Source organism: Rhinoderma darwinii, chromosome 2 (assembly GCF_050947455.1).
Source record: "Rhinoderma darwinii isolate aRhiDar2 chromosome 2, aRhiDar2.hap1, whole genome shotgun sequence".
Taxonomy (NCBI): Eukaryota; Metazoa; Chordata; class Amphibia; order Anura; family Rhinodermatidae; genus Rhinoderma; species Rhinoderma darwinii.
The window spans coordinates 461,977,719-462,049,807 of NC_134688.1; positions in this window are offsets into that span (position 1 = coordinate 461,977,719).

Consider the following 72,089-nt stretch of genomic DNA (forward strand, 5'->3'; position numbering starts at 1 on the left):
CTCCCTATCCCCGTTCTGTTACTAACTTTTTCTCCACAGGTTTCCATACCAATAAGGAGCCGGCCTTTGGGCCCCTGTTCTATTCCTTCCTCCTTCCCTTGGTCTTTCACTTTTACCTTCTTTGCCCTCTCTCCCCTCCCCCTCCCCTCTCCCCGCCGGGGACATGGCAAGTCAATCCCAGAAAGAGCTGCGGATAGGTTCTCTGAATGTCAAAGGTCTGCATGGTCCTGGGAAACGATCCATTCTGTTTAACTTGTTGAAGGCTAGACACTTGCATGTAGCTTTTCTTCAAGAAACGCATCTGAGTGAGCAGAAACCCTTCAAGTTGTCTAATCTATGGTTTCCTCACGCTTATCATAGTTTCTCCCCTGACCCGAAATCCAGGGGGACGAGTATCCTTCTTTCCCGCTCTTTACCGTGGGAACTCCTGGACTCTCGCAGTGATCTGATGGGGCGAATGCTCTTAGTCAAGGGGAACATAGACTCCCAGATTTACACCTTTGCGTCCTTCTACATGCCCAATGTGGGACAAGGTTCTGCCTTGATCGGCTTTCTGGATGTGCTGGAGGAGTTTGGAGAGGGTACCATCGTTTTGGGGGGGGATTTCAATGTTGCTTTAGAGCCTACCATGGATGTTTAAACGGGATATTCGTCAATTCCACACTCCCAGCTGCGCCGTATTAAACGCGCGCTTCACGAACACAACTTCGTGGACACGTGGCGCTTACTACAACCAGCAGAAAAAAAAGACTTCTCCTTTTACTCGCCTATCCATGATGTCTACTCCAGATTGGACTTGTTCTTTGTCAAACACCGGTCTCTTCCAACCGTTCAAGCGGCCGACATTGACTCAATCTCTTTCTCTGACCATGCACTTGTCACATTTTCTTTGACTTTGCAAACTCCTATATTGCATCAATCCCAATGGAGACTCAACCCCTCGCTTCTCCAGGATTCCCTGGCCTCTTCTGATGTAGCGCACACGCTTGACGACTACTTCGTCACTAATAACTCCTCAGATACGAATCCACGGGTACTATGGGAGGCCCACAAATGTGTGGTAAGGGGTACCTTCATTAAGCATGGGTCCCGGTTGAAAAAGAAGCGCGCGGTGGCCATTACCCGGCTTCTAATGGAAATTAAGGCACTGGAGTTCACTCATAAATGGTCCCACGAACTGGAATGCAAAGTGGCGCTAATTCAAAAACGGGAGGAGCTACGCACCTTACTCCTTTCCAAGGCGAAAGCCACTCTCGCCAAATGCAAACGGCACTTTTATGAGTACGGAAACAAATGTAGCAAGTCTCTTGCCAGAGCATTGCGCCTCCAACAAGCGCACACTTATGTACCTTTTATTACAACCTCTCCTACCACTCGAGTTAATATGCCTTTGGACATAGCGTCGCAATTCCGCGACTTTTATGCTTCACTCTATGACACCGACTCTACCAATCCGGCCACGCTCTCGAGAGATTTCCGTGCAAATATTAAGTCCTATATTGCGGAGTCAGGCCTCCCTTCCCTGTCTGAGGAGGTTCTCAATACGCTGGAGGTCCCAATTACCGCGCCGGAACTATCCGACGCTCTCAAGAACTCCGCCTCTGGTAAGGCACCTGGACCTGATGGGTTTACGCTTCCCTATTATAAAAAAATCCTCGCTGTCCTTAGTCCGCATCTCTTAGCGTCCTTGAATTCTTTCTCTTCCGCCGCTCGCGTCCCACCTGACGCGCTCAGGGCACATATTGCAGTGATCCCCAAGACAGGGAAAGATCCCTCTCAATGCGCAAGCTATAGGCCAATTTCCCTTCTTAATGCAGACGTCAAACTCTTTGCAAAGATTTTGGCAGGGCGTTTGGCCCCATTACTCAGTGGTGTCATACATCTTGACCAGGCAGGGTTCATGTTGGGCAGAGAGGCCCGTGACAATACCACAAAGGCAATCAATCTCATTCATAAGGCTAATCTATCTCGAGTGACGCTTATGCTCTTGTCAACAGATGCTGAAAAAGCATTTGACAGAGTTAATTGGACGTATATGGAGGAAACTCTTCTCCGACTTGGTCTTGGTCCACAAATGATGGGATGGATAATGTCGCTATACTCTTGCCCGTCTGCGAGGGTACGCGTGAACGGGATCCTTTCGGAAGAATTCAGCATCCACAACGGGACCCGACAGGGTTGCCCCTTATCCCCCTTGATTTTTATCCTTACCTTGGAACCATTCCTACGGCATGTCAGAGCGAACTTCGACATTAAGGGCCTAGAGGTGGGAGCTCGGGTCGACAAGGTTGCAGCGTACGCAGATGACTTGTTGTTTTTCCTGACTAACCCGTCTATCTCCCTCCCGAATCTGATGCAGGAATTTCGTCGCTTTTCCAGTCTATCCAATTTTAAAATAAACTTTTCCAAATCCGAGGCCATGAATGTCTCCATACCCTCCTCCCTTCTACGCACACTGGAACAATCCTTTAGCTTTAAATGGAACTCGAAGGCGCTCAAATACTTGGGAGTGCGCATCCCGGCGGATCTTAAAGAGCTTTTTAATTTGAACTTCCCAGTGTTTCTTACCGAAGTGAAAACGGATTGTGCCAGATGGAGGAGGGGCACATTCACGTGGATGGGTCGCTGCACTATTTTTAAAATGAATATTCTTCCCCGATTACTTTACTTATTCCAAGCGCTGCCTATAGCAATTCCACCCTCGTTCTTCAAAGCAGTCAACTCTTTACAAATTTCCTTTGTATGGAATGGCAAGCCTTCACGCCTTAGTCGAACGCTCTTGTGTCGGACACGGGAGTCGGGGGGACTGGCACTTCCTGACATCCGTTCATACTACATAGCAACTCACCTAGTGCGCGTTGTGGACTGGTGTAGGCACGCCCCCTACAAGTCTTGGGTGGGTCTTGAGCAAAGCTTCACGGAGGCCCCTCTTCAGGTGAATCCGTGGTTGCAAAGCAGACTTCTTAAATCCATTCACCAACATCCCACTGTCAGCCCCACACTGCGATGTTGTTCTCTTCATAAGGTCCGATCAAGCCTTCTGCCCATCTGCTCCCCCATGTTTCCGATTCTGGGGAATCCTGCTTTCCCTTCAGGGTTGACAGATTCGGTCTTCCGGGCTTGGTTCACGTCTGGTATATTTAGGGCAGCGCACTTCCTTAAGAACGCGGAGTGGCTCTCCCTTTCGGAGCTGTCGCATCTGCCTGAACTCCAGCCTCTGGGCTATTGGCGCATATTTCAGCTCCGCCATTTTTTCTCTTCATTATCGTCTCCAGCTTTATTTCAAGAGTCTAGATCCCCGTTGGAAGAGATGTGTGTTGGCTCCGAGCCAGCCCGTCACACACTGTCCACGATCTACCATCTCCTTCTAAACCCGCCGGACCTCCCCCCGCCAGGATACATCGCGGAGTGGGAAGCGGACTTGGGCATCAGCCTTACCACAAGTCAATGTACCCGCATCCTTACTTTGGCTCATAAAACCTCGATCAGCTCGCGTTACCAAGAAGCCAGTTTTAAACTGCTCTCGCGATGGTACAGGACCCCGGTCCGTTTACATCGTATTTTCCCGACAGTTTCACCTCTCTGTTGGAGATGCGGGCGGGAAGATGGTACCCTCCTCCACACCTTTTGGTCTTGTCCGTTACTCGCAGAATTCTGGGAAGGAGTGAAGAGAGTGATCTCCGAGGTAACAGATACCAGTTCTCGTTTGGACGCGGCCTTCTTCCTCCTACATCATTGTGACATCCCAACAAATATCTACAAAAGCTCGCTGCTTCACTTTTTAGTGATGGCCGCTAGACATTGCATTCCATTAAGATGGAAAAACGTCTCCCCACCTACTCTGTCCCTCTGGGTTTCGATGGTCAACGACCTAATGCACATGGAGGATCTGACCTCAAGCGTTCATGATACTAACGCTAGGTTTTGCCTAACGTGGTCCCCTTGGATAGTGTTCCAGGACACTGACACCTATAAAGACATTCTGGGTGGGTTGGAAGTTGGTTGATAACCCGCAACGGATCTTCTTGGGTGCTGCAGGATCTCCTCGGTGGGGAGTGTTGCCCCTTCCTCCTCCCCTTATCCTTCTCATTTATCTTTCTTTATCTCGCTTAGTCTCTCTTGCTCCTTTCTCTCAGAGGGGAATGTCAATCAGATCAAGGGGGAGATGTCACATGTGGTTATACCTCCCTTGAGGTTTTCAGTATGTGGTTAAACACTATGTATCTTCATTTTTGGTTATGTGCTTCATTTTCCTTTCTGTATTTGCTGTATTCTTGTTTTTTATTATGTAAAAATATGGTTGTCGGCCATGAAAATAAAGAATTTAAAAAAAAAATATTTTTTGCCAATTACATGATGTTAAAAAAAAAATGATCAAGTGAAGAGTTATGGCATTTATTTACATAGTACAGTATTTATAGCACGTCCACCTAGTGAGATGAGTGCTGGTGGACACGCATGCTCTGTCACAGCCAAGTCTCTGTAGAGTGATCCTCTGTTCACTGAAGAGCAGCCAATCAAAATGGCTTTCTGCCCTGCTTGTCAGGGAAGGAGCAGAGCCTCTGTAGTAGCATGGCAGTAAAGCAAAGGAGACTAATTTTTTCAGCTTGTTAGAACTGTAAATGCAGCAACCCAGGGGAGCGTGTGTTGAGAGGATGGGAGTCGTAGTACATGGCTGGCTGTAGTCTACAGTGCAGCCGGTGGTTCCTAGGGATTCTACCTTCTCCTCCCTCACTCCTGCACTGCACTGATGATGATGGTGGTAGTGGTCTTTTCCCCGGGGCAACACCCGATGCTTATAGTGTCTCTGGCCGGTGTTGTGAGTGGGGTGCCCGTGATGGTGTAGTGCAGGGACCAGGGGACACGGATGGAGGGTACAACTCACGTTTACTGAAGTATCCAAATATGTACAATACGTCCAAGATGGAGGCCCAGTTCTTGCGGTCCACTTCAGCCAATAGGGAAATGAAGGTGACTGGTTGGTTACCGTTTCTCTTATCCAGCAATACCTCGGCGGAGATGCCACAATTTCCAGCAGCAGTCGTATAGTTACAGGAATTCACTTTTGCAGTGATTTTGGTTGAATGGAGGGACTTGATAGACACTTAGATTCTGTTGCAGCGTGTGGCAGAACCTAGACAACGCCGGCACGAGATCCGAAGCCCGGTAATGCTTAAGCCCTGTTCACACAGAGTTTTTTTCGCCAAAGAAACCGCGGCAAAAAACGCTCGAAACGGACTCCCATTGATTTTAAATGGGAGGTGGAGGCGTTTTTTTTTTTAAAACCAATGGGAGACGCATTTTTGCCGCAATTTTTTTGGCTCCCAACTATAACTGTCAGATTCTATTTGCATGGTGAACAGCACATAATGTGAAAATAACAAAGCATGTCAAATACATTTAGACAGGAACCAGAAGGGGATGTTCTGGGATGCTGCATAAAGTTCTGCATCCCAGCAGCAAGATATGAATCCTGCACATGCCTACTCAGCATTTATTGTTTTAGTTCATTATATTTCCTGTGTTTTCTAGGGTAGTGCATACTGTGGGTCGTTATCTTCACTACTCTGGATTACCTGTCTGCATGGACAGTAAGGGCATGTTCACACGGAGTGTTTTCAGACGTTTTTCGGGCCGTAAACGTCCTGAAAAACGCCCGAAAAATCGGAAGCATAACGCCTTCAAAAATCTGCCCATTAATTTCAATGGGAAAAACAACGTTCTGTTCCGACGGGGCATTTTTTACGCGGCCGTTTGTCTGTGGTAGTTACAGCAGAGGAAGCGTGATCTCGTTGTAACCTGTCATTTACAGCGAGATCTCGCTGTAAATGACAGGTTACAACGAGATTACGCTTCCTCTGCTGTAACTACCACAGACAGAGTAACGAAGTGCAGGGATTGTGAATAGACATCCCATGGAATGTCTATTCACTGCCTAAACACTTCAGTATTGTTAATGTGTTAGTATAAGGGTATGTTCACACGGCAGCATCCGTAACGGTCGAAATTACGGGGCTGTTTCCAAGATAAAACAGCCCCGTCATTTCAGCCGTAACGGCATGTGCTTGAACGCCGCGTCCATTACGGACGTAACTGGAGCTGGTTTTCCATGGAGTCCATGGAAAACGGCTCCTTTTACGTCTGAAGAAGTGACATGACACTTCTTTGGCGCGGGGCGTCTATTTACGCGCCGTCTGACAGAGACGCGTAAATATACGCCTCGTGTGAACAGACAAACGTCAGCCCATTGCTTTCAATGGGCAGATGTTTGTCAACACTTTCAAGCCGTAATTTCGGACGTAAAAACGCCAGAATTCCATCCGTAAATAGGCCGTGTGAACATACCCTTAGATAGCACATAAGGATCTAACAGGATCCCTATGCGCTGCCTAAATGAATGGAGAGGAGTGCAGGACGATGATTGGTCACTGATTGGTCAGCGTCATGCACGCCCTGTACAACGCCCACTTGGTCTAAAGTAAAAATACGCCCAGTTGGGCAATAAGCAACTCATTAGCATAAATCTAAAATCGCTAATAAAGTGGTGAAAATAGATCGTTTTATTAAATAAAAAGCATTACTGTCACCTACATTACAGCGCCGATCTCCTTATGTAGGCGACAGGGCACTTATAATGTGGTGACAGAGTCTCTTTAAAGAAAATAACCCCTTTAAGGCCTTATTCACACAAACGTGTCCGTTTTCTGCATGCAAAAGCTGTGTGGCGTCTGTATATGGTGCGTGGCTGTGTGATTTTTTACACTGTTTATGTTTACAAACATAAAAACAGGAGGCGCTTTTCTGTTTTCATTCTTTTTTTTTTTTTTTTTTACTACTGTAACACGAGTCACGCGCGGTACCCGGAAGTGCTTCCGTTTGCCGAGCGCAATTTGCATGCCCCCATTGACTTGAATGGGTGCGTGCTGCGTGAAACACGGGCAAGTATAGGACATGTCGTGAGTTTTACGCAGCGGACACACGCTGCGTGAAAATCACAACCTGTCAGAACGGCCCCATTGACTTACAGAAGTCCGTGCGTGATTTCCACGCACGTAGCACGGACGTAATACACGTTCGTGTGAATAAGGCCTAAGGAAAACTATAAGGAACCCTGGTTGGATATTTTGCACACATTGTGGCCATGCAACAATAACCTGTGATTGAATTATGACCATCGTCCACTCAAATGCTGCAGAGGTGTCTTAGCCTATGAGACTTTTTATTTTTTTTTAAAAAGTGAAACGTTTATTTTATTTAGTTTATTTTATGCCAGTGCAAAATTATCACATACAATATGTACAGTCCCTGTGTTAAAACAGCTCTGTCACCCATGATATCACTTACTCAGGCAGTTTAGTGTTGTCATAGGAACATGGGTCCTCATATCAGTCATTTTTATATAATACAGATACGAAAATGAGAGGAGATCTGATGGGTTGTGATGAGGCTTAGTACCCCATGACAACACTAACCTGCTGGAGAACAGAAGCAGGAAGTGTTGTATTAGGGGCACAGGCCGAGTAGTTTCTCTTAAAGGAGTCCTGTAACTTGTATTTATTTTTCACATTTCACATTTTTAGATCCACCACAGATCTTCTGGTTGTTTTCCTTGAAGGGGTGCTTGTTATGATTGGTTTCTAGTTTCCCTCTAAATTGTGAACACTTCCATTATTCCCTTCCTTCTCTCCATTATGTTTGAGTCATCCTGACTAATCTACAGCCACAATATCACCGTAACAATATTACCCCTGTACTTGAAACCTCACAAAAACTCCTTTTATTGCTGAGCACACGTACAAATCAATGACCTTAATATTTTATCTTGTTGCTTTGTTCGTTGCGGATGGGAACTTGTGACAAAGCGGCGCACACTTGTTTTTCATCTGGAAAGGACTTCTTATCGCACTGCGAGGACAAACACCAAGTCCTGGCTCAGAAATCCATGTAACCTTGAATATATTATCTGGAATATAAAATTACACTTTTCCCAGGGAAGAATAATATAAAAAAGAACATAAAATATGCAAAATCTCTTTAGGTCAAGTCCAAAATAGAGAACATTGTGAGCATGGGGGGGAGGATTTATCAAAACTTGTGCAAAAGAAAAGTGGTGCAGTTGCCCATAGCAACCAAATTTCAGCTCTCATTTTTTAGCAGCCCTTTTGGAAGTGAGGGAAACAATCTGATTGGTTGTTAAAGGCACATAAGAGCAAACTTACCCTAGAGGCAGCTTTTACAGGGGGCCAAGATGGAAACGAGACCAAATCGGGTTGCCCCGAAATTCTTCTCCATGGGTAGTTTGAACCCGCACAAGGCTTCTTCTACACTGGGATCTCACCATTAGTAAATAATGGCAAAAGTAGTCCAAACGCAACAAGGGTCTTTTGTTCTGCAAGGTGGGTTGCAGACTCAAGCACGAGACTGTCCAGGATGATACAGATGTAGCCAAGCTTATCTTGTCTGATCACTTGCTGCAGCGTGACGTCACACAACAAAAAGCCACTGAAAAAGTAAAAGGCAAACTTTTTTTGACACTGTATTTAATGCGTTAAAAGTCAAGATAAAAGATGGCGACATCTGTACGTGACAAGAACCTGCACCAGGTCTTGCTCTGGCTAGGAGGTCCGCTCTCCTCTTATGTACCTGCAATTCTTCACTAGTATACCTACCAACATTTGAATCAACCAAAATCGGGAAATTTAAGCCCCACCCCATTGTAAACAGAACCCCCCCCCAAACAACTGAAAACACCCACTTTTCACACAAATTTGCATAAACCCTGCCCCTAATGTTGTTCCATTTTGCGGTATTGTCCTGCCAAAAAATGGACTGTTAGCACGTATGGTATAGTAAATGCTCTTGGGGGGGTTAGTCCAGAAGATTGCAATGGGTGCTAGGTCTGTGTCCGCCTTGCCTACACCTACTGAATAGTAGCTTAGATGTACATGCTATACCTGGGGTCACCCCCTAACTGCAAGTGATGTCACATGCCACTTTATCTAATAATGACATGCTATGTATAATCTATATGCAGTAAAACATACGCATTTCTATGTAGAGAGACAGCTCAGACTAGTATGACAGGGGCAAGCCGAGGATTCTCAAATCTAAAATTTAGTTGGTAACCACGGGAGAGATGGCAAAATGTTATTATATTATGTAATGCCGTCCCCTGAACTGTTGCAGATTTTAAAAAGTCCCGGAAAACCCTTTTAATACTGAATATCCCTGAAATTCTGGGGTAGGTTTGAGGTTAATGGGGTATTCCCATTTTCAACGTTTATACCTATCCACAGAATATGCCATAAATACCAGATAGGAGAGAGCGCTGGGATCCACGTTCAATTCACGGTCGCTTTCCTCATAAAAACTAACGAAGAAGTGTCTTTTTCCGTAATTCCATAGAATTCAATGGAGAGGGTTTGGCCCAAACACCTTTCTATTGACTTCTATGGGAAAAACGTGATTTGGTGAACAGGGACCCCAGTTCTTCAAATATCAAACATTTATCAAGGATCATGATTTTTTTGGGCGATAATTATGCTTTAAGCTGTTCTACTTTCAAGGAACATATTCACGAGGGAGTCTGAAGGAATTTAATGAATATTTTCCATAGGAAATAAATTTTTTGGGTGAGGTTTCCCTTTAAAAATATCTACTACAGAATGGTAAAGGCAAAATAAGTCTACAAGACGGTCTACTATACCCCGAAATATTCATTTATTTTCACACGGCAAAAAAATGTGTGATTTTTACTTTTTTATAATACAAGACATGTCAAAATTCTGTTCTTCATTGTGCAAATCCTATTGTGATATTCAACCAAGCGTGTTACATAAAAAATGTGTAAAAAAAGTCAGTAGACCGTGTTTTCCTCGCAATTTCATCCGCGCGTCAGTTTCACTTTTTTGACCTTCACAAAAAGATTATTCCAGGGATTTTGTGCTGCTCACTGGGCTGGAGAACGGACACCTCTCCCCATAGTGCGGACCTCCACCATCAAGATTAGACAATGGACCACAACGAGCGTCGCTGTATAAAACAGGCGTACTAGTGACGGCAGGGCTTAGTGGTTGACCCATGCACGGCGAGTTTGGAGGCGTCAATGGGACATTGTTATTGTCTGTGCGCTCTTCAAGAGTGATCTTGTACGTAGCAGGTATCTCACACATGGTCATGACGTATTCACTGTCTTCAGGCTTGTTTTCCACCATCATAATTTTCGTCAGTAGATATTTCAACACGATAAGAATGCCAATGAACCCAAAGATGTAGACGCCATCTCCAAAGGACAGGGTCAATCGATAACCCCCAAGGGTCTCATTTGGGAGATTGTTGGACTTCTGAACGAGGCATTTTACATCAGTGGAAGGTCCATCTGTTCCATTTGGCCATTCGATTTGGTTGTAGTTGAATTTCGTGTGGTCCTACAGTTACAAAAAGGAAAAATTGAGCAAATATCAAAAGACAAAATAGTGAATTAGAGCAGATTACCTTTATAGATGGGCCCTCTGCTTGGGACCTGCTCTATTAGCCAGAGTGGGGAGCCCCTCAAAGAAGAGCACTCGATTAAGAATAGTTGCCCATTGAATAGGATATGGTTCCCGATGTGTATCCGCTGTACTGCAGTGAACCGCCGCATGTGCATGGGAAACTCCCTCAGGGCTGGTCCAGACGGAGAAACGCTGCCGAATACAGTAGCAGCAAAGTGGATGAGATTGAACAAATTCAGAGCAGAAATTGACCTGCGGTGCGGGGGGGTGGGGGGGGGGGACGGACTCTCTTTAGGGTGCACAGTGTTTTTAGGAAAAAAATAAAAATTGTGTGGCATTTTTGCTGCGCTTAGCAAACAATACTGCGGCCAGATGTTAGCTGGAAGTCAATAGGAAAATATTGAACGCACTACAAATGCATTGTTTTCTTTTGTTTTGTGTTTTTTGGGCCGGTGACATATGTTTGGAATTGCAGCATGCGTTGGGTTTGCCGTTTATTTTTTAGCCAGTTAGTGGCATTTTTTTCCTATTCCAAAGAACACGTGTAAATGTGTCGAGGTTTATTTTTATTTTTTTTTAGACTAAATCATGTGTTTTAAAGAGGAATCTTTGAATCACACGATTTTATTGTGAAAAACGAAACAAAAAAACGCAGGTACTAAACGATGCTTTTTTAAAGAAAAAAATAAAAAAAAGGAAAAACACCATCAATAATGCACGTGCCAATCAAAAATGGCTAGGCTGGGATCACACACAGTATTGATGCAGTTTTTTTTTAAGTCAAAAACAGAAGAGGATCCAAAAAGCAGGAAAGGAATAAAGAAGAGACGGATTCCGCTCTTTTGTGACCACTCCGGCTTTTAGCTCAAAATTCAGTCAAAAACGGCACCAAAACTGGGTACGTGATATGGGCCTTAGGGAATGTTCACACGCGCCTGATTTTTAGACGTTTTTTGTAGCAAATCTCGTTTTTCACTGCGTTTTTGGAGTTGTTTTTCAATGGAGTCAATGAAAAAAGCCTCCAAAAACGTCCCAAGAAGTGTCCTGCACTTCTTTTGACGAGCCGTCATTTTACGCGCCGTATTTTGACAGCGACGGGTAAAATAAAGGCTCGTGGGAACAGAACATCGTAAATCCCATTGCAAGCAATGGGCAGATGTTTGTAGGCGTAATGGAGCCATTTTTTCAGGCGTAAAACGCCCGAATTACACCTGAAAACACTGTGTGTGAACATACCCTTACATGCGTACTTTTTAATGAGTGAAGGAAGCCGGAGCATATATTCATACAGGGCAGTTTGTTGGTGCAGTATTTGAAGCCACGAATGGATTCAGAAAAAAAAAGAGAAGAGGAGAAGAATTTTTCCTATATACTTTGCCTCCCTTTAAGATTCCCTCCTGGTACATGCTTCAAAAACGGCTTAATAAAAACAGCACCAAAACTGCACTGTGTGAATAAAGCCTAAATCTGCAGACTTTTGTGGACTGTGCATTGGGGAAGGGGGTTTCCAGGATTTTACATTGATGGCTTATCCTTTATGCTAAACATGCGTGTTATTTCGATAGAGCCGGAGGGGATGAGCAGTTACCAGACACCTTTGGCATCACTTATCTCTGGGGGTAACAATACTATCGGACATAAAAAAAAAAAAAAAAAACGCAACATGTGCTCCATATTCCCCCTGACGGCAGCCCTAGATCTAATTTCTATGGCCAGTTCTAGACTACATGAACATTGGCGCGGTTTGATATCAGGAATCAGTTTACATAGGAAATGCTGCATTTGTTATTTTGGTAGTGTCCCTTTAAATAGGCATAAAATAACATAAACGACAACAGTCACCACTTACAATAAGTCTGTTTCTATGCAGTTTTTTTTTTAGTTACAGAATATCAGTTTCTGGGGAAACTGGGTGATGACCAAAATGGACATCGTTACAGCTCCGACAGGTGTTGTCACTCAGCTTTCCAAGACTCCCGAATGGTAAATCTTCCTGGTCATGCAGCAACACACCCCATACAACTATAAAACCCCATATTGTTTGCCACCCTACTTTCCCAGATTCGGATACAACTAGGATGCAGATGGATAGAATATTTGTCGACTATGCCAAGATTTATAATTACATTTTTTTTTAATAATGATAAGAGGATAAACCCACCTGATCAGGACTCACTGAAGCAGCGGCGAGGGTAAACAGCAGCGATTCCCTGCAGATAAGGCTCAATATCAGAAACCCTTGTACATTAGTGATACTATTAACACAAGACGTAAAATAAAATCTCCACCCTAGTATCTGTAACTCCATCCTCCCACCACACTAGGCTTGTGACTGCTCCACCCGGACTCTTTCCACACCGGCTCCAGCTTGGAGCCCCCATAATGCTCTTGGAGAAGCAGTTTCCTTCTTATAAACTTTTGAAAACACAGAATTTACTATAAGATCTCATTGATAAAGGATTATTTTTCTGCATATGTTGTGTTAGAAAAGATGTTTACTTGCTGTCAATGAATGGAAGCATTCAATGTTGACATTCAGAGCTAGAAAAGTTATCAGGACCACGACAGAATCCAGATGAACCCAATTATAAGTCAAAGCAGATCCGACATAGCGCTGAGGGATCCGGCATAGATTGAAGAATAGGCGAGCGAAGAATTAGGCACATTTGTCGGCACCGGGGGAAGCTACATTAAGGGTGCGGTCACATGCGGCGTACTTGAATTTTATTTCCGCAGCGTAAATATACATTGTCGAAAACTACAATGTATGCCTATGGGAAAAATATCTTGTTGCAGAATATTTTTATGCTGCGGAAATACAATGCAAGAAATGAGCGCACGCGAATTGGATATCTGTGATAAGTGTAAAAAATCCAACACTGCTGTTACAGATTTTGCATGGGGTCCCAGGAGCATCGAGTTACGCCTGTAGATGGAAACACTGCTGTTCACATGCGGTCAGACCGGTCATTGTGGGCACCATTTACTAAATCTCACCCATTTTGGTGCTACTGTAAATGTTGCGGAATTTCCGCACAGAATTCCGTTGTGGAAATTCCGCAGCGTTTATGCTACGTGGGAACCCGGCCTAAGTGTCCCTCAATAAAAAGTGCCAGGTATTGAATATCTATAGGTTTGATATCCATACCTGCCAACAGTCCTGATTTTGGCAGGACAGTCCCACAAAGTAGATTGCATGCGGATTAGGTTTTGCAATCGGGTTCGCCCCCGCCCAAGATTTTATGCCTGGTGTCCCGGATCTTCAAGTGAGTGCCACATTCTCCAAAACGTTATCCGTCCCCTCAGCCATAATCTGCACCACCGTTGCCCCTCTTAGGCCATTTTAGCCCTGCAGTCTATGATAGGGCGGGCCGCAGACAGCTCAGACAACAGGCTAGAAGAGGCCTATAGCCCTAAAAAAATAAATCCAACTCCTGTCGCATTCCCCACTACGACTGGAGTTGTTTTTTTTATTTTTTTTAGGGGCACTAATACTGTCAGGGGCACTATTTGCTTGGCACAGTTATTTTTGGGGGCACTGTGCCGCACTATAAATTAAAAGTCCTTACTAATATAAACTTTGTTGTCATTTTGATTCTAATCCCCTCGTCATAAAACCTTCAGCTGTCTGCAAACAATATAGCGGCCGGTAATCTTGTTCATTTGACGTCACATGACGCAGTCACATGATTATATTGGTCATGGATTCGCTCGTCTGTGTAGGTGTGTAATGGGGGTACCAGCCTCCTGCACCCTCATGACATGATAGGGGTCGCAGCCCCCTCGCCTCCCACCATCTCCACGAGCCTTAGGTGTCCATTTGTGCTCTCAGCCCCTTCTGGGCCTCGTGTTTTCCCCCGTTTGTGTGACGTCAGGCCGCTTGCAGCAAAGGTTAGACATATGTCTTAGAAACAATGTGTAGAAACCGTAAAGTTAACAATGACCACTGGGGGGCAGTGGAACACAGCAGGAGTGAGAAAACAGACAGGCCATTAGGACAGAAAAAGGGAGGAACAAAAGCACAGATGAAGAGAGAGGGAAGGGGAAATTGGCAGGACCCCAGGAAGAGGAAGGAGGAGGAAAAGGGGGAGGAGACTTGGGCAGGAGAGAGGATGCAGAGCGGAGTGGGGACAAAAAAAGAGGACTTGCAGTGTGACAGAGAGAGAGCACAGTGACCAGGCTGCCGCCATTTGTAGGAGAAGTATCCTTGGCTCAACGTTCCTAAAAGAGGACTAGCTGGACATTCACTACAGCTCAGCGGTGTCAGGAGACACAAGGGAAAAGACGTCATCTTCATCAACAGAGGAGCAGAAATCGGAGGTAAGGGTGGTATGCCGCGTGGTAGTGAGTAGCTCTCACTCTGACCCGCGGAGGCGCACGCGGTAATATATCCGCCGGACTCACGCCGTAGCCAAAGGGCGAGGGGCATAGCTTCCACCTTTGGGGATTCCGCAGTGTGAGTGGTAGCACCACAGTGATCCGCGGAGACGGCCCATTCCTTCTTGAGACCCGCCGGGCCGGGTCAGTGAGCGCCAGGCGCAGCCACCCAAGGGCGAGTGGGACTCCCACGAGGGCGAGGGCCCCAGCTACTGAGAGACTTGATTTGAATACTGCATTGTTTCTATTTGGCCTGTTTGAAATTGTGATTTTTCAGTAAACCGTTGATTAGAAAAGAACTGAGTAGTGTTGTGGTGTCCACGTTTAGTCTTACCTAACACGTGGCGTCACGAACAGGATGAGCCAACCAGGAACTTCAGCGGAGCCTGCCATCAGTGCCCCAGCCCCACCCCCAATTCTGTTCCCTATGGGGGCAGCCATGTTAAATGTGCCCAAATATGACGGAAAGAGCGTGACGCTTATGGATTGGGCTGAGAGGCTAAAAGCAGCGGCCCGACTCTACCAAGTACCTCCCCCACACCAAGCGGATCTCGCATTGAGCCTGCTAGGAGATGCTCGGGCAGCAGTAGTAGTCCTCCCAGTCAGTCAAAGAGCGACCCTGGAAGACATCATCGCCAGGCTCGAAACCCTATACGGAGACACTACCTCAGTTACCGATTTACGGAAAAAATTCTATACCCGTAGTCAGCGGGAAGATGAATCTGTCCAACAGTACTCGGTCGCACTCCAACGATTGTGGAACCGACTTAGCAAGAAAGATCAAGAGGGGTGTGCGGCTGTTCCTGACCCGGACAGGGTGCTGCGGGACCAATACGTGTCTGGGTTGAAGAATAGAGCGCTAAGAAGGAGCCTCAGAGACTATATACGGACGGAGCCGCATACCGCCTTAGTGGACGTAGTTCGAGAGGCCATAGAGTGGCAGCGCGAGGGAGAGGATGGTGCTCACGTTAGTGTACACAACTCTACCAAAAGCGGACCACCTCCGAAAATGGACCCCACACCAGAGAGTGCTTTCCTCCGAGACTTTGCCAGGGATGTGAGGGAGTCCATGAGGGAGATGAGAGAAGAGATCAACCAGCTGAAGGCGGCAAGTTCTACCCGGGAGGACCGTCCTCGGCAGAGAAGATTTGATCCGGCCGAAATTCGCCGGTGTTGGGAATGTGGCCGACCAGGACACCTGGCAAGAGACTGTCAGGCCCCTAGGATGGAACGGCCACCTTTAAACTAGAATCACCCGCGGCTGAGGGCCAAGCGGCGGGGACCTCCAATTCCATCGGCCCGAATGATCAATATCACCGTATCGCAGGCAGATCGCCCATCTTACAGGCCCGGATAAAGGGGATAGACGTGAGTTGCTTGTTAGACACGGGCTCTGAAGTTACGACGATGGCAAAGGAAGTGTATGAGAGACACTTTGCGGGGTCTGATGAGTTGGAGAACCCTTGGCTCACCTTGACAGCTGCCAACAACCTCCCCATCCCAGTGGTTGGAATGACCTGGTTAGATATGGAGCTGTTCGGAAAATCAATCCCTAGACAGGCCGTGTTGGTCGTGCCTAACTATGCCCGGCCGGGTGTTCCCGTAATCATCGGCATGAACATACTACGAGAGTTAGACGGACTCCTGTTGCGGGAGATGGGAACCGTCTACTGGGAAAGAGTCGGCGGGAACACCCGAGTGCAACAGTCTCTTCAACAGTTACAGAGAATCTGCCGACAAAAAGAAAGAGTAGCCCAAGAGGAAGGACAAGTGGGTACTATTAGGTCACCCCGAGGAAAACCCCTTCAACTGCCCCCTAGACAAGAGTTAACGCTACCATTGGAGGTGAAGACACATCTACGGTTGAGGAATGCTACTGTGATAGTAGAACCACTTAGCGACGCCTCTCCAGCCTCCAACTGGATGGTGGGAAGGACCGTGTGCCGAATAGCGCGGGGCTGCGCCACCGTTCGGCTGATGAATCTGGATGATGTGGTGACTGTCATCCCTCCCGCCACAGCTCTAGCGGCAGTACATGTTATACGACCTCAAGATGTAACTGAGTCGGAACCCCACGGGCAGTCCAACGAGCCAGAGCCCGAGGAGACAGAGGAGGCTGGAGGGACACTGACCTGGCTGTGGCAACAACTAAAATTGCAGGGGGTGGCCCCCGACCCGGAGTCTGAACAAGCACTACGGGCGCTCCTACAACGCTACTTGACTGCTTTTGCTTCTCACGAGGAAGACTATGGCTGTACCGACGCTATAGAACACGCCATTCACACTAGGGGTGCAGTCCCAGTGCGGGAAAGATACAGAAGCATACCACCTGCATTGTACCAGGAGGTCAAAGACCTAATCCAGAAGATGTTGGAGGGCCAAGTGATCCGGGAAAGTACAAGCCCGTGGGCTGCGCCAATTGTGCTAGTGCGGAAGAAGGATGGCACCCTACGATTCTGTATCGATTATCGCCGACTGAACGCATGCACACATAGGGACGCTTATCCCCTCCCGAGAGTGGAAGAGTCACTCACAGCACTCCGTCAGGCTCAGTATTTCACTACCCTCGATCTAGCCAGTGGGTACTGGCAAGTTCCCGTTCGAGAGGAAGACAAAGAGAAGACGGCATTCATCACACCAATGGGGCTATTTGAGTGTAACCGGATGCCATTCGGGTTGAATAACGCCCCAAGTACATTTCAACGGTTGATGGAACACTGCCTAGGAGACATGAACTTCGAGTCCATCATGATTTACCTAGATGACATCGTAGTGTACTCCAGCACCTTTCCAGAGCACCTGGGTCACCTGGAGGCCGTACTGAGCCGTTTGACGAGGTTCGGGCTGAAACTAAAACCGACTAAATGTCGGATTGCGAGACAGAAGATCAACTACTTGGGACATGTAGTCAGCCCAGAGGGAGTGGCACCTGATCCTAGCAAGATTCAAGCCGTCATGGACTGGCCACCACCCAGCACATCTACCGAAGTGAGAGCCTTCCTGGGGCTGGTAGGATACTACCGGCGATACATCCAAGATTTTGCCAAGATTGCCGGTCCACTCCACGAACTGTTACGGGGGCAGCCGGCAGAACGGCGGGGGAAACAGAGTACATCGGTGGCCAACCGATGGGGCCCGACTCAGGAACAGGCCTTCCAACAGTTAAAGGAGCGATTAACGACTGCGCCCATCTTGGCATTCGCGGACTATTCACAGCCGTTCCAACTCTATACTGATGCTAGCCTGCACGGTTTGGGAGCGGTGCTGTCACAGAAGAGAGATGGAGTGGAAAGGGTGATTGCGTACGGTAGCCGGAGTCTGAGGCCCGCCGAGCGGAACCCCCTGAATTACAGTTCCTTTCGCCTTGAACTCCTAGCTGTAGTCTGGGCCGTTACGGAAAGATTTGCAGAGTACTTGACGGGAAGCCGGATAGAGATCTATACTGACAATAACCCGCTTGCTTATCTACACACCGCCAAACTGGGTGCACTAGAGCAGCGCTGGGTGGCACGCCTCGCCCGGTTTGATTATATAATTCGCTATAAGCCTGGGCGCAACAACGGCAATGCGGATGCCTTGTCCCGGAACCCGACAACGAACCCTGTCGGGGATCAGGATGAAGAAGTGGAAGAGGTGGAGATCCCGCCACTGCGGGTGGCAAGCAGGGTGACGCAACTGGAGGTCAGGAATGGAGGGCCCGAAGTGGGTGAACTGTACAGTCGTCTAGAGTGGCAGGAGAAACAGAGGTCTGATAAGGACCTAAAACATTTACATGGGTGGCTTCTGGCCAGACGGCGGCCGACAGGGTCCGAACGTGCTCAGCTGACACGAAGGGGATGCCAAATTGCAAGACAACAGGAGCGGCTGCTCCTTCGAGGTGGAGTCATTTACCGCCGGCTCTGGATGGCGAAAGAGCAACGAGTCGTGTGGCAATTGGTGTTGCCGATCAAAGAAGTAGAGTCAGTCTGCCGGACCCTACATGAGGTCGGAGGACACTTCTGCGCTGTGAAAACGGAGGCCCTGGTCCGAGGTTATTTCTACAGCCCACAACTGAGTGAGACGGTGGAGCGGATATGCAGGACATGCGCCAACTGTGCTATCCACAAAGAACCAGTGCAGACTACCGTGCCGCAGGCCATACACACGGGGGAACCCTTTGAACTGTTAACAATGGATTTCCTTACCGTCCATGAAGTGACCTCCGGACACAAATACGCATTGGTGTGTGTAGATCATTTCTCCAAATATGCGATCGTCATCCCCACCAGGGACCAGACAGCACCCACCACAGCCAAACTAATATGGACTCACGTTATACGGCCCTATGGGTGTCCACAGAGACTGTTAACTGACCAGGGTCCAAACTTCGAATCACAGCTGATTCAAGAGCTGTGTGTGCTACACGGCATACGGAAGTCGCGAACGACACCCTATCACCCTCAGGGCAACGGGGCGTGTGAACGCTTTAACCGGACTCTGTTGGGGATGCTGAGAACTTTGGGCGACGATCACCAAGAGCGGTGGCCTAATTATGTGGAAGACGTAGTATGGGCATATAATAATACCATACACAGTACTACTGGATACACTCCTTATCAGCTCATGTTTGGCCGAATGGGACGCCTACCAATAGCCTTACTCATGGAGCAACCTGAAGAAAATAGTGGGCGAACCCCGTCTCAGTGGATAGTGGAGCACCAGCACAGGATTCAGCGAGCTCGAGATCGAGTACAAGCAGCAAGGAGACATGAACAACCCTCGATAACGGCCGGACCCAGCCAGGCCATAGAACCATTCCACCCTGGGGACAGGGTATTGGTCCGCAACAAACAAGCACAACGAGCCAGTAAGTTGGCACCACGTTGGGAGCGAGTGCCCTATGTCGTTATCCGAAGAGCGAGTCCACAACTCTCAGTGTACGAAGTACAGCGAGAAGACGGAAACGGCAGGGTACGGAAACTACACCGAAACTTGCTGAGACCCTGTTAGTTTCCAGCTGAGCAGATGAGGGAGCTGACACCGGCTACGGCACCTGACACTACCCCCGCTGAACCTAGTGGCGAATGGTGGGTAGTGGTCCCGGTCGCAGATGTCCCATCCTCAACAACAGGTGAAAGGGACCAAGAAGAAGGGACGGTACGTTACCCCCGTCGGGAGAACAGAGGGACCTTACCGTCCCGTTACAGGGATTTTGACTGTAGTGCCGGGGACTGCACTATTTCCTCAAGGGAGATGTGTAATGGGGGTACCAGCCTCCTGCACCCTCATGACATGATAGGGGTCGCAGCCCCCTCGCCTCCCACCATCTCCACGAGCCTTAGGTGTCCATTTGTGCTCTCAGCCCCTTCTGGGCCTCGTGTTTTCCCCCGTTTGTGTGACGTCAGGCCGCTTGCAGCAAAGGTTAGACATATGTCTTAGAAACAATGTGTAGAAACCGTAAAGTTAACAATGACCACTGGGGGGCAGTGGAACACAGCAGGAGTGAGAAAACAGACAGGCCATTAGGACAGAAAAAGGGAGGAACAAAAGCACAGATGAAGAGAGAGGGAAGGGGAAATTGGCAGGACCCCAGGAAGAGGAAGGAGGAGGAAAAGGGGGAGGAGACTTGGGCAGGAGAGAGGATGCAGAGCGGAGTGGGGACAAAAAAAGAGGACTTGCAGTGTGACAGAGAGAGAGCACAGTGACCAGGCTGCCGCCATTTGTAGGAGAAGTATCCTTGGCTCAACGTTCCTAAAAGAGGACTAGCTGGACATTCACTACAGCTCAGCGGTGTCAGGAGACACAAGGGAAAAGACGTCATCTTCATCAACAGAGGAGCAGAAATCGGAGGTAAGGGTGGTATGCCGCGTGGTAGTGAGTAGCTCTCACTCTGACCCGCGGAGGCGCACGCGGTAATATATCCGCCGGACTCACGCCGTAGCCAAAGGGCGAGGGGCATAGCTTCCACCTTTGGGGATTCCGCAGTGTGAGTGGTAGCACCACAGTGATCCGCGGAGACGGCCCATTCCTTCTTGAGACCCGCCGGGCCGGGTCAGTGAGCGCCAGGCGCAGCCACCCAAGGGCGAGTGGGACTCCCACGAGGGCGAGGGCCCCAGCTACTGAGAGACTTGATTTGAATACTGCATTGTTTCTATTTGGCCTGTTTGAAATTGTGATTTTTCAGTAAACCGTTGATTAGAAAAGAACTGAGTAGTGTTGTGGTGTCCACGTTTAGTCTTACCTAACAGGTGCAGACTGCTGTAGGATGTAAGACCTTGTGATGTGAAGTCATATGGACGATATTTAGCGAGCACCATATTGTTTAGATACGACCGTGGTTTACAACTAGGTTTTTATTAGTAATACATCATCTCCATCAGAGAATATAATAGATTATGTGGGGAGAAGCTCCTCCAGCGATGACCAGGGTCAGTAGCATGCCAGTCTTAATGTAAATAATGATTACTCATTGTATAATAAAAAGTTCTGCAACATTCTAATATATTTTGTGTTTCAATTCCTCACCATTTTCCAGATCTCTGCTTGCTGTCAGTGGATGAGAGTGTTCGTTTTTCCATCTACAGGCTGAAAAGCCATACAGCCTAATACTGGGGATTTGCTACAATTGTATCCAGTCTAGGCAACCCTGTGTGCACTAAACTGGCTGATACATTTTACCTACACTGATACATTGAAGCAAAATATCAGAACAGTAGAGACTTGTCCTGTATTGAGTTCACAGACTGGATACAATTGTAGTAAACCTTCAGCTGTGAGAAATATTACGGCTGTGTCGGATTTCAGCTTCTGGATGTAAACTAGAGAGTCTTCTCAGTCACTGACAGAAAGCAGAGATCTTGCAAATGGTGAGGAATTGTAACACAAATTATATTAGAAAGTTACAGTACTTTTCATTATGCAATGATCAAGTTTTATTTATGTAAATCGTAGAAAATCCTGTTGAGAAACGAGGTTATAAAAGAACAAGAAACTAAACTAGTACTAAAAAGTATAGCAGTCGGCCACTAGGTGGCAGTCACTGGCTACCTATGATGTTTTTGTGAATTTTTTTTCTGTTTTTATAACTTCATACAAAATGTTTCTTATGCGTCTTAATTAGTAATAAAATTGACATCTTTTGTAAAGAAAGATTCTTTAATGTGAAAAACCAAGAGAAGTCTATTTGATCTCCATTTTCTGTCGTCTGTTGCTTTCTGTTGTCTGCCGTGTGGGCCCGATTGCACCTAGTGGAAGGGCCAGGGACGGCAGTCGTAAATTTCTTTCTAAAATAATAAAAAAGTGACCTGGAAATATATGCCCTGGAGTTTTAAGTGAGGCTTTCCTATTCTATTCAGCTGCCCATAGTTATCTTGGTTGAGCAGATGGTAAAAGTCACCACCATGTTTGTCAGCCATTGGCACCCAGTTTTCCATGTAAGCCGAATGGCATGTAAATAAGTGTTGTTATGTGGGCCAATAATTGAAGCAGACCACATGACTGCTATGGGGCCCGAGGTGAAAGTGGGCCCGGCACTGAACTTCTTATTGTCGCACAGTCGCATAATGTTTGCCTGCAGACGCCACTAGGGGGAGCTCACTGCATGTAGATTTATGAGTTTAAGGGCATGTTCACATGGCGGCAAAAAAAAAACCACCGATGTGTAAACATGTCAAATAGGCTAGCGTTTCTTGTAAAGCGCTATATAAAATGCAGGCATTTTTGATCCGTTTTCCACGTGTTTCTGGATGCGTTTTGTCCACGTTTTTTACTAATTTTTTTGAGCGCAATTAGGACTTCCATTGACTATGGGAACATTTGGCAAGTTTTCGGCGCATTTTACACTTTAAAGAATTGACCTGACGCTTCTTTTTATATACGTTTGTCTAAAAAAACCGCGTTGTTTGTACTAGCTATCCGCTTTCCCATTGATCTAAATGGGAGGATTAATGAAGAGTTTTTTTGACGCGTAAAACGCACCAAAATACACTTTGAATACACGCCGTGTGAACAGGGCCTGATACTGGCTGTATAAATCCATATGCAAATAGCTCCCCCTAGTGGAGGCCGCAGGCAGCCAGAATATTATCAAATCTTTATAATCTTTGTGAAGGTCTGAAAGTCCGAACATGACAATTCGGACCCTTATAAAGATACTTTATAAACTGTAGTGGACATTAACTTTAATAAAAAAAAAATAATAATAGTACATTAGGCGAAGTTCTCAGTGTTATAGGGCCCTATGATTTCTGCTCCTAAATTTCTACTCCTTTCTTCTATGTTTCTACTCTGCTTGTCTACATGGCTGTCTTTACTTCTGCCATTCTATTCATGAACCAGAAAGCAGAGGATGAACACTGTTTATAGGTCTCTTCAAGGAACGACAAAGCAATATGTGAATTTAGAAAGACGGGTGAAATCTATTAAGTGGCCTTATCTAAGAGGACCTCCTGGAAAAGTTCTTGAACGTAGATTACAATGTATATGACAAGAATTAGGATACTGTTGAAATACATATAACTGGGTCCTGATTGGCTGTTGATTTTTCATCCTCTCTTTTTGTCTTTTCTGCTTTTTTCACAAGTCCTGTATAGTATTCACTTCCACTTGAAGTACTTGTATATGAATCAGTGTAGGCCGGGTTCTCGTAGTCACATTGCGTAGTCATCTCAGGGGATTTGGTGGATTTGTTCCTCTGGTATTGTTTTTCCATATATTCATTGAGGTAATCTTCTTCTTCCGGTTCAGCATTCAACTGGTTAACCACCATGGAAGAAATGATAATAAAGGCGAAAAATCCGATGACCACGATGATGAACCATCCAGCGCTAATCTGCTCTGCGATCAGGTCCTTGGCTGTGCTACCTAATGGAGTCGAGCTGTCTGGTGTGACTAGTGGGATTTGTGTTCCAATCTGTTCCATTGTAGCATCCCAAGCGCGGCCTAAAATAAAAAAAAAAATCAGTATTTTTCTTTATATTATGTATTTCTTTTAATATAAAGGCTTCCCTGGCGCCACCACAGGTGAAATAAAGAATTACACTGTTCTAATTGAAATCAAGGACTGACTGTCCTTCAGAACAAGTGACATTCATTGTAGCTCTTCTCTGCTCTGCCTATTGAATGGAGGTCCCAAATGAGGGACTTCCTATCCCCGTCCCAAATAGTATAGTTTAAAGTGCATTTACATGGGCCATTAGTGTGCTGGGCGATCGAAAACACGTTTTACCTGTAACAACCACTCGCCAAAACCATTATTACAAAACCACAGCAATTTATGATAAAACGCGTGTGGTTGTGATGTGTGGTTGTGATGTGTGGTTGTGATGTGTGGTTGTGATGTGTGGTTGTGATGTGTGGTTGTGATGTGCGGTTGTAATGTGTGGTTGTGATGTGTGGTTGTGATGTGCGGTTGTAATGTGTGGTTGCGCTGTGCGGTTGTGATGTGTGGTTGTAATGTGTGGTGGTTGTGATGTGTGGTTGTAATGTGTGGTGGTTGTAATGTGTGGTTGTAATGTTTGGTTGTGCTGTGCGGTTGTGATGTGTGGTTGTAATGTGTGGTGGTTGTGATGTGTGGTTATAATGTGTGGTTGCAATGTGTGGTTGTTATGTAATGTGTGGTTGTAATGTGCGGTTGTAATGTGAGGTTGTGAGGTGTGGTTGTGAGTGTGGTTGTAATGTGTGGTTGTGAGGTGTGGTTGTGATCTGCAATATGAGAATCCTAACTACTATATAGGAGACCTAATTATTATAATGGGGGCATCTATCTACTATATGAGGGCACCTATCTAATATATGGGTGTGAATTATCTACTATATGGAGGCCTAACTACTATATGGGGCCTAACTACTATATGGGGCACCTACCTACTATATGGGGGGCTAACTACTACATGGGGTACCTGACTACTATATAGGGGCAACTATTTACTATATAGGGGTCAACTATCTACTATATGGCAGCACCTATCTAATATATGGTTGTTAACTATCTATTAAATGGGGGCCTAACTACGGTATAGGGGGCCTAACTACTATATGGGGCACCTAATTATTATATGGGGACACAAAAGAGGACTATAACTATGTGGGAGGTACAAGGCGGGACATTACTACTGTGCAGTGGCACTAATACTGTTTGAGGGACACTGTTACTGTTTGGGAATAAGGGGGATGCTGGAAAATCAGGAAGCTAAAGATGTCTGTGCTGTATATTCTGCAGAGACAAGTTGTTGCCGGGAGAATAATGGTCTGGTCCGCATGAGGAAGGTCATGGTGTGTTTGTATTATTCAGTAAAAGTATGGTGGTAATATTCAGTCACTATGTGGTTATGGTGTGGAGGTATTATTCAGTAACAGTATGGGGGTATTATTCAGTCACTATGTGGTTATGGTGTGGAGGTATTATTCAGTAACAGTATGTGGGGGTATTATTCAGTAACTCTATGAGGGTATTATTCAGTCACTATGTGGTCATGGTGTAGCAGGATTATTCAGTAACAGTATGGGGGTATTATTCAGTCACTATGTGGTTATGGTGGGGTGATATTAATCAGTAACAGTATGTGGGGGTATTATTCAGTAACAGTATGGGGGTATTATTCAGTCACTATGTGGTTATGGTGTGGCAGTATTATTCAGTAACAGTATGGGGGTATTATTCAGTCACTATGTGGTTATGGTGTGGCAGTATTATTCAGTAACAGTATGGGGGTATTATTCAGTCACTATTTGGTGGTAGTATGTGCTTATGGTGTGGCGGTATTATACAGTAACAGTATGGGGGTATTATTCAGTCACTATTTGGTGGTAGTATGTGGTTATGGTGTGGCGGTATTATTCAGTAACAGTATGGGGGTATTATTCAGTATCAGTATGGGGGTATTATTCAGTCACTATTTGGTGGTAGTATGTGGTTATGGTGTGGCGGTATTATTCAGTAACAGTATGGGGGTATTATTCAGTATCAGTATGGGGGTATTATTCAGTCACTATGTGGTTATTGTGTGGGGGTATTATTCAGTAACAGTATGGGGGTATTATTCAGTAACAGTATGGGGGTATTATTCAGTCACTATGTGGTTATGGTGTGGCGGTATTATTCAGGAACAGTATGGTGGTATTATTCAGTAACAGTATGGGGTTATTATTCAGTCACTATGTGGTTATGGTGTGGCAGTATTATTCAGTAACAGTATGGGGCTATTATTCAGTCACTATGTGGTTATGGTGTGGTGGTATTATTCAGTAACAGTATGGGGGTATTATTCAGTCACTATGTGGTTATGGTGTGGGGGTGTTATTCAGTAACAGTATGGGGGTATTATTCAGTCACTATGTGGTTATGGTGTGGTGGTATTATTCAGTAACAGTATGGGGCTATTATTCAGTCACTATGTGGTTATGGTTTGGCGGTATTATTCAGTAACAGTATGGGGCTATTATTCAGTCACTATGTGGTTATGGTGTGGTGGTATTATTCAGTAACAGTATGGGGGTATTATTCAGTCACTATGTGGTTATGGTGTGGGGGTGTTATTCAGTAACAGTATGGGGGTATTATTCAGTCACTATGTGGTTATGGTGTGGCGGTATTATTCAGTAACAGTATGGGGGTATTATTCAGTCACTATGTGGTTATGATGTGGCGGTATTATTCAGTAACAGTATGGGGGGGGTATTATTCAGTCACTATGTGGTTATGGTGTGGCGGTATTATTCAGGAACAGTATGGGGGGGTATTATTCAGTCACTATGTGGTTATGGTGTGGTGGTATTATTCAGTAACAATATGGGGGTATTATTCAGTCACTATGTGGTTATGGTGTGGCGGTATTATTCAGTAACAATATGGGGGTATTATTCAGTCACTATGTGGTTATGATGTGGAGGTATTATTCAGTAACATTATGGAGGTATTATTCAGTCACTATGTGGTTATGGTGTGGCGGTATTATTCAGTAACAATATGGGGGTATTATTCAGTCACTATGTGGTTATGGTGTGGTGGTATTATTCAGTAACAGTATGGTGGTATTATTCAGTCACTATGTGGTTATGGTGTGGCGGTATTATTCAGGAACAGTATGGGGGGGTATTATTCAGTCACTATGTGGTTATGGTGTGGGGGTATTATTCAGTAACAGTATGGGGTTATTATTCAGTCACTATGTGGTTATGGTGTGGCGGTATTATTCAGGAACAGTATGGGGGGGTATTATTCAGTCACTATGTGGTTATGGTGTGGCGGTATTATTCAGGAACAGTATGGGGGGGTATTATTCAGTCACTATGTGGTTATGGTGTGGGGGTATTATTCAGTAACAGTATGGGGGTATTATTCAGTAACAGTATGGGGTTATTATTCAGTCACTATGTGGTTATGGTGTGGCGGTATTATTCAGGAACAGTATGGTGGTATTATTCAGTCATTTATAAAGTGTCGACTTGATGCGCTAACTCCTGTAATGGGGTTGCGTTCCAAATATTCATAGATAGTCAACAAGTCAAGAAGGCAAACGGAGAGAAATATACACACACCTATATAAGTGTGTCATATCCTGTGATTTATTATGATGCCTACAGGGTCAGTCCTACACTCATTTGATTTTTTTTTGCTGTAAATTGTTCGGGTATGTAAAGCTATAAACGGACTGGAAATCTACTGTAACTCATTTCTCTAGAACTAACTAAACTGCCTGCTGTACATCTGTATAAAGTGCAAGACATGCTGTCATGCATTGAGAGAGATGTAGAGCATTTTATAATACTGGAGACTTCTTTCTTAGAAGGCAGAGGGGCCTGTAGGCACTTATACCTCTGCACCCCTATAGCTAGGTCCATGGGCACAAAAAACCATGAACAGTTATGTCATTTTCCAGCAGGGGTAAAAGAAACCCCCTTTTTCTTAAAACCCAAAAATTTGTCTAGTTGTGCATGGAAAAAGTAGCAAGGGATGGATCACTACACACTCAGGTTTTCCATTCAGCAGTGTATGGCCTTGTTCACACCGCAGAAAATTCACGCGCATTCCGACATGTTTTTCGTGTGGGAATTTACGGGAATTCCGCTTGTAAAATACCTCCCATTGTTTTCAATGGAAAACTGCCCCGTTATTCACAAGGCGCTGAATTGAAAATGTCCCTTCTTGACGAGATTTTGCACGACAACCTCGTCTGGTAGCCACGTGCAGTGTCAGATAGCCACATGCAGCGTCGGGTAGCCACGTGCAGCGTCGGTTATGTTTTGCATTTTGAATTTACACTATTCACCGTGCGGCATAAATAACATGTTACATTTATTCTACGGGTCGATACGATTAAGGCAAACCAAATATCTATAGTTTTTTTTTAATGTTTTTCTACATTTGCACAATAAAAACACCTTTATAAGAATAATTTGTTTTGCATCGTCTCATTCTAAAATCCGTAACTTTTGTATTTTTTCGGCGATGTCGTCATATGTGGGCTTGTTTTTTGCAGGACTAGATGTTTTTCTTACTACATGGGACTTTTTGATTATTTTTTATAAAAAATTTGAAGGAAGAAAGAAGAAGAAAAAAAAATTCCATCGTTGTTTTTTTGCATTTATTTTTACACGTTCACCTTGCGGTTAAAATAAAGTGTTACCTTTTTATTGCTCACTATTTTTTAATTTAAAAAAAATTCACATTAAGTAATTATATTTTAGTCCCAATAGGGGACTTCACTATGCGATCTGATCGCTGATACAATGCTTTGGTACACTCAGTGTAAAACATGACAGGCAATCTATTCATGCCAGAGGCCCGACCCAATAGGCATATAGCCAGGGCACTGTGGTGATCTTTTGTATTTGTGGGTGCACAACGTGCAGCATTCCGGTTGGTAACTGAACATGATCCTTCACAATTATTATGGTTACATTTGATTGTATTTGGATACATTTATCTACCTCTTGTTCCTCTTAGGCTGGGTTCACACGACCTATTTTCAGGCGTAAACGAGGCGTTTTACGGCTCGAATTACGCCTGAAAAGACGGCTTCAATACGTTTGCAAACATCTGCCCATTGCTTTCAATGGGTTTGCCGATGTACTGTGCCGACGACCTTTAATTTTACGCGTCGCTGTCAAAAGACGACGCGTAAAATGACTGCCTCGGCAAAGAAGGGCAGGACACTTCTTGGGGCGTAACTTGAGCCGTTTTTCATTGAATCCAATGAAGAACAGCTCCAAATTACGCCCGTAATTGCCGCCTCGCAAATGCGAGTACGAGCAATTACGTCTGAAATGCAGGAGCGGTTTTCTCCTTAAAACAGCTCCGTAATTTCAGACGTAATGGTCGTTATCGTGTGAACATACCCTTAGGCTTCATTCACATCTGCATCGGGGCCTCCGTTCATGGGTTCCGTCGGAGCTTTCCGTCAGGGGAACCCATGAACGGATTCGAAACTGAAACAAATGGAAACCATAGATTTCCGTTTGCATCACCATTGAATTCAATGGTGAGGGATCCGGTGCAAATGGTTTCCGTTTGTTACCGTTGTGCAAGGGTTCCGTTGTTTTGACGGAATCAATACCGTAGTCGACTGCGCTATTCATTCTGTCAAAACAACGGAACCCTTACACAACGGTGACAGTCGGAAATCAATGGTTAATTGATTTTATTATTTTTTGTAATTTTTTTGACGTATCGTTATGTATTTATACACATACGTCTATACACCCATTGATCGGTATTATATATATGCATTGGTATGTGTAGACAATTATTCGTTTTTGACCTAATAGCAACCCATCGGCGGCTCATGATGGTATTCGCGGGCCACCGATGGGTGACAGAGGGAGCCTTCTCCCTCAGTAAACCACTTAGACGCTATTGACCACGGCATCTAAGGGGTTAAACAGCTGCAATCAGAGTTAACAGCGATCACAGTCGAGCCTCAACTGTCATCAGACATATTCATTGAAAAGGCGTATGTATCGGAATAAGGTCCCTACGCGACCGCCGTGAAAAGGCGTATTGGCGGTTGTTAAGACAAACTTTAAAACTGGTACTAAGTTTATGGCAACATTTCATCGGGTGGCGGTGATGTCAGTGTAATACATGTTACCCCTCCCCCATAGGTAGTTCTCACACTCTTGTGCTGTATTAGGTGTCAGCGCTGGTATAGTATATGAAGATTTTATATATTGTTCCGTTTATAGTCTATTTCAGATGTTTTGTAAGATTTAAGCAGTAGCCTATAATTTTATGGAATTATCGAGACATTTGGGTGATTTATATTGGTATAATCCTCGTGCCTGACGTAACTTCACATGAAAATAATGTATTAGATTTCCTATCTGACACCTTCAAGCTAAGGATTTGTTAATTTGTGTTCACTGCTTAACCCCTTCCTGCCCCATACTGTAAATGTGCAGCACTGATAATTGGAGCGTAATGCCAGGTGCCGTAGATCTATGGCGCTGTGATTGCGCAGGCACAGCGGTTGTGCCCACGTTATTACCAGGAGGGGTGTTATTGATTCCGATCCTGGCAGTGTCCCCCTTTTTTTAAGACCTGGAATTGCATAGGTATTCCAATGCATTATAATAATAAAAAATAACAAAAGTTAAAAAACGTTTTGATTATTTAAAAAAAAACAAAAAAACATAAATATAAAATATACGGATTTGGTATTCCCTATAGTCCTAACTATGTAAGTCCATGTTTATATGTAACGCAAAATAATGTCATAAAAAATGAACCTCCATACGCAATAAAGACATCACACAACAACGTCAACGATAAAAAATAAGTTATAGCTTTTTTATATTTTTATGTTGCTTGCGAAGCCTGTAAGACAATCTTTAAATAGTCATAGTGACCCCTGCCTAGTAGAGACCGGGAGCCACTCTCTTGTCTGGCTGATAGAGGAGCTCCGGAGCGGAGCCGATAGACAGACAGACAGACACAGATGGATAGATAGATAGATAGATAGATAGATAGATAGATAGATAGATAGATAGATAGATAGATAGATAGATAGATAGATAGTCACTGGTGCCTCCCACCCTCACTGAACATGTAGTGCAAAAAAAGCTGATTCCAAGTAAAGTCGACATTTCTTACTCACTGTACAGGGGATGTCTGCTCTTTCACCCACTCAGGTCCATACTGCACATACTGTATATTCAGGTTTGTACAGAGGCAGCGAGGAGGGGCTTCATAGCGACCTGCACTGCAACTATGGAAAGCTAAATTTTTCAGGTGTCAGGTTTACTGTGTAAATGTCTATGAGATGTTTTAATGCAAAAAAAAAATCAGGGTTGTTTTTTTTCCAAGGTAGTGGCCATATAGTAAAGTGACCAAGTAGTGTTTATATAGTAAAGTGACCAGGTAGTTTCCATATAGTAATGTGCCAGGTAGTGACCATATAGTAATGTGACCAGACAGTGTCCATATAGTAATGTCAGGGGCATAGCTAGGTTCTCCAGCACCCGGGGCAAAGATTCCGTTTGGTGCTCCCCCAACCTCTTTCCTGACATCTCCTTCCCCCTCGCCATGTTTGTTTTCCCTAACAATCAATGAGGTGTCAGTTATTTTCAACCTCTTTTTTAATGTAACTCGAGCATTAAGCCATTTGTACATTTTACAAGCAATATAGTTCTATACACAACACCAGAACCAAGCTCAGTACATATATACAACACCAGAACCAAGCTCATTACATATATACAGCACCACAACAAAGCTCAGTACGTAAACAGCACCAGAACAAAGCTCAGTACATAAATACAGCACCAGAACAAAGTTCATTCCATATATACAGCACCAGAACAAAGTTCATTACATATATACAACACCAGAACCAAGCTCATTGCATATATACAACACCAGAACTAATCTCATTACATATATACAACACCAGAACCAAGATCATTACATATATACAAAACCAGAACAAAGCTCAGTGCATATATACAGCATCAGAACCAAGCTCAGTACATATCTACAGTGCCAGAACCAAGCTCAGTACATATATACAGTGCCAGAACAAAGCTCAGTAGATATATACAGCTCCTGAACCAAGATCAGTACATATATACAGCACTAGAGCAAAGCTCAGTACATATATACAGTGCCAGAACAAAGTTCAGTACGTATATACAGTGCCAGAACAAAGCTCAGTACATATGTACAACACCAGAACAAAGCTCAGTACATAAATACATCACCTGAATAAATACAGCTCAATTTAGTGCAACCCCTGCAGTATAGGTTTGCACTAAATTGTATACAGTTCCCAGCATGGCCCAAACAAAGATAAGAATATGCTGGGAATTGCTGTTTCACAAAAAAAAATCATATCACCTATCACCCATCATCTCGCTGCAGATCATTCAGTGACTACATTACTGATTAGAGGCAGATTAAACATTTACATTAAGTGACTCACCAGTGACGAACTGAGATTCTAGTTGTTCTTTTCTCTTTTTTTTCTCCATCCAGTCCAGACCTCTATGATGACTTCTCCCTGCCGCAGCCCATTTCTGCAGTTTTCCGCTCTGATGTCTTCAGCTTCTCACTTTTCAAACATTTCTGCACCTATAAACAAAGATAAAGTTATCATGGTGCCAGACACCGCGCAAATAAATATAATATCACCATACACTGCACCTCTAATTATAATAGCACCATACACTATCCCTGATTATAATAGCACCATACACTGCACCTCTAATTATAATAGCACCATACACTATCCCTGATTATAATAGCACCATACAATGCACCTCTAATTACAATAGCACCATACACTGTGCCCCCTGTAGATAGTGCCCCTCATAGAGCCCCTTGTAAATAGTTAAAATAGAGACTTCAAATCAGAAGTCTCTATTTTAACTATTTTTACTCTGTATTGCCCAATAAAGTTTATATTTTCCTATGCCTTTCGGCATTTAAAATCATAATAGTATATGACTCTGTGTTTTTCTCTATTTTGCCGCTAATATAGCCACCCCTGTAGATAGTGCCCACATATAGCCACCCCTGTAGACGGTGTCCCACATATAGCCACCCCTGTAGATAGTGACCCACATATAGCCACCCCTGTAGATAGTGCCCATATACAGCCACCCCTGTAGATAGTGCCCCACATATAGCCCCTGTGAAAATAGTGCCCCACATGTAGCCCTCCCCATAGATAGTGCCCCACATATAGGCCCCCTGTAGATAGTGCTCCAAATATAGCCCACCCCTGTATATAGTGTCCAACATATAGCCCATCCATGTAGATAGTGCTCTACATATATCTCTCCCTATAAATAGTGCTCCACCTGTAGCCCATCCCTGTATATAGTGCCTCACATATAGCTCCCCCTATATTGCTTCATATATAGCCTACCTCTGTATATAGCCCCCTGTAGATTAAGCCCACTCCTGTATATAGTTTCCAACATATAGCCCACCCCTGTAGATAGTGCCCTGCATATATCTCCTCCTAGAAATAGTGCTACACATATAGCCCAGCCCTGTATATAGTGCCTCACATATAGCTCCCCTATAGTGCTCCACATATAGCCCACCCCTGTATATAGCCCCCTGTAGATAGAGTCAACCTCTGTATATAGCTCCCCCTGTAGATAGAGCCAATCTCTGTATGTAGCCCCCCTGTAGATAGAGCCGACCTCTGTAGATAGAGCACCGTGCGCCGCTCCGGTGTCAATGCAGACCTGCTCTCTTCTGAGCTGGTCTGCTGGGGTTAAATGGCGCGATGACGTCCTCACACCGCTTGTTTCATTGAAAGGCGCTGATTTACAGGGCAAGTAATTATTTCCTGCCAATCAGCGCTTTTCAATGATTCAAAGAAGTAATTGCGCCGCTTGAGTCGTTGAAAGGCGCTGAATGGCCGGGCACGGAATGTACCGGGCCATTCATCACTTGCAGTGCAGGAGGGGGTGGCAGTGGCTGGTTTCAGTGGCGCTGCCGCCCCCTCAAAGAGCCAGCAGGCCACCGTCATGGACGGTGCGGTCCTGGCGCCCCCCACCTTCCCTCTTAGTTGTGCCCGAGGCACATGCCCCGCCTGCACCCCCCTAGCTACGCCCCTGCTAATTTGACCAGGTGGTGTCCATATAGTAAAGTGATCAGGCAGTTTCCATATAGTAAGGTATTCTGGCAGTGTCCATATAGTAAAGTGACCAGGCAGTGTCCATATAGTAAAGTGACCAGGTAGTGTCCATATAGTAAAGTGTTCAGGCAGTGTTCATATAGTAAAGTGACCAGACAGTGTCCATATAGTAAAGTGACCAGGTGGTGTCCATATAGTAAAGTGACCAGGCAGTGTCCATATAGTAAAGTGACCAGACAGTGTCCATATAGTAATGTAACCAGGCAGTGTCCATATAGTAAAGTGACCAGGCAGTGTCCATATAGTAAAGTGACCAGGCAGTGTCCATATAGTAATGTGACCAGGCAGTGTCCATATAGTAAAGTGACCAGGTAGTGTCCATATAGTAATGTGACCAGGCAGTGTCCATATAGTAATGTGACCAGGCAGTGTCCATATAGTAATGTGACCAGGCAGTGTCCATATAGTAAAGTGACCAGGCAGTGTCCATATAGTAATGTGACCAGGCAGTGTCCATATAGTAAAGTGACCAGACAGTGTCCATACAGTAATGTGACCAGGCAGTGTCCATATAGTAAAGTGACCAGGCAGTGTCCATATAGTAAAGTGACCAGGCAGTGTCCATATAGTAATGTGACCAGGCAGTGTCCATATAGTAAAGTGACCAGGCAGTGTCCATATAGTAAAGTGACCAGGCAGTGTCCATATAGTAATGTGACCAGGCAGTGTCCATATAGTAAAGTGACCAGGCAGTGTCCATATAGTAAAGTGACCAGGCAGTGTCCATATAGTAATGTGACCAGGCAGTGTCCATATAGTAAAGTGACCAGGCAGTGTCCATATAGTAAAGTGACCAGGCAGTGTCCATATAGTAAAGTGACCAGGCAGTGTCCATATAGTAAAGTGATCAGGCAGTGTCCATATAGTAATGTGACCAGGCAGTGTCCATATAGTAAAGTGACCAGGCAGTGTCCATATAGTAAAGTGACCAGGCAGTGTCCATATAGTAAAGTGTCCATGTAGTAAAGTGATCAGGCAGTGTCCATATAGTAATGTGACCAGGCAGTGTCCATATAGTAAAGTGACCAGGCAGTGTCCATATAGTAATGTGACCAGGCAGTGTCCATATAGTAATGTGACCAGGCAGTGTCCATATAGTAATGTGACCAGGCAGTGTCCATATAGTAAAGTGACCAGGCAGTGTCCATATAGTAAAGTGACCAGGCAGTGTCCATATAGTAAAGTGACCAGGCAGTATCCATGTAGTAAAGTGACCAGGCAGTGTCCATATAGTAATGTGACCAGGCAGTGTCCATATAGTAAAGTGACCAGGCAGTGTCCATATAGTAAAGTGACCAGGCAGTGTCCATATAGTAATGTGACCAGGCAGTGTCCATATAGTAAAGTGACCAGGCAGTGTCCATATAGTAATGTGACCAGGCAGTGTCCATATAGTAAAGTGACCAGGCAGTGTCCATATAGTAATGTGACCAGGCAGTGTCCATATAGTAAAGTGATCAGACTGTGTCCATATAGTAAGGAAATGTGTGGGAAGACCACCTATCACACAAGATTGTCAAGAGATCACATTGGTGTGCACCACCCAATAAAGTCATATGATTGAGGAAGGGAAAGGGGGAAGAAAGTATGTGATCTGTAATTAAGAGTTAACTTTTATTGGTATACATTAAATGAACAATTAAGCTAAAAGTCCAATGGTGCACCAAGGTATGTGTGAGTGACCCCCAAACTCACATACCTGTGGGCCATGTGTAGTAAAGTATGGTATATGGATAATAAATGGATTGTGTTGCTGTCAACAGTGCTTCAGTGAGGGAAACACTATTGCGCTACCATGCTTGAGGTCTAAGACTGCAGCTATGCAAATATAAGGGCAATGGTAGCCGATAGCACTACCATGCGGCTGTGCTGCAGCACAGTGTGAATGTGACCTTGCTATATACGCCCCCAGGTAAAGATCTAGGTGAACCAAAACCTGAGTGTGTGGCACAGTGATGGCTGCAGAGCTGTCAATTGTATAGCAATGTGATCGCCATGCTGAATGACATAGGGCTTTGAGAAGGTAGAATAAATTTTATTATGAATCAAAAGCAGTATGTGCAGATGTAAGGCAGTAGGTTAATCGTGTTGTGTTTCACATCTGCAGGAACAGCCGGGGTTGCCTAGCTGTGGCCGCGCTCAGCATCAGCTGAGAGGCGGTAACGCAACACTCTGCCGAAGTGTGACTCAACTGTCAGTGGAGTCAGACTTGGCAAGTGTAATGGTTCTCAGAACGGAGCGATGCCTCCAGTGCTGAGAGATCAAGGAGCCCCGCAGGATGAGCTGTCCTGCAAAGCAGCAGCCCTGATCCAGTGAGTGCACCAATGACAGGACCACTCGGTGAATTCACCGGCGGTCAGAAAGAGCGTAGCGGCTGGTGAGAGTTCACACCCAGCCGCTCAAAAATGACAGCTGGGTGTGCTTGTGCTGACAGCACGTTGGTGCTGTGAGCCCAATGATAAGACCGCACGGTGGGTTCACCGGCGGTCAAAAGGAGCGTAGCGACTGGTAGGAGCTGACACACAGCTGCTCGGGAGTAACAGCAGGGTGTGCTGCGCTAATAGCACGCTCGTGCTGTAAGTTGAACAGCCGGCTGCTGTCAGCAATGGAGTGGAAGCAATCGATAGCAAATGAGCCTAGATATGGCAACTATGGCCCTAAGTGCACCAGTGGACATTAAAATATTAGAGCACCCGACGCGCGTTTCGCCAGCATTCTGGCTTCTTCTAGGGGTCACTCACACATACCTTGGTGCACCATTGGACTTTTAGCTTAATTGTTCATTTAATGTATACCAATAAAAGTTAACTCTTAATTACAGATCACATACTTTCTTCCCCCTTTCCCTTCCTCAATCATATGTGTCCATATAGTAATGTGACCAGGCTGTGTCCATATAGTAATGTGATCATTACTATATATAGTTGGAATTTTTGCATACTACGTTTTGTCCTTACTCTAAACATGTAAACATGTAAACTCTATGGTGATGGATGCCACTGTGAAGACATCCGTAACAGCCCATGTTTAACATATATGTCAGTAGATTTTCCTGGCGTATGTGTTAAACGCTGGCTGAAAACGTGATGTGCACGGAGCCTAAGGCCTGTATACCTTAAACGGCATGCATGGTAATATTACAAATTGCACAAAAATTATAATAACATGGGTAGTCTAAAAACAACACACTGTTCGTCTTCTAGATCTTTGTTATCTTGTTAATCGACATATCTGACATTCACTCCTGTACGCGAGATATGAAAGCAATGAATGATGAAATACTCTGCACAGGTTATGATAGAAGAACAAAAGTCAAATATTATATTAGATACCAATGTAAAATATATCTAAAAGGTAAAGCTTTGGCCAAAAACGCAATTTGTTTTTTTGAGAAGGTAAGTAACAGCCTGAGTTTTCTGGAATTTGCAAAGGCACATAACACTGTCCCTCATAGACACATAATGGGTAAATTAAGGACTACAGGTTTAGAAAGTAGAGTTTGTAATTGGATTGAAACTTGTCTCAAGGACCGTATCCAGAGAGTTGTGGTCAATGATTCCTACTCTGAATGGTCCCCAGTAATAAGTGGTGTACCCCAGGGTTCAGTGCTGGGACCACTATTATTCAACGGATTTTTTAATGATATAGAGGTTGGGATTAATAGCACTATTTCTATTTTTGCAGATGACACCAAGCTATGCAATATAGTTCAGTCTATGGAAGATGTTCGTGAATTGCAGGCTGATTTGGACACACTGAGTGTTTGGGCGTCCACTTGGCAAATGAGGTTTAATGTAGATAAATGTAAAGTTATGCATCTGGGTACCAACAACCTGCATGCATCATATGTCCTAGGGGGAGCTACACTGGCGGAATCACTTGTTGAGAAGGATCTGGGTGTACATGTAGATCATAAACTAAATAACAGCACAATGTCAATCAGCTGCTTCAAAGGCCAGCAAGATATTGTCGTGTATTAAAAGAGGCATGGACTGGCGGGACAGGGATGTAATATTACCACTTTACAAAGCATTAGTGTGGCCTCATATATGAAGTTCAGTTCTGGGCTCCAGTTCATAGAAAGGATGCCCTGGAGTTGGAAGACTACAAAAAAGAGCAACGAAGCTAATAAGGGGCATGGAGAATCTAAGTTATGAAGAAAAAAAATAAAACAATTACATTTATTTAGTCTTGAAAAGAGATGTCTAAGGGGGATATGATAAATGGTTTTACGGTTTTAATATTTACCCTAACCCTTATTTCTCTCCCATCTCCTGGTTGAACTTGAGGGACATGTGTCTTCTTTCAACCATACTAACTATGTAACTATGTAATGTTAGAGTAATTATATCAATTGTAGAAATGTTATCAAAATAACTGCATTATATTCAATTAGATATGTTTGAGATATGCTTTAAGATTCTCTTAAAAAAAGACATTCCCCATGATTTAAATACATAGGGTAAAGATGACATCATCAGGCATTATGCCAGATGTTCTTGAAGGGATTCAACGAGGAGGAATCTTCTTACCTTATATAGAAGTGGACTAGACATTTTATACTTGGCATCATCTGATTGGTTAATGTGTGTTAAGTGAAAGCATGAACCTATAAATAAAGGCTCCGCCCACAGCCATTTTATATTTTCTGAACATCAAACTATTGTATGTGCAATCTCTCCCGATCGGTCATTTTTGTGAATTTGAATGAATCCTGGACAAATTCTGTTATCGAAAAAAGGAACTCAAGAGTGATGGAGTTTACTCTAACAATAACGCCCCAAAAAAATAATTATTTCGTAAAAATTTAGAAATGTATATTTTAATAACATTTATAAAGAATCCCATAAAATGCATTTCTAATAACTCTCAGCAGATGATTTGCTCCACTCCGCAGTTGTCTCCTCCTCTTCAGTACTAGAATCTGTACTAGAATCTTTTCTGAATCTCGGCTTAGTTCTTCCCGCTGTTCTCTCGAGGAAAGAAAAAAAAAAAAGATAGAAAAAGGCTAAAAACTCACTAGAAGCTAGTAGTCTTCCCCCAGGTTACGAAGTTATTTCACCTTGCACATTCATGGTATATCCACATATATGCTATATATTATTAAATTAATGGGAGTTCTAATTGGCAGGCCTGCACCATAGCAGGAATCATGCCACCGCCCATGTAAAAGAGACAGAGGCGTAGCTAGGGGTTCAGCACAAGGGGGGAGTACACATCCGAGTGGGCCCCTACCCAGTGGGCCCAGAACGCATGTTTACAACTTATAGTACCAAAAAGAGAAACCACTGAGTCTATAAGTCAAAAGATAAAACATACATTTTATTTCATAAATTCTAAAAAATCAGTACATGAACTATTTAAAAATGAATCTCCGCAGATGACAGGAAATGACCGCCAAACATAAGACAGATATCATACGAGGGTTCAAATAGCGGTTATATATCCACATATACATTGGTATAAAGTACAATACAAAAGTGCATAGTGCAAAATGAATATCGGACATTTATGTGTCTGGTTATAGAGATATAAGGACTACGCTGTTACCAGCCTCCACAGGAAATCCAATAGAAAACCCCCTACCATTATTCCATCAGACTCCATATATTACTTGTAAAGTACTAAGTGCAAAAGAATAAAGAGAAAGACCTAGGATGAATGGTGGACTACTGTCCCATGTTGCTGTGTCTCAAAGATAGCGACCTGCCCCGACGCGCGTTTCGGCTTCCGCCTTCGTCTGGGGGTGGCACTTGCTAGTTTCTACTTCCTATTTATCCCATGTCCTAGCCAATTACAAAGTACTCTACTCATCTGAAGAATGCTATTACCCAAAGTGCCTCTGTCATTCGTCTGCGTCATGACCGCGTTTGTTCATAACAACTCATGACTGGCCTAAGTAGAGTCATGCCATGTTTTACCTAATGAACCTGTTCCCCCTTTCTCCTGCCCATCTCCCAATAACGACACGTGACAACCGAGGTTGGATATGAAATTGGCCACAGCAGCCGTTTATTTATTTACATTATTTAAATGCAATTTAATCCGAAACATTCGGATAACTCCACTTCTAATTCACATGACCCAACATGGGTCAGAATCAGAATTAACCATAAACATATTTTAATACTTTAACAGAGCAGGGGAAGTCCTTGAAGCCATTTTAAAACCGAATCTTTTTCCTTTAAATTAGCCATCTGCAAACCACCACCAACTCTTTACCTCCAGCCGTAAACCAGCTCGGAAGCACCGCTCACCTCTGCAGATGGCTCCAACCACCAGAAGACCACTTCAAAAAGATAACACCCGATGAAGTCTTCAAATGATATACTTTCCACCAGAAGACCACTTCAAAGGGGTAACACCCTATGAAGTCTTCAAATGATCTACCGTTTTGGGGGACGCATACCCCCGATGCGACCCCCCCCACCATTTTGTACTGACCAACCTCAAGGACTCCCCCCGCCAGCTGCCATGACATCCGAACCTGCTCAAAAGAAAATGAGAAACACAAGTTATGAAATTATAGAACATAAATCAAATAACAAAATCATAACCACACCGATCCCCAGGCCAACCCCTACTTAAGGGCGGGAGGGTGGGAGCTCAGCTAGCTACCTGTTGTTCCTCCCGCTGCTTCCGGCTCAATGCCGAAAACAGCGGGAAGAACAGATAACTCCCCCCGTCCCCTCCCAACTACCTCTTCCCCTATTGGTCCTCTTCCCTCCTATGGCAGTCATGGAGGCTTCCCCTTAAGCCCTCCGTGCTGCCGTCCAGCCTCTTCTTGACTGGCCTAAGTAGAGTCATGCCATGTTTTACCTAATGAACCTGTTCCCCCTTTCTCCTGCCCATCTCCCAATAACGACACGTGACAACCGAGGTTGGATATTAAATTGGCCACAGCAGCCGTTTATTTATTTACATTATTTAAATGCAATTTAATCCGAAACATTCGGATAACTCCACTTCTAATTCACATGACCCAACATGGGTCAGAATCAGAATTAACCATAAACATATTTTAATACTTTAACAGAGCAGGGGAAGTCCTTGAAGCCATTTTAAAACCGAATCTTTTTCCTTTAAATTAGCCATCTGCAAACCACCACCAACTCTTTACCTCCAGCCGTAAACCAGCTCGGAAGCACCGCTCACCTCTGCAGATGGCTCCAACCACCAGAAGACCACTTCAAAGGGATAACACCCGATGAAGTCTTCAAATGATATACTTTCCACCAGAAGACCACTTCAAAGGGGTAACACCCTATGAAGTCTTCAAATGATCTACCGTTTTGGGGGACGCATACCCCCGATGCGACCCCCCCACCATTTTGTACTGACCAACCTCAAGGACTCCCCCCGCCACAGCGAAACAGGCCTTGACTACCTTAAGCCTGTGAGTTCCTCCACACCACCACCGCCCTCTCAATTCCTTCTGCTAAGGCCAAGCTCCACAGATCAATTCCAACCTCGGTCAAATGCACCCCATCACTACGCCAATAGTTCCCAACCCCGGACTCCAGATCCCTGTGACGAACACAAATGCCCCCATTCTTGGCAACGAATCGTGACACCGCCCGATTCACCTTAATGCGGGCCTTGTTGACCCTTTCCACCGACCGTGCCAGGCGCCAAGCCTTCCTCGGAACTATGTCCGACCAAACAATCATCAAGGACGGATGAGACGCCCACAAACACAGCAAATCATGCTTTATATCCCGCACTAGCTCACGAAAGGGGCGTACCCCTAGATCATTCCCCCCAACATGTAACACCAAAACCTCCGGGACTCTATCCAGGCGAGCATATGTTTGAAACTCGGCCAATACCCGGCTCCATAACCTACCTCGAAATCCCAACCAATGTAACACCGCATCCCGACACGGAATGCGAAGCTGGCGGCCATCCGGGCGCACATCCGCCCGCAGTGCCCCCCAGTGCACAAAAGAATGTCCTAACAGCCAGACCAAACATGGGCGATGATCTGAAAGAAAGGACAAGAAACTCACATATCATCAGAAACAACATACAAATCATAACAAATGAGGGCGCACGTAAGACCTAAACCTATTGGACTCCCAGCGGCCAATCCGCCGCACGCCCTCGTCATCCAATCCCCAACGCTCGAGTGAGACGAGTAGCACCCGTCCCCCACCCCAACCACAGCCAAGCATTTTTTGAATATTGCATCAAATTGATACTTAGACAAAAACGCGCCATTCTCATGACGGAGCAATGGCGCCTCCGGCACCACTCCCACCGGCCTGAACGCACCCATGCAAGCGACCGGACACATCATTGAACCAGGGAGAGCAAACAACACTATCCGCTTACCGCGACCCAACTGATCAGTCTTAGACCGCCGCACCAACAACTCGAGTCTATCCCGATAAAGACCAACATCCGCCTGTCGCAACTCCCCAGCCTTAGCCTTACTAGGAGAGACCAACTCCCCAATTCGGAGCGCCCCAAAAAACGCGAGGGAAAAAGCCAACCTAAACAACTCTACCTCATAAGGTGACTTGCAAACAGCCCCCAGCGATGCGCCCAGTGAACCAAGGAGGGCAAAAGACACCGGTCGCCTCTGATCCGCTTCAGCCCTGCCTCTCCACAATCCTTTCAACGCCTGCTTCACTAGAAAATGCTTGGATACATCATGGAAACCCCGTAATTTGAGACCGAACGCCAGACCTGCCACGAAACGATTTACCTTAGCCAGCGAAAACCCCGCCTCCCAAGCATCACCCAACCAATACAACAATGCCACCAACCTGTCTTGCTCCGTACAGACGTTGCCCAATACTCTTACCCAATCCTCCCATTGCTGCCAACAAGCCGAATAAGCGTTCCAAGTCGCCTTAGCCAGCGACCGCTCAATCAACCCTTCCACGGGACCGAAACCAGCTCCCAGAGATGTTCCGGGCACGCCAAGCCGGACGCATCCGCTCCCGGTGCCAATTGACGAAAGCGATCCCACTGTGAGCGAGAAAGAGCATCAGCAATACAGTTGGACACCCCTGGCACATGCACCGCCACCACCCACGCGTTTAGCGACAAGCACAACAACACTAGATGACGCAGCACCTGAACCACCGGTGGAGATGATGCCGATAAGTTGTTAATTGCTAACACCACTCCCATGTTATCACAATGAAAACGAACCTTTTTATCCCTGAGCCTGTCCCCCCAAATGGTCGCTGCAACCACGATGGGAAACAGCTCGAGCAGGGCCAGATTTCGTGTCAGCCCACTGCTCACCCAGCTGTCTGGCCAGCTCCCCGCACACCATTAACCCCCCGCATATGCGCCAAAACCCCCGGACCCTGCCGCATCCGTAAACAACTCCACGTCACTCATTTCTTGCACCGGGGACATCCACAACGATCTACCATTATACTGCCCAAGGAACTCATCCCATACCTGCAGGTCTGCCTTGTGTTCCCCACCAAGCCTCACAAAATGATGGGAAGCCCTGATACCCGCCGTCGCTGCCGCCAAGCGCCTACTAAAAATTCTGCCCATTGGCATAATCCTACAGGCAAAGTTCAACTTCCCCAGCAGCGACTGGAGTTCGCGCAACGTGATCTTTTTTAGTCGGCAGGCCCGCCTCACCTCCTGCCTCAATGGACGTAATTTATCCTCAGGCAGCCTGCACTCCATAGCGACTGAATCAATGGCGATCCCTAAAAAACAGATGGTGGAAACTGGGCCCTCAGTTTTTCCCGGTGCCAACGGAATTCCGAAATCCGACGCAACCTTCTGCAAGCAATACAATAGGTTACCACAAACCGAAGAACCACTAGGGCCAACACACAAAAAGTCATCCAGATAGTGTATCAACGAGTCCACCCCCGCTACACCCTTCGTCACCCATTCCACGAAACTACTAAATGCCTCAAAGTATGCGCATGAAAGAGAACACCCCATTGGAAGACACCTGTCGACGTAAAACCCCCCGTTCCAGAAGCAACCCAACAGCCGTTGGCTTTCTGGATGTACAGGCAGCAAACGAAAAGCCGCCTCAATGTCTGTTTTTGCCAGCAACGCCCCTTGTCCCGCCCCTCGCACCAACGCCACCGCTCTGTCAAATGACGTGTAAACCACGAGCATAAATCATGATCTATCCCCTCATTAACCGACGCTCCCCTGGGAAACGACAAATGGTGAATCAAACGGAATTTATGGGGCTCCCGTTTCGGCACGATTCCCAAGGGGGATACAACCAAATCCACAACCGGAGGCTCGACAAAAGGACCGGCCATGCGCCCCAACGAAACTTCTTTTAACAGTTTTTCTGAAACCACCGTCGAGTGCAAATAAGCCGACTTAAGATTACGCCGCGTAACCGGCACCTAATACGGAGGAGGGGGAATAACAAAACCAAACGAAAACCCCTCCAAAATTAACTTGGCTGCAGCCCTATCCACATATTCAGCTAGATACGGTGCCATTCTTTCCACCCTCACCGGAGACCGACCCTTGACCAGCGGAGGAGGAATGAGGACCTGACCGTTTCCCTTTCCGCATACATTTTGCAGCCCCATGAGAGGACCCGTTACACTCTGAACAGACATGTTTAAATTTGCATGAGGCCCCGAACTTACACTGGCCCTCATTGAACTGCCAGCAGAAACCCAGCTTTGAAGCGGAACCCTGTCCGGACTGACCCGACTGACCTCCTTGGCCAACGCTCCCGGGAAAGGACTGCTTAACTGGGGCCGTAACCCTTAACCACAGCGCAATATCTTTTTGATCCCACCGGATCGCCGGCCGAACCGCTTTTCGCTGCCGAAATTGCTCATCATACCTCAACCACGCCTGCCCACCATACGCCCTATACGCCTCTCCAATGGCATCGAAATAACAGAACAACGCCGAGCAGTTTTCCGGCGCCTTTTCTCCGATCACGCTCGCCAGAATAGCGAAAGCTTGCGACCAGTTCACGAATGTCTGCGGAATAAGCCTATACCGCCGGCTTTCCTCCTCCTCTTTTTTACTCTCATCCCGCTTGCTTTTATCCAAATTGAACTTTGCAAGCGGCAGAAGAGAAAATATCTCCACATATTCATCTTTCCAAATACGGTCCCTCACCTCCTGCTTCAAGTGAGCACCTAACGGACCTTCAAAACAGACATACACCTCCCCCCGTGCGCGATCATCAAGCCTAATTCTATCCCCATCCTTCTGCGCCTCAGTTTGAACCGACACCGCTACCGCTTCTCTTGACACCCCCGCAACATTACTACCCACGGACCGCGGCAATACATCACGCTGACCTTCCCATACCACCGCCGGGGACACTACAGGAACTACAGGGGCCGCTGCCCTATCTAAACGCCCCACTAACTCGCGCAAACAACCCACCAAATCAGCTAAGCCATCGCGCCCGACTACACCACTATCAACAGCCGCAACTTCCGCGCTTGCTAACCCCCCCTCACAGTCCCTTGCTGACTGGTTCTCACCGACATCTACGACATGGGGACCCCGACATGCTGACCGAAGGGCCGGCCACCTGCCGCCCGACTGTAGGGATCCAAACCTCCGACCGAACTTGTTGCCTCGACGTCGGCGTTGATCTTGTCGTCCTCCCCGACGATCTCGAGGAAGCCTGCCCCCTGGCCGGTACATCACTATGCGGGGCGGCCGTGGATTGCACACTGCATACTGCGGTTGAAGGCGGGGGTGTGATCGGGAGCCCGGCCTGCGAATCCCTGTTAGCCGCCAAGCCCCGTCGCGGCTGGGGATTCCTGCCAGGACGCAGGCCCTGGGAAGAGGCGCCAATCCCAGCAACCTGGCCTGCAGCGTCCTTAGAAGGGCTCCCCCTGAGACGCCGAGCCCGCGGGGCCATGTCTGGGCTCAGACGCTCTGGTGGACGGGACCGCCGGGAGCGGCGTGGTGACCTGGCCTGAGTCACCGCTCCCGACGCCGCCACCTGCTTTATTGTAGCAGGGGCCGCGGGGATTATCTCTCCCCCTGCTGTGGTGACATTAACGTCCGTGAAAAGGGTGGGGGAAGGGGGCGCCTCTCTGCCGGCTGCCGACAAAGAGCGCGACGGGCCTGCCTGAGGGATCCGGGCTAGCGCTGCAACTGTTTCCTCCAGCCAGCCCGGATCATGGAACACCGCTGCAGCCTGCAGCTGCTCGAGCAATGCGGCCGGGGAAGACATACTACTACTGCAGTGGGAGGTAAGTGAACGGCCAGCTCTCTCACCACGTTCTCTCTCAGCTCAGCTAGCTACCTGTTGTTCCTCCCGCTGCTTCCGGCTCAATGCCGAAAACAGCGGGAAGAACAGATAACTCCCCCCGTCCCCTCCCCTCTCCCAACTACCTCTTCCCCTATTGGTTCTCTTCCCTCCTATGGCAGTCATGGAGGCTTCCCCTTAAGCCCTCCGTGCTGCCGTCCAGCCTCTTCTTTACATGGTATGGGCGTCATGTGACACGTGGAATGCGTGAGTGATTATATCATCGCAATGCATCACTACCACGTGTACATTCAGATACCGGCTCATAGTGAGTCGCCTTGGACGCCTCCGCATGCGCACTTGACGAAGGTACGTACTTAGATGCATTTCAATATCTCCGCGCATGTCCATAGACAGTATGCAAGTGAGTGTTATACTAAATAGTACTCACAACATCTCCGTCTTCGTACAGGAAAAAGAGCATTATATATACATTGATACAAAAGATACATAAATAGGTAATGTAGCCAAAACATCATATAAATTTGTTCATTCCTACACACAACCAGATCTAGGGATACATGATATACTTAAGCAACACGATGGTAATCATAAAGTATTGTAAAGGATCTGCCAGACACAGCTTCTGTGTCGACGCCCGTGGGTAATTTGTCTGCACCTGCTCCTAAGTCTGAGAGAGTGACTCCATCTTCTACCACTCAGGCTGGCAGGCTTAGGAGTGGGAGAGCCTATCACAGCCTGGCCAGACGGAGCTAGCTCCCACCCTCTGTCTATTTATACCTGCATTTCCTGCTCCTCCTCTGCCTGTGATTCGGCCTGTTTCCTGGCTCTGCTGCTGCTGCTTGAACTATTTGTACCTGCTTCATATTGACCCTGGCTTACTGACTACTCTCCTGCTCTGCGTTTGGTACCTCGTACACTCCTGGTTTGACTCAGCTCGTTCACTACTCTCCTGCTCTGCGTTTGGTACCTCGTACACTCCTGGTTTGACTCGGCTCGTTCACTACTCTTGTTGCTCACGGTGTTGCCGTGGGCAACTGCCCAATTTCCCTTAGCTTCTGTGTACCCTTGTCTGTTTGTCTGTCGTGCACTTATTGAGCGTAGGGACCGTCGCCCAGTTGTACGCCGTCGCCTAGGCAAGTAGGCAGGGACTGAGTGGCGGGTAGATTAGGGCTCACCTGTCTGTCTCCCTTCCCCGCCATTACAAGTATGTAGTTAAATGACTATGGTGAAATAACAACTGTCTCAATGCCCAAATCTTTGAAACACATGGGTAAAACCAAAAAGTATCTTCCAGTATATAGATAAATATATTAGAACATCTGCATATATCAAATTTCATTAGATCATAAAAAAGATTTCTTAGCGCATAAATAAATGGGGTGTAGTGACATAATATCTCAAAAATAAATTAAGGTACGTATATTTTGAACACAAAAAAGTCATAATGATTTTATAAAGTGCAAAAGGGTGGATACAAAAAAAAAATTTAAAACACGTAGATATAGAAAATCGCCTATCTACACATGATACATTAAGGTGAAAATTGTGTACGAGACAAAATAATGTCTATATTATAAATATATATTGTGTGTTTTATATATATACATATATATATATATATATATATATATATATATATATATATATATATATATATATATATATATATATATAGAGAGAGAGAGAGAAAAGCATAGAACACAGCAACGGCACCAGGACTTCAGAGTAGATGAAAGCAAAAGTGGATTTTATTCACCTCAGTACAGCAACGTTTCGGTTCAACAGGAAACTTGCTCAAGCCATCTGAGGACACATCGGCACCAGGCAACAGAGGCTACAGTTCATTCTGCAGCAGCATCGGAGTTTGCAGGTAAGTCGATGTAGCCTCTGTCGCCTGGTGCCGATGTGTCCTCGCTCATCCGACACGATGCAGGACCTGGGGCAGGAAGTGACGTCACAGCGTGATCTCTCGAGAACACGCTGTGTGTCTGTGCACTGCCAGAAGCTGGGTGTTAACGAAGAGAAGTGGATGATGCTGATTCGTCAGCATCATACACTTCTATTCACAACGCCCAGCTAGTAAAAGAAGTAAAAACGCCCAGCTGTACATACACAATACACGCCCACTTGTACATAACTTTAAACACGCCCAGTTGTACTTAAGAAAGCCTCATTTGCATAAATATAAAAATGGTCATAACTTGGCCAAAAATGCTTGTTTTAAAAAAAAAAACAAAAAAAAAACAAAAAAAAACGTTACTGTAATCTACATTGCAGCGCCGATCTGCTGCAATAGGAGATAGGGGTTGCAAAATCTGGTGACAGAGCCTCTTTAAGCAATCTAGAGTTGCAGTTGTGGTACAGTTTGAAGTGACGAGGGATAGTTTTCAATTTCTCCACTTTATCCACATCGTGGATCTCTTTTGCAGAGTCAATGTCGCGTACATGCTCCCGGACGTGATGTTCCATACAATTTTAAATTTTTTGTCCCTTTTAGAATTTGTAAACTCAACAGCGCGTTCAATATTCAGGCATGAGATGCAATCTCCACAAGGGGAGCAGCCCCATTTGGCCCTTTTGTTCCGAAGAACTTTTTACCTGGTAGTATTGGGGTATAAAAATTCTGTACCAGGTGGTCCTTGAGATTCTTTGCACGTCGGAATGTCACCGAGGGAGATTGTGATAAAATTTTATTTAATATTGGATCAGCTTTTAGTATTGGCCAATATCTATTCAACTGACATTTCATCTCATCCCAGAGAGAATGATATGATGTAATAAATCTCACCTCATTATTTCTAATTGTACTCACAACTGGTTGTAAAAGTTTTTGTTACTTTCTGCTCGTTTTTTCGCCTTCCTAATACAACGTTTGCTGTATCCACGTTCAGTAAATCGATTTTCAAGGTCTTTTGCTTGCTTTTGAAAATCTGAGGAATTGGCCTATAGGTATAGCAGCAATTGTCTGTCTTGGATGCGCAGAAGTGGCATGTAAAAGTGAATTTACCGATGTCTCCTTCCTAAACAAATCAGATTGAATATATCCATTATCATCAAATTGAATCAAGATATCCAAAAAATCGAGTTGCTTTTTATCATAGTTGTATGTTAATCTAATATACTGATCGTTTGAATTTAGTTCAGTCATGAATTGCTGCAACTGCTCCAATGTACCCCTGTCAGATCATGAAGATATCATCAATGAAGCGGGCCCAGAAAATGACCCGCTCCATTGATGTACCACGATCTGACAGGAATAAGTCTCTCTCCCAGAGCCCCAGGAACAAATTTGCATATGAGGGTGCGCATGTCGCCCCGATCGCAGTTCCCTGGAGCTGTAGGAAAAAATGACCCATTGAATGTAAATACATTGTGTTTCAGAGCAAATTCCAATAGAGTGGTAAGTAATTGGGCAAAATTCTCCTCTAGATTGCTCATACCTAAAAAATATCTGGTGGCTTGCACTCTGTCGCTGTGTCTAATGCTGGTGTATAGCGATTCAATGTCGCACGTCACCAACCCCATATCTGCGTCCAAATGGATATTCTCTAGTTTCTGTCGCAAGCCTGATGAATCCCTTATGTATGATGGTAAACATTCTACTAAGGGATGATAGTCTATAAATTGACAAATATTTTCAGTGAAATTACCTTGCCCGGAGATGATGGGTCTACCCGGTGGATTCTTTAGATTTTTGTGTACTTTTGGCAATAAATACAATGTCGCAATCACAGGTATTGGTACAATAAGTGCATCATATTAGTTTTTAGTTATAAATTAATCGTCGGTTGCTTGTCTTAAAATATTTATCAGTTGTTCACTGTAAGAGAGTATTGGATTAAATGTTAGCCTTTTATAGCATTTTATATCTCTTAATTGGCGATTTGCCTCCTTCTCGTACATAGCCCTAGGCCATATAACTTATCAGCTGATTTGTACACAACATCTTTGAGGGTTTTCAATTTATGAAGGCTTACTCTTTCATTCTTAGTTAGATTATCATTAATTAAGGTTTTTGATATAGACTCAAATTACTTTGTTACTGTTTTTACAAATGTGTCGATTACAGGGCATAGAAACAATGGTGGAAATTTTTCCGACTTTCTTTTAATGCACTCAGGGATTGTTCTTACCTGTATCTCGTCTTGTTCCCCCATAAGTATCTCTAAATCTCTCAATGCAGTCTGTTCTTCTACAGTTTTGAAGATCTGATCCTCCTCTTTATAGTGCCATCTTTTAAACATTAATGTTCTGGCAAACAGGTTGACGTCTTTTATTGCTGTAAAAGCATCAAATGGTGCAGTTGGTGAAAATGTTAGACCTTTACTCAACACACTTACATCAATTGCAGAAAGTTTATGTTCTGATAAATGAATTACCTTAGGGTTGCGATCCAGTAGTTCGCCTTGACCATTAGGTCTCCTTTTATTGTGGCCACTGTATTTATTACTAAATTTACGTTTTGACCTTTTTGGTCTTTGGCTCGGCATGGAATACTGTTGTATCCTTTCTTCATTGTCGCTTTGAAGCGACACAGATGACATGGATGAGGATCTACTTATATTTCCTTTGAGTTCCTTGCGTCTCCACCACCTTTGTTGTAATGCATAATTTTGATCTCTGAAGAGTTTCTTTGTTTTTGTGTTTTGTACTTCCTTCTCCCATACTTCAAATTGTTTGTCCAGTTCTTGATTAAACACTGTCTGATGTAATATTATCTTTTAATATCCCTTGGTTTACCTCAATTTCATTATCTATTGTTTCTAGTGTTTTTTTTATTAAAACTCCATACATTTTTTTGAGCATGAAGTACAGGCTTCTTCCCAGTCGGAAATAAAATTCTCACTTTCAAGAGGGGAATAATTGTATACGTAATCCTCTCGGTATTAATCCCTTCTGCATGTATTGTTCAAGAGAGGCTTTGTTCCACCAGACTTTTGTCTGCCTGTGGAATAGATTTTTAAGCATTTTTTGAACTTCTAGGCCGTTTCTCTGATTATTAGTACTGACATCTGTGGGTTCATTGTTTACAACTGCAGAGGCGCATCCAGCTGCGCCAGGCTTAGGTAAACAGCGTAGTATAGCGAGCTATGCTGTTTCCTTAACCTCTACGCTTTTTACGTAACTTTCATTCACGCTATAATGCCTCGCCACATAGCATAATGCCTCTATAGTGCCTCCCCACACAGTATAATGTCCCTATAGTGCCTTTCCACACAGTATAATGCCCCCCAGTGGGCCATAATGTGTAAGGCCCCTATAGTGCCTATCCACACAAAGTATAATGTCCCAATAGTGCCCCCCACACAGTATAATGCCCTCATAGCTACCAATACAGAGTATAATTCCACATAGCTGCCCCACACAGTATAATGCCCCTATTCAACTGTATCTATGTCCTGAGGACGCACATACAGTTGAAACCGAGACATGCCACTGCTGGGGGACCATCCCAGCCCACCCCAGTGCCCCACCATCTCAGTGGGCCCGAGGCTACTGACCCACTGCTAGCTACGCCTCTGGCAAGAGGATCTGGGTGGTGGGACTATTGTTCATGTGTGTCCACCGGCACTGGACATATTAGGTGGATGTTCTGAGAGGAAATCAAAAGAACAGCAGGAGCTGTTGAAAATGTATATGTTTTGCCTGATCTAGCTGAGAATTGACTATTTAATTCTGGGGAAAACCGTTAATTCCTTTACTGTCCCAGGTCACAACACATAATACTCTTTATAATACACTTTGCTTGCACTATTGTTTATGGGAAGGCACTCAGTTGGCACAGAGGGCACTGTCTAAGTGTGTACTAAACTGGCACTATTTATATGGGGCACTCTGCTGGCTGTGAGGGTGCAATTAATGGCGGAATTCTGGCCTTCGTAATACGGGCATGTTATTTGTTTACTGTATAGTAACATTATTAGTTAACATGGATTAGTTTAAAGGGGTATTCCGGTTACAACAAGTTACCCCTTTTCCGTAGTGTAAGGGGTAACTTGCTGATTGGTGGGTGTCCGACAGCTCGGACCCCCACCGCTTACGAAAACGGGGAGCCCGAATTTTCCCGAACCCCAAGTTTGAACCGAGCGGCAGGTCGCTCATGCGCACTGCCACTCCATTCATTCTCTATGGCAGCGCCGGAAAAAGCTGAACACTGCACTCGGCTATCTCCGGCGCTCCCATAGAGAATGAATGGAGCGGCAGTGCACATGAGTGATCTGCCGCTCGATCTGCCGCTCGGTTCAAATTTTGGGTTTGGGAAACTTCGGCTCCCTGTTCTCTTAAACATTGGGGTTCTGAGCTGTCGGATACCCACCGATCAGCAAGTTACCCCTTAACCTACAGATAGGGGGTAACTTGCTGTAATTGGAAAACCCCTTTAAGGGGTTTGTATTTAGGGCATTTGGTCTGCGGTCTGTATTAGTTTAAGGGGTCTTGGGTCTGTATTTAGGGGGCCTGGTCTGGGATCTGTATTTAGGGGCCTGGTCTAGGGTCTGTATTAGTTTAGGGGTCTGTATAAGTTATGGGGTCCGTATTTCGGGGGTTCTGTATTAGTTTAGGGGGTGTGGTCTGGGGGGTCTTTATTTAGGGGTGTGGTCTGAGGTCTGTATTTAGGGAGTCTGGTCTAGGGTCTGTATTTATTTAGGGTGCTTGTTCTGGGGTCTGTATTTGTTTAGGGTGTCTGATCTGGGTACTACAATAGTTTAGAAGTTCTGTGGTCTGTATGTATTCTAGGATCTTATCTGGGATCTGCCCGGACAACACCTTCAATGTATCATAAATTGCAAGCTCTTGCGATAAGGGTCCTCATTCCTTGTTTGAATTATTAATTAGTTTGTCACTATGTAATGTCTGATCTTGTCTGTACATATTCCCTCTGAATTGAAAAGTGCTGCGGAATATGTTGGCGCTATATAAATAAAGATTATTATAATTATTATACTGTATGGTCCTGGGCCTTGGTGTCTTAATTTTTGTATTTTTATAGCGGCTGGAAATGGCTGCAGAAGCGAGAGCCAAAGATGTGTCATCAGGGAACTCTGCAGTGCTCAGGAGTAGCCGCCGTAACGGTCTGTGTCAGATGGAGAAGAAAAGAGAACGACTCCCATCAGAGAAGACGTCACTTGTGAGTCACTAGATTTTTAGAGGAGCTGTCACCTCTCCTGACATCTCTGTGGTAGGAAATCCTTTTATTCCACATAAAGTCTTTGCATACCCAGGACTAATAGACAAATGCATGTTACCATTTACATTGTCAAGAGGATCTGTCCCTAAACAGTGTGATACTGTCAGCTAGGGTTGGAGACAAACAGTATGTAGGGACACAGCACTTTTACAAGGGGGATCATAACACCCATTTGTCAATGCTCACACAGAAAGGTGGTAATCACAATAGGCATGGCAGAGCGGCGGTTGTCTACTTAATCCACCGCCATGTGGCAGCATTATTTATGTGCACTGTATGGTGGTGTTATGTGTACAGTATGACAGCATTATTAATGCTTACTTTATTGAGGAATTAGTTATGTGCACTGTATTGTGGTGTTAGTTATGTGTACAGCATGGCAGCATTTTTTATGTGTAGTGTATTGTGGTGTTAGTTATGTGTACAGTATGGCATCATTATTTATGTGTATTGTATTGTGGTGTTAGTTATGTGTACAGTATGGCATCATTATTTATGTGTATTGTATGGTGGTGTTAGTTATGTGTACAGTATGGCATTATTATTTATGTGTAGTGTATTGTGGTGTTAGTTATGTGTACAGTATGGCATTATTATTTATGTGTAGTGTATTGTGGTGTTAGTTATGTGTACAGTATGGCAGCATTATTTATGTGTATTGTATTGTGGTGTTAGTTATGTGTACAGTATGGCATCATTATTTATGTGTATTGTATTGTGGTGTTAGTTATGTGTACAGTATGGCATCATTATTTATGTGTATTGTATGGTGGTGTTAGTTATGTGTACAGTATGGCATCATTATTTATGTGTATTGTATGGTGGTGTTAGTTATGTGTACAGTATGGCATTATTATTTATGTGTAGTGTATTGTGGTGTTAGTTATGTGTACAGTATGGCATTATTTTTTATGTGTAGTGTATTGTGGTGTTAGTTATGTGTACAGTATGGCATCATTATTTATGTGTATTGTATTGTGGTGTTAGTTATGTGTACAGTATGGCATCATTATTTATGTGTATTGTATGGTGGTGTTAGTTATGTGTACAGTATGGCATTATTATTTATGTGTAGTGTATTGTGGTGTTAGTTATGTGTACAGTATGGCATTATTATTTATGTGTAGTGTATTGTGGTGTTAGTTATGTGTACAGTATGGCAGCATTATTTATATGTACAGTATGTTGGCATAAAGTTTTGTATAGATTATGTCAGCATAAATGGTGGCATTATTTATTCACTTTCTAATGAGACACTAATTATATCTATCAAGTGCATGTGCATCTATTTGTATATTTATAAGCCCAGCATATTTATTCACCCAGTTCTTTGGCAATATCTTATGTCTGGTACACATTGTACAAAAGGGCCCAGGAGCACCATGCTACATCTCTGAACCTAAGGTGTCAGCTGTGCATTAAGGCCCTTTTACACTGGGTATTTATCGGGCAGAAAAGCGTTTACAGAAAACTGAAATATTATCGTATGTGTATACAGGGAGACCCGCTGCCGACATGATAATACTGTATGGGGATGTGTGATCGGAGTAACGATAGCTCGTCCCCATCCATAGCTCCATGTGACTGGAGCAAACGAGGAACGAACAACGATGTCTCGTTGATCGGCGCTCGCTGCACCGGCCAAAATAGGCCAGTGTAATAGGGCTTTTAGACGTAGTCTTAGCTCCAGAGAATGATTACGTTTTAATTACCTACCGGTAATTAAAAAACAAATATTTACAGCAAGGATTGTCATTGTCTGGTGAGCTGGTATCTCACAGATAAAATCATATGGATAATAATATGGCCTGTGCACGGTTATGTTTATCAGATACACAGAACATTGCAGGGTTGGATGCAGAATAGAACTTTCCACCATCCTGGGTATGGCATTCTACTGTTGTGAGGTTCCTGAAGGAAATGATAGTAATTATTAACCCACTGAACAGGAGACAGAACTGAGTGTTATCTCTCCTCAGGACGCCAATCTTAAGGTTATTTTACTTAAACACCATTATCAGCAGAAAACTTCCATTAACCTACAGAGTTTTAGGCAGGTTCTTACAGTTTGTTTTATATCCCTTAATATAATACAAGGTGTGTTTTCTACATGGCAAAATAATTGAATTGACATGGATGCTTTGCTGCTGAGCCGGTGTACTGTATCTAGGACTAGAATGTTGGATACTAGATATTTAAAGAGGCTCTATCACCAGATTATCAAATCCCTATCTCCTATTGCATGTGATTGGCGCTGCAATGTAGATAACAGTAACGTGTGTTTTTTTTTAAAAACGATCATTTTTGGCCAAGTTATGAGCAATTTTATATTTATGCATATGAGCTTTGAAATGGACAACTGGGCGTGTTTTTTTTTTGTATTTCCAACTGGGCGTGTATTGTGTTTTTAACAACTAGGCGTGTTTACTTGTTTTACTAATTGGGCGTTGTGAATAGAAGTGTATGATGCTGACAAATCATCATCATACACTTCTCATCGTTCCCACCCAGCTTCTTTCACTAAAGACACACAGCTTGACGTCACCCACAGGTCCTTCAACCTTGTCGTCGGACAAAGAAGATACATCGGCTGAAAGGCGTCCAAAAGGTTAATATGCTCGTCTCTAGGGAGTTTGCTATGCTTACCTGCACATGGTGATGCTGCTGGAAATTCAACTGTATGCTTGGAGCTGTGGCGTCTTCTCTCTTCCGACGCCAAGGTTGAAGGACCTGTGGATGACGTCACGCTGTGTGTCTCCAGTGAAAGAAGCTGACTGGGAGTGATGACGTCACCCACAGGTCCTTCAACCTTGGTGTCGGAAGAGAGAAGACACCACAGCTCCAGGCGTACAGTTGAATTTGCAGCAGCATCACTATGTGCAGGTAAGCATAGCAAACTCCCTAGAGACGAGCATATTAACCTTTTGGACGCCTTTCAGCCGATGTATCTTCTTTGTCCGACGACAAGGTTGAAGGACCTGGGGGTGACGTCTTTAGTGAAAGAAGCTGGGTGGGAACGATGAGAAGTGTATGATGCTGATTTGTCAGCATCATACACTTCTATTCACAACGCCCAGTTAGTAAAACAAGTAAACACGCCCAGTTAAAAACACAATACACGCCCAGTTGGAAATACGAAAAAAAACACGCCCAGATGTCCATTTCAAAGCTCATTTGCATGAATATAAAATTGCTCATAACTTGGCCAAAAATGATAGTTTAAAAAAAACAAAAAAAAACGTTACTGTTATCTACATTGCAGCGCTGATCACATGCAATAGGAGATGGGGATTTGATAATCTGGTGACAGAACCTCTTTAAGAGCTGCAAAGAAAAAGTTCTGTAAGAAAAATTTAAGCGGAAATGTTTGCCTTTATTTTGCACTTTATACAGTCTACAGTGTTTGATATTTGGTGTATAATTGTTAAAAAAAAATAATTATTAAATAAATTACTCACTAAAAAATATTTTTTTTTAAATAACATTTAGCAAAAAAATACAAAAGCGCACAGCAGCAGAGATCGAAAAATACAAAAGTTATGAGCCTTGGAATGTCTAGAGCTGAAGACAAAAAATCAATGTGGTCCTATGGTCGAAAATTTTCACTTTATAGTGGTCTTCAAAGTGAAAATCCATCCTTGAACACAATTTTTTTCATGTAAATAAGGCTATGTTTATATCTGCGGTAAGAAATCAGTTTTTATATTCCGTCATTGATTTTAATGGGTTCCGTCAGGTTTCCATAACTTTACTGGAAAAAATAGCGCTACAAATAAGCTGAGCAGCAATAGCCAATGTCAAGCAGCAGCTGCAAAAGCAAATAGGATTTTAGGGTGCATAAAAAGAGAAATAAAAACCTGTGATTCAAATGTAATATTACCCCTCTATAACTCCCTTGTTAGGCCACATCTTGAATATTTAATTCAGTTTTGGGCTCCAAATTGTAAAAAGAATATAGGAGAACTGGAGAGGGCTCAAAGGTGAGCGACTAGATTATTATTGAAGGTTAGAGAAATTGGGCTTGTTCAGTTTGGAAACAAGTCACCTTGGAGGTGATCTTATTAACTTGTATAAGTACACTACCGTTCAAAAGTTTGGGGTCACCCAGACAATTTTGTGTTTTCCATGAAAACTCACACTTATATTTATCAAATGAGTTGCAAAATGACTAGAAAATATAGTCAAGACATTGACAAGGTTAGAAATAATAATTTTCTCCTTCAGACTTTGCTTTGGTCTTGGAATGCTCCATTTGCAGCAATTACAGCATTGCAGACCTTTGGCATTCTAGCTGTTAATTTGCTGAGGTAATCGGGAGAAATTTCACCCCATGCTTCCAGAAGCCCCTCCCGCAAGTTGGATTGGCTTGATGGGCACTTCTTGCGTACCATACGGTCAAGCTGCTCCCACAACAGCTCTATGGGGTTGAGATCTGGTGACTGCGCTGGCCACTCCATTACAGATAGAATACCAGCTGCCTGCTTCTTCCCTAAATAGTTCTTGCATCATTTGGAGGTGCTTTGGCTCATTGTCCTGTTGTAGGATGAAATTGGCTCCAATCAAGCGCTGTCCACAGGGTATAACATGGCGTTGCAAAATGGAGTGATAGCCTTCCTTATTCAAAATCCCTTTTACCTTGTACAAATCTCCCACTTTACCAGCACCAAAGCAACCCCAGACCATCACATTACCTCCACCATGCTTGACAGATGACATCAGGCACTCTTCCAGCATCTTTTCAGTTGTTCTGCGTCTCACAAATGTTCTTCTGTGTGATCCAAACACCTCAAACTTCGATTCGTCTGTCCATAACACTTTTTTCCAATCTTCCTCTGTCCAATGTCTGTGTGCTTTTGCCCATATTAATCTTTTCCTTTTATTAGCCAGTCTCAGATATGGCTTTTACTTTGCCACTCTGCCCTGAAGGCCAGCATCCCGGAGTCGCCTCTTCACTGTAGACGTTGACACTGGCGTTTTGCGGGTACTATTTAATGAAGCTGCCAGTTGAGGACCTGTGAAGCGTCTATTTCTCAAACTAGAGACTGTAATGTACTTGTCTTGTTGCTCAGTTGTGCAGCGGGGCCTCCCACTTCTCTTTCTACTCTGGTTAGAGCCTGTTTGTGCTGTCCTCTGAAGGGAGTAGTACACACCGTTGTAGGAAATCTTCCGTTTCTTGGCAATTTCTCGCATGGAATAGCCTTCATTTCTAAGAACAAGAATAGACTGTCGAGTTTCACATGAAAGCTCTCTTTTTCTAGCCATTTTGAGAGTTTAATCGAACCCACAAATGTAATGCTCCAGATTCTCAACTCAAAGGAAGATCAGTTTTATAGCTCCTCTAAACAGCAAAACTGTTTACAGCGGTTCTAACATAATTGCACAAGGGTTTTCAAGTGTTTTCTAATCATCCATTAGCCTTCTAACACAGTTAGCAAACACAATGTACCATTAGAACCCTGGAGTGATGGTTGCTGGAAATGGGCCTCTATACACCTATGTAGATATTGCATTAAAAACCAGACGTTTGCAGCTAGAATAGTCATTTAGCACATTAACAATGTATAAAGGAGAAAGGAGAACTCATCACTGTGACAGGCACAGTGTGCACACACACACACACACATATATATATATATATATATATATATATATATATATATATATATGTGTGTACAGTGTGTCTGGTTGTAACTATAAGTGATTTTGGTTATAGAAATTCATAATTCAGTGACATAATATAATTAGTTGCTACAAAAGTAGTGATTTCCTTTACAGTACATAAATACCCAATTTTATGGGAAATTTAGGATTTTACTGCAATACGAATTTTATGTCTGAAATTCTGCACTGATTCATTTCTTGATGCATCTTTGCAGCAATCAGCGCTCCATTATTCTAATACAGGGCTCCAAATACCCCATATAGAAAAAGCCAAAGTATAACATTCTTGCTGCCTGTAGCAACCACTAGGGGGAGCTTAGGAGCTAACTGCATACTGATTATAGATTCAACTCAGGTAAGTAGAGTTTTTTTCATGGCTGTGTAAAAAGAAGTGTGGGAATTGGAGATTTGTAGCAGAAAAAGACTGCAAACCTTTAAGGCTCCATTCACACGTCACCATTAAAATCCTACATGTATATCCGCGGCAAAAATCAGAGATTTACTAGGGCTATTCCTCAGCTTTTCTGTGCAAAATAAGTAGCATGTGGTGCGGCCAAAAATCTATTTGTACATTTTTCATAGCATGTATACGGGGATGCAGATTGTTGTCTGATTTGACGCAGATTTTTATGTGGAATACACACAGAAATTGATGTTGAATTTGCCATGTGCTATTAGAGCCTTAAGATATTATATAGAATAAAACACTGCAGGTTTGTGGATGCAAAAAACAAAATGGTGGACAATACTATCATTTATATTCAGTATCGTGAAGGTCATAAGTGTGTATCAAGGTAATCAATGTAGACAACTGAGGATATTCAATTGAATGTATCATCTGGTTCCAGGATTTTAGCTTTGGGATTCTGCACTGAATTTGCCGCAATCGTCATGCATCGTAAAAAAATCAGTGCGGCATCGAGGGAAAACGGCAGATTTTCTAATTGGTCTTGGGATATGTTCACACAGGGCGGATACGCTGTGTAAAAGCACACTGTGTATCTGCCCTGGCCGCCGCAGCAAATTCCGGCCGAAAAACCGTACTAAATAGTCCTGCATTTTTTTGGGCCGTTAACCCCTTAATGACCAGGCCATTTTGCGCGTTAATGACCAAGGATTATTTTTTGTTTTTTCACAGTCGCATTCCAAGAGTCGTAGCTTTTTTTTAATTCCGTCGACATAGCCGTATAAGGGCTTGTTTTTTGCGGGACGAGTTGTATTTTGTAATTGTACCATTTTTAGATGCTTATAATATATTGATTAACTTTTATTAACTTTATTTTAGGAGAGAATTGAAAATAAGCAGCTATTCCAGCATTGATTTTCACGTTAGAAATTTATGCCGTTTACTATGCAGCGTAAATAACATGTTACCTTTATTCTATGGGTCGGCACGATTGCGGGGATACCAAATATGTAGAGGTTTTATATGTTTTTCCTACGTTTGCACAATAAAAACCCTTTTAGAAAAAAATTACTTGTTTTTGCATCGCCGCATTCCAAGAGACGTAACGGTTTTATTTTTCCGTCAATGTGGCCGTGTGGGGGCTTGATTTTTGCGGCCCAATGTGTAGTTTTCATTAGTACTATTTTGGGGTACATAGGACTTATAGATTAATTTTTATTTAATTTTTTATGGGGGGAATGGGAGAAAAGAGAGAATTTTGCCGTAGATTTTTGCGTTTTTTTTGGACGCCGTTCATCCGGCGGTTTAATTAATGTGTTCATTTTATTGTTCAAGTCGTTACGATCGCGGAGATACCATATATGTGTATGTGTGATCTGTTTTGACAGTTTTACTAAATAAAACCACTTTTTGGGCAAAAAATCGTTTTATTTGATTTTCACTGTAATTATTTTTTATTTTTTTTCACCAACTTTATTTAACTGATTGCCATTTTTTTTTTTTAGTTCCACCAGGGGACTTTACTATGCGATCTGCCGATCGCATATATAATGCTTTGGTATACTTAGTATACCAAAGCATTATTGCCTGTCAGTGTAAAACTGACAGGCAACCTGTTAGGTCATGCCTCCGACATCGCCTAACAGGCAGATGCTGAAGGCAGACCTGGGGGTCTTTGTTAGACCCCCCGCTGACATGGAAACCTGACGGCGACCCGCGATTTCTTTGCTCCCTCCCTCTGTCAAACACATTAGATGCCGCTGTCACTATTGACAGCGGCATTTAATGGGTTAAACTGGCGGAATCGGAGCGCGCTTCGATTCCGGCAGTTGCAGCAGGAGCCAGGCTGTGTATAACAGCCGTGCTCCTGCCGCTGATCGCGTGGGTACAGTGGCAGTACCCGCGCCATCACAGGACGGATATATCCGTCCTCCTGCGCGAACTAGCAGCTGCTGAGGACGGATATATCCGTCCTTCGGCGAAAAGAGGTTAAAAAAAATCTCATACTTACGTAGCCATGGCGATGTGTCCATCTGACGTACTGCAGCCAGGCCTCCTGGGGTGACATTTCATCCCATGTGACTGCTGCAGCCTGTGACATGGGCTAAAACGTCATCACAGGAGGCCGGCCGAAGAAGCACAGAATTCTGGGTAAGTATAAGTTGTTTTTTTCTAAGTTGCACCGCAAAAATCATTGAATTCAATAGAGAAAACCTGCAACAATAAAACAGCGATTACACAAATACAATTGATGCGGATTAAAAAAACGTTTTTTTCCGCTCACTATTTACGCAGCGTGTGGATGAGATTTGTTCACATCTCATCCATCCTGCCGCTACTGTATTATGCTCTGGATTATACGCAACAAAATACATTGCTGAGTATCCATAGTATTTACGCTACGTGTGAACTTACCCTTAGGGTGTTTATTTTACGCTGCAGTTTTGGTGTTTTTTGCCACGATTTTTCGATATTTACGAAAAAGAAGCGTGAAAGCTCAGCCTTATGGTTCCTGAAGATCATCTGTAGTTTTATTATAGTTCTGTTCCCTGATCCTGACGGCTACCTTTGTCTTACAGAAGAAGCTGAGCTATGACAGCCTGGGGTCTTATTCTACTTCAATCATCAGCTACAGTCAGATGGATAATCACTAAAAAATGCGTAAAACTAAATATTTGTAGCTCGTATGAATGGAAATAAAAGTTCATGTACAACTTACAGGCAGTAGTGTAGCTAGCGGGAGGGGGGGTCAGGGGGGGGGGGGCGCTCCAGTGCCACGACACACAGGGCAGACTGCTGCCTATCTGAGGGGGCGGCGGTGCAACTGAAACCAGCCGTCGCCACCCCCTCCTTCACTATTTGTACCTGCGTCTATATGACACAGATACAATTACATGCAAAAGCGCTGAATGGTCGGGCATGTTACCCTAACAATGAAGCTGATTGGCAGGGTAGAATGACTTGCCAAGCCAATCAGCGCCTTTCAACAATGCTAGCGGTGCGATGACGTCATCACACCACTTCCGTTGTTGAAATGCGCTGATTGATTGGGGCAAGTCATTCTGCCCTGCCAATCAGCGCCCTTTAACGACACAAGTGTCGCTCAGCCACAGCAGACCTGCTCAGAAGAGCAGGCCTGCATTGACACAGGTTGGCGCGGGGACGGGATCAAGGTTAGTATGTAAAGTTTTGTTTTTTTTAAATCAAAAGTGTGAGTGCCATTATTTATGTAGGGCACTATATACAGGGGGAGCTATATATGGGGCACAATCTACAGTGGGAGCTATAGGTGGTGCACTATATATAGGGGGGGCTATATGTGGAGCGCTATCTACAGGGGGGGCTATATGTAGAGCGCTATATACAGGAGGGCTATATGTAGAGCGCTATCTACAGGGGGCTATATGTGGGGTACTATCTACAGGTGGGCTATATGTAGAGCGCTATCTACAAGGGTAGCTATATGTAGAGCGCTACCTACAGAGGGCTATATGTGGCGCACTATCTACAGGGGGGTATATGTGGGGCACTATCTACAGGGGGCAGTATGTGGGTACTATCTACAGGGGATCTATGGGGGTACTATCTACAGGGAGCACAGTGTGTGTGTGTGTGTGTGTGTGTGTGTGTGTGTGTGGGACACAGTTATGGTGCCGTTATAATCAGGGACACAGTGTATGGTTCTATTATAATTAGAGGTGTAGTGTATGGTGCTATTATATTTAGGTGCGTAGTGTGTGGCACCATGAGAATTTTATCTTTGTTTATAGGTGCAGTAATGTTTGAAAAGTGAGAAGCTGAAGACATCTGAGCGGCAAACTGCAGAAATGGGCTGTGGCCGGGAGAAGTCATCATAGAGGTCTGGACCGGATAAAGAAGAAAAGAGTAAAAGTACAACTAGAATCTGAAAAGACGTCACCAGTGAGTCACTTAATGTAAATGTTTATTCTGCCTCTAATTAGTTCTGTAGTCACTGTATGATCTGCAGCGAGATGATTGGTGGTACGGTTATGATATGATTTTTTTTTTAAAACTACAACTCCCAGCATATCCTTACCATTGTTCGGGTCATGCTGGCAGCAGTAGTTTTACGCCGTACAAACCTATATGGCAGGGGTAGCCTGGCTGGTATATACAGGGATGATGGGGTTTATATACAGGAATGATGGTTGTTATATACAGGGATGATGGTTGTTATATACAGGGATGATGGGTAGGCCATCCATCATCACTGCATTAACCCCCATCATCCCTGTGTATACCAGCCATCATCCCCTTATATAACTCCCATCATACCTGTATATAACCCCCATCATCCCTGTATATACCAGCTATTATCCCTGTTTATAAACCCCATCTTACCTGTATATAACCAATATCATCCCTGTATGTACCAGCCATCATACCTGTTTATAAACCCCATCTTACTTGTATATACTAGCCAGGCTGGTATATACATAGATAATAGGGGTTATATACAGTGATGATGAATGGTATATACAGGGACGATGGGGGTTATTTACAGGGATGATGGCTGGTATATTCAGGGATGATGGGGGTCATAAACAGAGATGATGGGTGTTATATACAGGGATGGCTGGTATATTCAGGAATGATGGGGGTTATATACAGTGATGATGGGGGTTATATACAGGGATGATGGCTGGTATATAATTAGAATGCGCCTCTTCAGTTGTAAACATTCGTTACGGGGGGCCCACTGGGTTGGGACCCACTCAGATATGTTTTGCCCCACTTGTGCTAAACCCCTAGCTACGCCTTTGCTTATAGGTTATATACACTTTTGCAACCAATTTTTATATAGCTCCAATGCATCTAAAATTAAAAATTAAGCAACTTTGCAGGTACTGTAGCCTTGATTAAAAATCTTCTGCCGTTTTGTGTATACAGCTCATATTCAGACCTATGTGTCTCCATGGTTATTGACCATAAACAAATCCTGTGATATTTAAGCACATGAGAAACAAATCCAACAATGAATATACTTATTTATTGGTATGAAAACAGTAATAATAAGTAATAATGACAATTAACAGAGTAAAAGTTGAATAAACCGTGGCATTCCTTCAATTTTCTAATAATTTCCTAAAAAATAATAAATAAAAGTGAAAACGTGTATTTATTGTTTGGATGTTAAGCGGTATAAAAGCAGTTCTTCAGTGTGGCTGAAGGGGGCAGTATTATTAGCAATTACCGTTCACGTAGTAAGACTTTCTACTTCGTCTGAAGAATGACAACCACATTGGTGAGACAGAAATGTGCTCATAACAGTTGTCACTTCCCTTCCCCCACTCCTCTCGGCAGCTCATGTGACCTCTAACTCAACAGGGGGCGACATTGAGCACATGTTAAAACTCATTCTAGATATATGTGTGTGGTACTGGGCAGTAACTATTCTCACTGGCAGCTAGGGGCACTGTTTGCCTAGTTTGGGTGGGCGGATATTTTTTTTTTACATTTCCGTGTCATGTACTGGGAAAGAATCATGTTGACTAGAGACATAAAACCTACGGCTGGGGACTGAATTCTTTGTGTGCCCGCAATCACGTTATCTTTGATCTCATTACCGAACCTCGGTAACTCCAAACAGTAATGCAAGGGCATACATATCATAGGGGCAGACCATACGCCTGCTATAGGGTCTTTGGACAGAGTGGACCCAGCTCTGGTGGGTCCCCATCCCCTTTGCTACTGGGTGGCAAGAACCTTCGCAGGACACCCCCGCTCCAGAGGGGAATTGGCCCAAGAGTTATGGAAGGACATGGAGGGCAAACAACCACCAGGCCCTTCTGTACTAAGTTGGAAAACACAATACCATAATACGGATCCTGTTTTGATTTTTGCTACGGGGCCCCCTCTCTTCTGCGGATGTCACAGCAGTTTTGTGCTATTTTTCTGCCCATCGACACACACTCAACACAGTTTACATTACATCTTATAGACAATGATGAACTGAATTATCCAAAAAGTCTCCATACAATGTTTATTGAGAGGTTGCGCAATACTCTCCCTCATATATTTTTGAGCATCCTTCCAAAGTGTCCAGTCACTGACTTGGATGACGAAATGTTCCTCATATCAACATGAAATACCATAGACAAGTTTCTCGGCTGTCCTAAAGAAATTTTTGGAATTCGATTTAAAACGGAAGATGATATGTGCCAGATACAGACTGAATGATCAAACCTATCATTTCATTGTCCAGACCACTGAAACTTGGACAACCCCCTAATGAGTGAAAGGAACATCTCAAGGTGTCTCCACGAGAGAGGGTTGTGAATTTTTTGTAGAGCCGAGTGTTTGGTCCAATTGGACGTAGCACATTATGTATTCGTCATCAGATTCTCTGTAATAGACTCTTTCTGTCTGGAATAGGCCCGTTTGATGGGCATCCGGGATCAGTTTGTGCCCGATGTGGACGGTATTTGACTGTTAGGTTGCTCCACTGCAAACTTATTCTCCATGAAGAAGCATGTTGAGGTGGGAACTGTAAGTCGTGGCGGTAAAATAGGTGTATTCTTCCATTCTTTTGCGATATACATATGATACGGATCACTGGAATGCTCTCGTTTTTTGGACCGGATGTAGCTGAGCATTATTCCAAATGTAAAAAATCCAAAAAATCCCAGCAGCAGAAGGATGTATACAACCTCCATTCGGTCTGCTGTTTTTGTATAGGTCATTGTAGTATTGACTGGATTTTTTACATAATTATTCATTTGCGTGAGGAGTAAAGTGTTCAAGACTGTCGTATTTTCACTTGTCATAGATGCCATGTTGCTTTTGGTTTTCTTCAAAGAGCACTGGGAAATTCCCGGTCTGAAAAATAAATATATTCCATTATTACTTTATGCTAATTTTCTTATATTATTGATTGTCTGACATTGTGGAACTTAGGCCTAATTCACACGAGCGTATTTCACGTCCGTGTTACGCGCGTGAAAATAACGCACGTCACACGGACCAATGCAAGTCAATGGGGCCATTCAGACATTCCGTGTTTTTCATGCAGCGTGTGACCGCTGGGTGAAACTTACGGCATGTCCTATACTTGTGCGTTTTTTGCGCATCATGCACCCATTGAAGTCAATAGGTGCGTGAAAATCACGGACAGCACACGGACGCACATCCGTGTTCTGTGCGTGATTCACCCAATAGTTGCTAAAGGAATGATTTTGTAAAAGAAAAACACCTCTTTCAGTTTATTTTGCTGATGTGAAACGCGTGACATACTGATGACATATGCGCGTAAAAAACGCAGACACGCACCATACACTGAAGTCACACGGAATGGCAATGCAGGAAAAACGCTGCGTTTTTCACGCGCGCAAAACGGACACATTCGTGTGAATAAGGCCTTAAAGGAACACTCTGGTAAAAACTGATACATAGTCATACTTGGGGAGGGCCTAAAGGGGGCAGAGCATGACACAAGGATTATATTTTTGGTGTTCTTTAAACCCCTGTGGCCTTCCCCCTCAAGCCCTGCTCCAGGCATAACACAATATTTAAGGTATGCCTGGAGTGTTCCTTTAAATGCATGATACTGTAAGGCCATTTTCAGACGGCCGTAGTATACGTCCGTCACACGGACGCATGTATTTAAATGAGACCGGTCACACGGTCATTGTTTAAACGGACCGTATGATGGGTCATTTGAAAAATAGAACGTGTCCTATTTTGTTCCGTTTTTGATAATAATCTGCATGTGCCCGCTCCCTTTCTGCGCATCCACATGACCTGCCTAGGTAGAGTCGTGTGTTAACCTTAAACCATACTATCCCCCACCCCCATTTAGTAACGACACATGACACCGAGGTTGGATGTGAAATGGCCACAGCAGCCGTTTATTAATTTCACAGTTTTATAAAAACAATTTAAATCCGAAACATTCGGATAACTAGTTAGGAATCCACCAGAGAATTCCTCCTAATAATTCACATGACCCAACATGGGTCAGAATCATAAATAACAATTAAACGTTAACATTAACCCGAGCAGAGGAAGTCCTTGAAGCCCCTTCAGATGTTCCTTTCAAGAACACACCGAATTAGCCATCTGCAAACCACTAATTACCTCCAGCCGTAAACCAGCTCGGAAGCACCGTTCACCTCTGCAGATGGCTCCAACCACTAGAAGTCCACTTCAAGGGGATAACACCCGATGAAGCCCTCAAGTGATATACCGACCACTAGAAGTCCACTTCAAAGGGATAACACCCGATGAAGCCTTCAAGTGACATACCTTCTACCAGAAGACCACTTCAAAGGGATAACACCCGATGAAGTCTTCAACCATGTACCTTTTTTGGGGGACGCATACCCCCGATGCGACCCCCCCACCATTTTGTACTGACTGGCCTCAAGGACTCCCCCCGCCAGCTGCCATGACAACAGAACCTACTCCGGAAAAAAGAAAAACATGTTAAATAAGCACACAAAATAAAACAAAACGCTCATAGGCAGACGTACATAAGACCTAAGGAGTAACAAAACAAGGGTGGGAGGGTGGGAGCTTTGCTTAATGTGTGTTACTCCTCCCGCTGCTTCCGGCTCAATGCCGAGAAACAGCGGGAAGCGCAGTAACGGCCCCCCCGCCCCCCTTAACTCCTCCCCGTCCCTCCTTCAGCTCCTTCAACTTTCCCTGACCTCGTAACATTAACCCTTTCCCTACCAGGACGGTCATGTCGGCTTCCCTTAAGCCTGCAGCTGCGTCCAGCCTCTTCTTGACCTGCCTAGGTAGAGTCGTGTGTTAACCTTAAACCATACTATCCCCCACCCCCATTTAGTAACGACACATGACACCGAGGTTGGATGTGAAATGGCCACAGCAGCCGTTTATTAATTTCACAGTTTTATAAAAACAATTTAAATCCGAAACATTCGGATAACTAGTTAGGAATCCACCAGAGAATTCCTCCTAATAATTCACATGACCCAACATGGGTCAGAATCATAAATAACAATTAAACGTTAACATTAACCCGAGCAGAGGAAGTCCTTGAAGCCCCTTCAGATGTTCCTTTCAAGAACACACCGAATTAGCCATCTGCAAACCACTAATTACCTCCAGCCGTAAACCAGCTCGGAAGCACCGTTCACCTCTGCAGATGGCTCCAACCACTAGAAGTCCACTTCAAGGGGATAACACCCGATGAAGCCCTCAAGTGATATACCGACCACTAGAAGTCCACTTCAAAGGGATAACACCCGATGAAGCCTTCAAGTGACATACCTTCTACCAGAAGACCACTTCAAAGGGATAACACCCGATGAAGTCTTCAACCATGTACCTTTTTTGGGGGACGCATACCCCCGATGCGACCCCCCCACCATTTTGTACTGACTGGCCTCAAGGACTCCCCCCGCCAGCTGCCATGACAACAGAACCTACTCCGGAAAAAAGAAAAACATGTTAAATAAGCACACAAAATAAAACAAAACGCTCATAGGCAGACGTACATAAGACCTAAGGAGTAACAAAACAAGGGTGGGAGGGTGGGAGCTTTGCTTAATGTGTGTTACTCCTCCCGCTGCTTCCGGCTCAATGCCGAGAAACAGCGGGAAGCGCAGTAACGGCCCCCCCGCCCCCCTTAACTCCTCCCCGTCCCTCCTTCAGCTCCTTCAACTTTCCCTGACCTCGTAACATTAACCCTTTCCCTACCAGGACGGTCATGTCGGCTTCCCTTAAGCCTGCAGCTGCGTCCAGCCTCTTCTTGACCTGCCTAGGTAGAGTCGTGTGTTAACCTTAAACCATACTATCCCCCACCCCCATTTAGTAACGACACATGACACCGAGGTTGGATGTGAAATGGCCACAGCAGCCGTTTATTAATTTCACAGTTTTATAAAAACAATTTAAATCCGAAACATTCGGATAACTAGTTAGGAATCCACCAGAGAATTCCTCCTAATAATTCACATGACCCAACATGGGTCAGAATCATAAATAACAATTAAACGTTAACATTAACCCGAGCAGAGGAAGTCCTTGAAGCCCCTTCAGATGTTCCTTTCAAGAACACACCGAATTAGCCATCTGCAAACCACTAATTACCTCCAGCCGTAAACCAGCTCGGAAGCACCGTTCACCTCTGCAGATGGCTCCAACCACTAGAAGTCCACTTCAAGGGGATAACACCCGATGAAGCCCTCAAGTGATATACCGACCACTAGAAGTCCACTTCAAAGGGATAACACCCGATGAAGCCTTCAAGTGACATACCTTCTACCAGAAGACCACTTCAAAGGGATAACACCCGATGAAGTCTTCAACCATGTACCTTTTTTGGGGGACGCATACCCCCGATGCGACCCCCCCACCATTTTGTACTGACTGGCCTCAAGGACTCCCCCCGCCACCGCGAAACAGGCCTTGACCACCTTAAGCCTGTGAGTTCCTCCACACCACCACCGCCCTTTCTATGCCTTCTGCTATAGCCAAGCTCCAAATATCAATGCCAACCTCGGTCAGATGAACCCCGTCACTCCTCCAGAAATTCCCCAATCCTGACTCCAAATCCCTATGCCTCACGCAAATGCCCCCGTTCTTTGCCACAAAACGGGACACCGCCCGGTTAACTTTTATCCGAGCCTTATTGACTCTCTCCACCGATCTAGCTAACCGCCAATGCTTCCTTGGGACTATGTCCGACCACACTACCACCAACTTGGGATAAGATACCCACAAACACAACAAATCATGTTTGATATCCCGCACCAACTCACGAAAAGGGCGGACTCCTAAGTCATTCCCACCCACGTGCAACACTAAAACCTCCGGAACCCTATCAAGCCGCACATATGTCTGGAATTCCGCCAACACCCTGTTCCACGACATACCTCTAAACCCCAGCCAATGCACAACCGCATCCTGTCGCGGAATGCGCAACTGGCGACCATCCGGGCGGACGTCCGCCCTCAAAGCCCCCCAGTGCACGTACGAATGACCCATCAACCACACCAGACAAGGAGGCGAATCTGAAACGGAAAACACAGTTAGGCACCACCATATAACATTTGCAAGCATAAACAACAAAATTACAACATATGGGGGCGGACATAGGACTTAAACCTTTTAGACTCCCAACGACCAATACGCCTCACCCCCTCATCATCCAACCCCCAGCGCCCTGCTTCCGTTGCTGCGCCAATCCGGAAGGAATGAGATGAATATGAGCCTGCTGCAACCCCAACCGCCGTCAAACATTTTTTAAAAACAGCTCCAAACTGAAACCTGGACAAGAACGACCCGTCCACATGACGTAACAAAGGCAAATCTGGAGACCCCCTGTTTTTTGTAAAACCCCGCATGCACTCTACTGGGCACATGACCGACCCCGGGAGAGCGAACAAAACTATCAGTTTTCCCTTCCCTAATTGGTCAGTTTTTGATCTACGCAACCATACCTCCAACCGATCTGCAAAAAGGCTCACCTCCCCAGATCTCAGCCCCCCTGCCTGTTTAGTACTTGGCGACACCAACTCACCTACTCTAAATGCTCCGAAGAACGCCAACGAGAAAGCCAACCGAAACAAATCCATTTCATCTGAAGAACGACATACCGATGCCAATGAACCGCCCAACAAGCCCAGCAAAGCAAACGACACCGGCCTTCTACTATCCGCCTCCACCCTACCTCTGCGCAACCCCTTCAAAGCCTGCGATACCAGAAATTCCTTCGATACATCCCGCAAGCCCCGCAACTTAAGCCCAAACGCCACCGCGGATATAAACCGGTTCACCTTCGCTACTGAAAACCCCCCCTCCCAGGCATCCCCTAACCAATACAAAAGTGCCACCAACCTGTCTCTATCCGTATTGACATCACCCAACTCTCTTACCCACTCCTCCCACTGCCTCCAACAAGCAGCATAAGCCCTCCACGTCGTGCGCGCCAAAGACCTTTGTAACAGCTGCTCTACGGGACCGATACCAGATCCCATAGATGATCCGGACACGCCAAACCGAGACGTTCCGCTCCCGGGGCCAATTCCCGAAACCGGTCCCACTGCGAGCGAGAAAGAGCATCAGCAACACAATTCCGTACACCCGGGACATGCACCGCCACCACCCACGCGTTCAGCGACAAACACACCAACACTAAATGTCGCAACAATTGAACTACCGGAGGAGAGGACGCCGTGATGTTATTAATGGCAAGCACCACCCCCATGTTGTCGCAGTAAAAACGGACCTTCTTATCCCTGAGCCTGTCCCCCCAAATGGTAGCCGCCACCACGATGGGAAACAGCTCGAGCAGGGCCAGATTCCGCGTCAATCCACTGGACACCCAGCTAGCCGGCCATTGACCTGCGCACCACGGACCTCCCCCGTAAGCTCCAAAGCCACCCGCCCCAGCCGCATCCGTGAAAATATTCAGATCACTCGTATCCTGCGCTGGGGCCATCCATAGCGAGCGACCATTGTACTGGCCCAAGAAGTCATCCCAAACCTGAAGATCAGCTCGGTGCTCCTCCTTGAGCCTCACAAAATGATGCGGCGCCCGCACTCCCGCCGTTGCCGCCGCCAACCTTCTACCAAACACCCTCCCCATCGGCATAATCCGGCAGGCGAAATTCAACTTCCCCAGCAGCGACTGAAGCTCCCT